The sequence below is a fragment of the Hyaena hyaena genome, unplaced genomic scaffold, assembly GCF_003009895.1.
Source record: "Hyaena hyaena isolate Hyena2069 unplaced genomic scaffold, ASM300989v1 scaffold_345, whole genome shotgun sequence".
Lineage (NCBI taxonomy): Eukaryota > Metazoa > Chordata > Mammalia > Carnivora > Hyaenidae > Hyaena > Hyaena hyaena.
The window spans coordinates 1,061,864-1,133,952 of NW_024080976.1; the positions used below are offsets into that span (position 1 = coordinate 1,061,864).

Genomic DNA, 72,089 nt, shown 5'->3' on the forward strand with positions numbered 1-72,089 from the left:
ATATCCAAACTTAGATAGGTTAGGGAATGATAATGTGAAATATGAGACAAAACAATGACAACTAGGAAAAAATTAGTATGTAACCTAATGATGAACCTGAGGCTTAAAGAAATTTTTAAATTTTATGCCAACTCTATTATCTAAAGATTTTTTTTATTATCCAAAGATTTAAAACCAGATTAGAAAGGAAACTACATGAATTATATTTTCTTAGTCTGTATTGTAAAAAAGATATAAAAATTAAAATTTATTGATAATTTATGATAACTGTATGACATGCAGCTTGCTTGTAATTCACTACTTCACTTAATTGGTTTATTATGATTATTTTCTTGACTTCTAGCCATGTTTCTACACATATTTGGATAATTGAGGAATCACATAATATATAGGAACTTTTGTATAAAACAACCAGATTTCTGGGGCACCTGGGTGGCTCAGTCAGTTAAGTGTCCAACTGTAGCTCAGATCATGATCTCGCAGTTCATGGGCATGAGCCCCACGTCAGGCTCTGTGCTGATGGCTCAGAGCCTGGAGCCTACTTTGGATTCTGTGTCTCCCTCTCTCTCTGCTCCTCCTCAACTCACATTCTGTCTCTGTCTCTCCAAAATAAACATTAAAAAATAAAAAAATAATAAAACAACTAGATTTCTTAAAAATATGTAGAGAATCTGTTTCTGAAACACTAATTTCTGTAACTCCTTTTATCATAGATTTCCAGCCACAGCCTATTTGCTTGCTATGTAATAGCCCCCTTCTTGGATTTCAAACCTGAAAACATTTTTTGAATTTCACTAGGAATACTTGAATTTGTGCTTTTAGGGATGAGTAACATTCAGGATTGTGGCCCTAGACTTCTCTTGAGAGAAATGAGGATTCTGCTCAAAGAGGGAGTTATGCTGAGATGTATGATGGAGAACAGCAGCTTAGTCTCAAAAGCTAAAACTCTCTGCTTCAAATGATTCAGAATATGCTCTCTGGAATATCAAGATTATCTTTTAAGAAGCTAGGTAAAATTTTTTACCCTATTTTCAAAGGAATGGGTTATGCTTTGTTGTGATGCAGATAATACCTTTAAACACCTTCACCATTCTTTATGATACTGAGATCTTTCTTAGGCCCATCATATAATTTCTACCTCCTTGATTCTTAGGGAGCTAGATGTGACTTGTGGGGCAACTAAGGAATATCCATTGTCAAATAAACCAGGTGTTAAACTGTGTTTGAACTCCAAATTGGTAAAAATGTTTTATGTTATTTTCTGACCCACCTTTAGAGAGAACAGCTAGATGAAAAAAATCCTCATTTGTACTGATCATCAAAATAATCTGTACAGTTTACATGGTGATGGATTGTAACAAAGTAATTTATTAAAAAATAAAGCAAAAATGTTCATTTCCTGCAACAAAAATTGTTTTATTCCTATTCTGTCATCGAAAGTTACAATCCATGAACTTTGCATTTATCAACATTTATTTAGCATTCTAGAAAGGACCTGTGACTGCTTCAAGAAACTCCAATTTTCCTCTTAGCAATTAAGAAACAAAAATATAATAATCATAGCTAACACAGTTCTCTTTTTACACTGTATTGTCTCTGAAGACAAAGAGCCAGTCTGGAGTTAAATAAAGTTAAGACCTTTCTTTATCCCTCTCATCTGTCTTATTCTTTGTGATTCTTTGGTCACTCTAAAGTAACCCTAAAGTTCTTTCAATCCATATACCCTTCTCTGAAGTATTTCATTTTTGCCTATCAACCATTAGAAATGTAACTAATTCTCAAAGTGCTTTACAGATTTTTTTAAAATTTGTTTTAATTCTTTTTTTTTAAGTTTATTTATTTAATTTGAGAGAGAGACAGAGAGAGCGAATCCCAAGCAGGCTCCACACTGTCAGCATGGAGCTTGAAGAGGGCTTGAACTCCTGAGCCATGAGATCATAACCTGAGTCAAAGTCAAAAGTCGGATCTTTAACGAACTGAGCCACCCAGGCACCGCAAATTTGTCTTAATTCTTTTAAGTATTTATATATCATTTCTTATTTATTTCTTATGCACCATTGTGGCCACCTTTTGTAGGAAGAGGAGAAGGCTGGGAGATTTGGCAAGAAGACAGAGCCCAATTGAGTGAGGGCTGAACAGACAGGGAACTTTAATTATATCTGTTACAGCTTTTTAAAAAATTTCACTTTTCAATTGTTTGCCACTAATATATCAAATTAGTAAATTATTATATAATAACTTTGTATCCATAAATTTTGCTAAATTTACTTATAAGTGCTAGTTCCTGTCTTACGGATTCATTAGGATTTTGTAAGCAAATATTTGCCATCTATAAACAAAGTTTTTCTTCTTAGGCAGTGTTTATATCCTTCATTTATTTTTATTGTTTTGTTTTAATTGCTAGGACTTCCACTACAGTGTTGAGTAAAAGTAGTGAGAGTAGACATTGTTGCTTAAAAATTTTTTTAATTAATTAATTTTTTAATTTTAGGGCATGGAAGCGAGAGACAGAAAGAAAGAGCAGGCTCTCTGCTCAGTGCAGAGCCCAACATGGGGCTCAGTCCCACAATCCTGGGATTGTGACCTGAGCCAAAATCAAGAGTTGGACACTCGACTGACGAGACACCCAGGTGCCCCCTGCTTGTTTTTGATCATAAAAAGATAGTATTCAGTATTTCATTACACATAGTTGGAGGATTTTCATAGATGCTCTATCAAATTTGGCAAGTTCTCTTCTATTCCAAGCTTGCTGAGAGTTTTTATCATGAAGGGATATTGTATTTTGTAAGAGACTTTTTTTAAAACTTTTTATTTATTTATTTTGAGAGAGCAGGAAGGGTAGGGGCAGAGAGAGGGAGAAAGAAAAACCCTAAGCAGGCTCCACACTGGCAGCGCAGAGCTCAATGCAGGGCTTGAACCACAAACTGTGAGATCATGACCTGAGCTGAAATGAAGAGTCGGACACTTAACTGAACTGAACCACCCAGGTGTCTCTATAAGATACTTTTTCTGAATCTACTGAAGTGATATGTCTTTTCTCCTTTATTCAATTGATATGATGAATAAAATTGACTGGTATTTGACTGTTAAATCAACCTCATATTTGTGGATCATATTGTATTTCCTAATATATATTTTCAGATTAAATTTGTGAAATGGAAAAATATGTAATGGTCTCTGCCCACCCGACCCCTGCTCCGTTCTTGGTACCTGATATAGAGTTTCTAAAACTCTTGTAATTTCCTAAATGATAAGAGTGCTAGGAGTATCTTTTGTTCTAATATTTGGTCTTTGATTCTGGTTCCTGACACAGAGTTCCTATATTCTTTTTTGTTTTTAATTTTTTTTTAATGTTTATTTGTTTTTGAAAGAGATAGAAAGACAGAGGGCAAGTAGGGGACTGGCAGAGAGAAAGGTAGACAAAATCGGAAGCAGGCTTCAGGCTCTGAGCTGTCAGCACAGAGCCCAACTAACATGGGGCTTGAACCCACAAACCTGGAGATCATGCATGATCTGAGCCAAAGTCAGATGGTTAACTGGCTGAGCCACCCAGGCACCCCAGAGTTCCTATAGTCTTTGAAATTTCCTGGATAATAGGATTGTCTTTTGTTCCAAGAAGGCAACTTTTGGTGATCCCTTGGAAGGAGATATTATGGTCACCAGAAATATCAAGCCATGATTAGAAACTTGGAATTTTCAGCCCACTTCCCTCATGGGAAGGAAAGAAAGGCTAAAGATTGAGTTAATGATTGTGCATGTGTTGAAGCTTCATAAAAAATCCCAAAAGTACAGGGTTTGGAGAGCATCCAGGCTGGTGAATGTATTCATGTACTGGGAAGGTAGTGTACCCCAGCAACATGGGGACAGAAGTTTCTTTGGCTCAAGACTCTTCCAGACTTTACCCTATGTTACTCCTCATCTAACTGACTATTCATTAGTATCCTTTATGATATCCTTTATTTTATAATAAGTTAGTAAACATAAATGTTTCCCTGAGTTCTGCAAGCTATTCTAGCAAATGCTCAAACCCAAGGAGAGGATCATGGGAACCCCAGTTTATGGCCATTTGGTCAAGTGTACAGGCAACAACCTGGGACTTCTGATTGGCATCTCAAAAGGTGGGGGCAGGACCGTTTTGTGGGACTGAGCCCATAACCTATGGGGTCTATGCTACCTCCAGGTACATAGCATCAAAACTGAGTTAAATTGTAGGAAGCTCAACTGGTGTTAGAAAATTGCTTCGTAGAGTGAAAATTCCCAAACATTTGATGACTAGAAGTGAACTGAAGTGTAAAAGTAAAGAAGCACAGAAGTGTGTGTTCCCTACTCAATTTCGTTTTCTTTCTTTTCTTTCCTCCCTTTCCTTCCTTCCTGCCTCCCTCTTTCTTTCTCTTTCTCTCTTTCTTTCTACCTTTCTATCTTTCTTTCTTTCTCTCTCTCTCTAAGCCCAGTGTGGGGCTTGAACTCACAACTCCAAGATCAAGAGTTGCATGCTTTACCAACTGAGCCAGCCAAGTCCCCCTCTTTTTTTTAAATTCCAGTATAATTAACATACAGTGTTGTATTAGTTTCAGGTATATAATATAGTGATTAAACAATTCTATACATTACTCAGTGCTCATCAAGATAAATGTACTCTTAATTCCCTTTACTTATTTTACCCATTCTCCCCACCAACTTCTCCTTTGGTAACCATCAGTTTGTTCTCTATATTTAAAAAAAATTTTTTTAATGTTTTTATTTGTCAGAGAGAACGAGAGAGAGAGACAGTGTGACCAGGGAGAGGTCAGAGAGAGAGAGGGAGATACAGAATCTGAAGCAGGCTCCAGGCTCTGAGCTAGCTGTCAGCACAGAGCCTGAAATGGGGCTCAAACCCATGAACTGTGAGATCATGACCTGAGCCGAAGACGGATGCTTAACCAACTGAGCCACCCAGGCGCCCCTGTTTGTTTTCTATATTGAAGAGTCTGTATTTTGTTTGTCTCTTTTTTCTTTGTTTTCTTAAATTTCACATAATGAGTGAAATAATATGGTATTTGTCTTTCTCTTTCTGACTTCTTTTATTTAGCATTATACCCTCTAGATCCATCCATGTTGCAAATGGCAAGATTTCATTTTTTATAGCTGAGTAATATTTCATTGAATATATATACCATATCTTCATCTATTGCTGGATACTTGGGTTGCTTCCATATCCTGGCTATTATAAATAATGCTGCAATAAAACATAGGGGCACATAGATCTTTTCAAATTAGTGTTTTCATATTCCTTGTGTAAATACTCAGTAGTGGAATTACTGGATCATACGGTAATCCTAAGTTTTTGAGGAACCTTGCATACTGTTTTCCATAGTGGCTGCACTAGTATACATTCCCACCAACAAGGCAAGAGGGTTCCGTTGTCTCTATATCCTCACTAACATTGTTTCTTGTGTTTTTTATTTTAGCCATTCTGACCAATGTGAGGTGATATCACATTGTGGTTTGGTTTGCATTTCCCTGATGATCAGTGTTGTTGAACATCCTTTCACATGTCTATTGGTCATCTATATGTCTTCTTTGGAGAAATGTCTATTCATGTCTTCTGCCCAATTTTTAATTGAATTATTTGTTTTTCGGATGTTGAGTTGTGTGTGTGTGTATATATATGTATATATAGGGTATGTCACTTGCAAATATTGCAAATATTTTCTCCTGTTTAGTTGGTTGTCGGTTGTCTTTAACTTTTGTTGATTATTTCCTTTGCTTTGCAGAAGATTTTTATTTTGATGTAGTCCCAATTGTTTATTTTTGCTTTTGTTTCCTTGCCTCAGGAGACATATTTGGAAAACTATTTCTACAGGTGATGTCAGAGAAATTACTGCATATGCTCTTTTCTAGGATTTTTATCACTTCAGTCTCACATTTAGGTCTTTAATTCATTTTGAGTTTATTTTTGTGTATGGTGTAAGAAAGTGGTCCAGTTTCATTCTTTTACATATAGCTGTCCAGTTTTCCCAGTACCATTTGTTGAAGAACTTTTTCCCATTCCATATTGCTGACATTTTCTTAAGGAATTTTCATAAGCCTGGGCACCCGGGTGGCTCAGTCATGTGAGCGTCCAACTCTTGATTTTGGCTCAGGTCATGATCCCAGGGTCATGGGATTGAGCCCCATGTCAGGTTACCTGCTTGAGATTCTCTCTCTCTGCCCCTGAACCCCCTCCCCTGCTCACTCACTTGCTTGCACTCTCAAAAGAAAATTTTTTTTCATATAGCTTTTTCTTGTAATGTCTTGTAGTGTTTTTCTTGTAATGTAATCATTTTCTTGTAATGTCTTTGTCAGGTTTTGGTAGTATTGTAGTACTGGCCTCTAAAAACAAGATATGAACTCTACTCCTCTATTTTCTGGAAGAGTTTGTGTTAATTGGTATTATATAAGTGTCTGGTGGGAACCCATGTTAAAAACAGCTGGGCCTAGAGTTTTGTTTGTGTTAACAAATTCGATTTATTCAATACGTATTGGGCTATTCAGATATTATGATTTCATCTTGTTTCTTTAAAAAGTTTTAAAAAATCTTTACTTATTTTTGATAGAGAAAGAGAGTGCCAGCAGAGGAGGAACAAAGAGAGAGGGAGATACGGAATTTGAAGCAGGCTCCCGGCTCTAGGTTGTCAGCACAGAGCCTGATGCAGGGCACAAACTCATGAACTGTGAGTTCATGATATGAGCTGAAGTTGGACACTTAATTGACTGAGCCACCCAGGCACCCCTCATCTTGTTTCTTGTAAGTTGTAATTTTCAGGAATTTTGTCCATGTCATCTGTGTTGTCAAATTTGTTAGAATGAAGTGGTTTTTAGACATCTAATATTTATGTGTTCCTTAGTGATAAGCTCTCTTTCATTCCTGTTATTAGTAATTTGTCTTTACAATTTTTTTATTTTTGATAATTTCAGCCAGTTTTAATCAATATTGTTGCTCTTTCCAAAGAAATCACTTTTGGTTTGGCGACTTGTATTTTTATTTCTATTTCATTTAGTTTTTCTGTTATTTCCTTCTATGTGCTGTTTTTAACTTTTTAATTTTTTTTTAATGTTTATTTTGAGAGAGAGAGAGCATGTGCAAGCAGGGGAGGGGCAGAGAGAGACAGGGAGAGGGAGAGAATCCCAAGCAGGCTCTTTCCTGCCAGCACAGAGTCCTTTGCAGGGCTCAAACTCACAAATTATGAGATCATGGCTTGAGCCAAAGTCAAGAGTCAGACAGTACTTAACCGACTGAGCCACCCAAGGCTCTCCTGGTCTTTAGCTTTCTTAAATGGAACCTCTGGTTACTGACTTTAAACTCTTGTTCTAATATAACATTCAAAACCAGAAAATTCCCTACTTTAACTCCATTACACACACATACACACACACATATATGTTGTATTTTTATCACTTAAAAATATTTTATTTCCCTTTTGATTTCTTCTTTAACCCATCATTATTTAGAAGTGTATTGTTTAATTTCCAAATATTTGTGGATTTTCTACATACTTCATTGTTACCGATTTCCAACTTGGTTCCATTTGATCAGAGAATAAATGGTATATGACTTTGATCCTTAAAAATTCATTAATACTTTATATATGGCCCAATTATATATTCTACCTTGGTGAATATGCCACATGCACTTGAAAGGAATATATATTTGATGGTCATTAGGTGAATTATATATTGTACAAATATTAATTAGTCCAAGGTGGTTGATAGTTCATATCATTTATATCTTCACTAATTTATTTTTTTAAATACTTGAGAGGTCGATATTAAAATCAGGGCTTGGATTACAGTAATGCTGAAGTGAGTAAAGCCCCTGGGGTGCAAAATTTAAGGAGGCGCTCATTCTTTTTTTTTTTTTTTTAATATTTTTATTTATTTCTAGGAGAGAGAGAGACAGCGTGAGCGGGGGAGGGTCAGAGAGAGGGAGTCACAGACTGAAACAGGCTCCAGGCTCTGAGCTGGCAGTCAGCACAGAGCCCGACGCGGGGCTCGAACCCACGAACCGCGAGATCATGACCTAAGCAAAAGTCGGACGCATAACTGACTAAGCCACCCAGGCGCCCCAGGAGGCACTCGTTCTGTCATGCAAGTACAGCGTTGTCTGATGCTGTTTTTAGGTACATAATTATGATAATTATGTCTTCCTAATGTATCGACTCTTCTGTCATGAAATGTGCCTTTATCACTGGTCTCTCTTATCTGAAGTTAACAGTCACTTCAGCTATATATACTATACATATGTAGATTATAAACCCCACAACACACTGCTTTTAATAGTCATATGTGGTCTAAAGAACTTAAGAAAATAAAGAGTTATGACGTTTATCCAGCGAGTCACCAATTATGCTCTATTCCTGCAGATCCTGTTTTCCCACTGGCAGCATTTTGTTTCAGCCCAAAGAGCTTCCTTTTCTCATTTTATTATAATACAGGTCTGTTGGTGACAAATTCTGTTAGTTTTCTTTTATCTAAAAATGCCTTTATTTTGCATTCATTCTTGAATACATTTTTATCTGGATATAGAATTCTACTTTGTTAAAATTTTAAATAACTTTTAAATAGCTTAGTGTACACGGACACCTCTAATTCCAATCCAGTTTAACAGGGTTTAGTTTAGACCTCTTCTTTTACATATTTATATCTGTGAGAATCTTGGTTCCAGATAGCCTCAATGTGTGTTACTTATTACTTGTTACTTAGTTAATCTGCATGTATCCAGTCTGCCATCCATGCAGATGATAACCTCTGCCTGAGTTTCTCTGTACCTATTAAAACATGGGCATTAAAACATATCATTCAAGTCCATTGTTTCTTTCGTGATTTTCTGTCTAGTTGATCTATCCATTGCTGTAAGTGGAGTATTAAAGTCCCCTGCTATTAGCACATTCTTATCCATAATATTGTTTCTGTTTGTGATTGTTTTATATATTTAGTGCATAGTCCCATATTTGGTGTGTAGACATTTATAATTGTTAGCTCTTCCTGATGGATAGTCCCTTTAATTATTATATAATGCCCTTCTTCATCCCCTGTTACTGTCTTTAAAGTCCAGTTTGTCTGATATAAGTATAGCTACTCCAGCTTTTTTTTGACTGATAGGTTTCCCTTTGTATGTTAGGGCCCCTTTATCCCTAGCTGCTTAGAAAATTCTTTGTCCTTATATTTTGCCAGTTTCACTATGATATGTCATGCAGAAGATCGCCTCAAGTTATGTCTGAGGGGAGTTCTCTGTGCCTCTTGGATTTCAGTGTCTATTTCCTTCCCCAGATTGGGGAAATTCTCTGCTATAATTTGTTCAAGGACTCCTTTAGCACCTTTCCCTCTCTCTTTCTCTTCTAGAATTCCTATAATACGGATATTGTTCTGTTTGATTGTATTGCTGAGCTCTCGAACTCTCCTTTCATGTTCCTGGATGTTTATTTCTCTTTTTCTCAGCTTTTTCTATAATTGTGTCTTCTAAATCACTTATTTTCCTTTCTGCCTCTTCAATTTGTGCATTGGACACCTCCATTTCATTATGTATCTCATTTATAGCATTTTTAAATTCATCACAACTATTTTTAAGCTCCATAGTCTTTGTAGCAATAGTTTCTCTGATGTCTTCCATGCTTTTTTCAAGCCCAGTGATTAATGTTATGACTATTGTTCTATATTCTTGTTCAGTTATGTTGCTTATATCTGTTTTGAGCAGTTCTTCAGCTGGAATTTCTTTGGCAGAGAGTTCCGTTTCATCATTTTGGTTAGCTTTCTATCTCTTGTTACTTTTAAACGCTTGTTATGCACTCTGCCCCTGCGGGTGCTGCTGTATTAAAGAGGGGTCTTTGTCCAGGGCCTGTCTGTTCAGGAAGTGTTCTTTGAGTGGTGTCTCTTGGTTTCTCTTGTTGAGACTTTGGTTATTTTATTTCCCTACTCGTAGTGGTATTTGGGACTCTCCACCATGTGTACTTTGGCTTGTTTCTTGAGGTAGCACTCAAAATCCTGGGGAGTCTTGGTTTGGAAACTGACCTCAGTACACTGAGGGCACGGAGAGCTGAAGAAAAAGGCAGAGTACTCCACATGGGTGGGTGGAAGGGTTGATAAGCATGGGAAACTATACATGGCTGTAAGCGAGCAGATCACAGAACCTGCCTGCCAGAATCTTACTGGTTTATATAGAAGCTTTAATATTCATTCATGTATATTCTGTAGACGGTCTCCACAACCCTTTACTCTCTCAAGGGTATGTCCTCGGACTAGCTGTTGACTTGGGAATGCGCCTTTCATAACTTCTTTATCATATATATAAGAGTCTCCTCATTCTTGGACTTTTCTTGCTTTTCTCAAATTTCTAATACCTGTTAGCTACTGACTGCTGATATTCATTTTCAATTTATTTCCTTCATGTAATAATTTTATTTTTTTGATACAGGGAAAATAAAATCATTGTTTCCTTTTTACTATTCTTTCAGATTTGGAGTCCAGGTATGAAAGAAAGACATTTTTGGGGTGGGGGGGAAAGGCTCTCAATGCAAGGTAATGGAACGAAATAAAATCCTTGACCTTGAGGACTCACTTCCGGAAATAACTGGCAAAATAAAACCAAGATTTAGGCAAGGGCCTCAAGAGGGATATCTTAGCTAAATGGAAAAAATGGCTGAAAATGGAACCAATTATAGTAAAGTATAAGTCTCTTACTCCACATCAGGGAATTTATAAGAGATATTCAAAGAGATCAGGAATATGGGAACATCATTGATTATTGTTCAAACTTTGTGATGAGAGAATTCATTCTAGAGAGGAAAAATCTACATAGGGAAACAATTCTTTTGTGTGCATAACAGTGAAATGCATTATCTGAAAATTCCTGCTATTATGAAACCTAGTAAGTATCTGAAGTGTAAATGTTTATATCCATAAAATGAAATATTATCCTGCTATTAACAGAATAAAGTACTGATTCATGCTAAAACATAGATGAACCTTGAAAATATTACCCTAAGTGAAAGCAAGCCACATATTGTATGATTTCATTTTTATGAAGTGTTCAGAAGAGGTAAAACCACAGAGACAAAGTATATTAGTAGTTATGATGAGCAGTGGGTGGTGTAGGTAAGTGAGGAATCACTGAATTCTACTCCTGAAACCAATATTGGACTGTATATTAACTAACTAAAATTTAAACAAATTAAAAAAAGAAAGTAGATTAGTGGTTATAAGGGGCAGGGGAGAGGGAAAAATGGGGAGACTATTAATTCTGATAATGTTTCTTTTTGGGGTAATGAAAACGTTCTGGAATTGGTGGTAATGATTACACAACTTTGTGAATATATTAAAAATTACTGAATTTTACATATAAAGGGGTAAATTTTATTTTACATGAATTACATCTCAGTTAAAAAAAAAAAGACTAAAATATATGCACAACAGGCTGAAAGAGCATCTCCCTCTCATAGCCAGGCATTTCATTTCCACAAAGCATTTATTAGCTTAACCGACAGCCACCCAGGGGCCCCGCATTTATTAGCAAGATGGCTGTTTTCTAAAACTACAAAAGTATATTTATAGCAGGTTAGAAAAACTATTAAGTAATATGCAGGGCTTTGGGGTGTAGTAGAAACTTTAAAGATCATTAAAGAATTCACTCTTGAGAAACTACATGAATGTAAGTAATGTAGGAAGAGCTTTAGAGAATTTAGAAAATTCATATTGGTGGTGAGTCTCATGAATTTATGGAATGTAGGAAGGCCTTTACTTATGGAAGATATTTTTGAGTATATCAGAAAAGGTTTTCTGATGAGACACTCTATGAAATATATAGAAATTTGGGTAATAGTAAGATTTGGGTCACACATTAATGATAACAATCAGAACTTACATATTGAGAAAACATATAAATATAAGAAATTTATTAAGGTTAAAATTTTTTTTTAATTTTTAAAATGTTTATTTTTGAAGAGAGACAGAGCATGAGCAGGAGAGGAGCAGATAGAGATGGAGACACAGAATCTGAAGCAGGCTCCAGGCTCTGAGCGGTCAGCACAGAGCCCGATGCGGGGCTTGAACCCATGAACCATGAAATCATGACTTGAGCCAAAGTTAGATGCCTAACCAACTGAGCCACCCAGGTGCTCCAGATTTACTTCATTTTAAAGGCTGAATAATACTCCATTGTGTATATGTACACCACATTTTCTTTATTTATTCACCCATCAATGAAGACTTTGGTTGATTCCATGCCTTGGCTATTGTGAAGAATGCTACAGTGAATATGGGAGTGCATATTTCTTTGATATCCTGGTTTCTTTTCCTTTGGATATCTCTTTACTGCTATTTTACTTGATTAGAAACAGTCATAATTCTATAAGCAGAATCAAAATGACACTTTACTAGACACACAGTGTTTCTCAATTACTCATTAATACCATTTACATAATGATCTAATTTAATAGTCACCGTGGCATGGAGTAAATACACAAAATCATGATAAAAAAGAATTGGTACAGATACATTCAGTCTCCTATGTCTCACCCACTTCACAAAACCATAATCCCATGGATCTTACATCACATTCATAACTCCACTAAGCCCACCTCATAATTCCATACAAGACAGCAAATCAAACTCGAAAGCCACTTACTCCACAGTTACATAGAACCTCAAAACACAATCCACTAACAACTAATCATTCTGCAAGTTTTATCAACTTCTTAGTTAAATATAAACTGAACTATTACCCAGCATTTTTTTCTTCTAGGTATTACTCCAGGAGAAATGGAAACATGTCAGCTTTATACATAATATATATAACCTGGAAATACAACAAATGTTTACCAAGAGAAAAATGAATGAATTGTGACATATTCACACAATTGAATGTTGTCCAGAAATAAAAAGAATGAACTGCACAACATTAAAACCCTTACAAAACTAGGGATGTGAGAGAGAAATAACTGCATAACTGACAGAACTAAATTGTGGCGATGTGTATCAGAACTATTGCGGGGAACCTAGGTGAAGCCTCCCACTTCGGCTCAGGTCATGATCTCATGACTTTGAATTCGAGGCCCCCAGTGGGGCTCTGTGCTGACATCTCAGAGCCTGGAGCCTGCTTCAGATTGTGTGTGTGTGTGTGTGTGTGTGTGTGCTTCAGATTGTGTGTGTGTGTGTGTGTGTGTGTGTCTGCCCCTAGAGCCTGCTTCAGGTTCTGTGTGTGTCTGCCCCTATCCCACTCGCTCGCTCTCTCAAAAACAAAACAAAAAAAACGAACTTTGGCTGCGTTGTGAGACTGGAAAAGGCCTTCCGGCAGTGATGGTATAAAATACGCACCTGGGCAGACATACACATACCGAGCAACTGCTATGTGCCAGACACCATTCGCTGCCTTGGGACTTTCACAAGGGACAAAAACTGACAAAACTCGTCATCTCTGGTTCACGACCATGGGCCTGGGGTCCCGCACATACAGTCCTAAGTGAAGAGAAACCTCCACAAGCACCAGCTCCCAGTTCTCACCTCAGCTTTCCCGCCCAAAATGCAGGACCTTCCTTAGCCCTTGGCGCGAAGTCACTCAGCACGGTTTCCTGATACCTTCCCCGCCTTCCTCAACCTGGCTCCGATTCCCTCTTCCCTCCTCAACGCTCCTGGGTTGGTGCTTCCGGTTCTCTCCGGGTCTTCCCAGAATCAGGCTGCTTCCGTTTTCCTCCTTGCCCCGGCTCCTCTAGGCTTCCGCTTCCTTTTACTTTCCTCCCTTGCCCAGATTTTCGATTACTTTCTAGGCTTGGGCTCTAGTTCATGCAGAGACCCCCTCTCTCCCATGAAGCCATCACCCGGCTATTCCGTGTTTGAAGAACCGCCAGCGGCAACCGTCCACCGAGGACGAAGGATCAGCGCACCCCGGATCTCCCAGGAGTCTCGGGGGCGTGGCGCGGGCTTTGCGACGATTGTACTCCCTGTTGCGCTCGAAAACCAGGACATTTGTTTTTTAGTGTTGGACTACGTTTCCCACAGGCCCCAGGGCCACGAATGGACTTCGACTTTTGGTTCCACTTCCGGTATCTTCGTGGTTCTTGGGTTATGCCTGGTGAGTGGAGGTGACCCAGGTCGGGTTGCGGGAGGAGCTCGCGGTGTGGAGACCCTAAGCTCCCGGAGCGCGGGTGAGGCAGGTGGAGCCCGGAGCCTTGTCCCGGTGTTTGCGTGATCGTCGCACGACGGTGGTTTCGGGCATTATTGTCTGTGACGAGTTCATTGTGGAGTGTTAGAGCACGCGCCTGCATGCGTGTGAGTGTGTGTGTGACGAGCCCTGGAGTGCCCAGACTGGTATCCGATAGGGCTGGTGGGCCGGTCAGTACACAGTCTACGGTGACGAAAGGTGTCTGATACTGTGACCGAGTGACAGATCCTGTGACAGCTCAGTTGTAACCGACTGTAAGTTTGAACGCAGTGGGTAGGGTTTTTTAATTTTCCCCAGTAAACCTGCAGGAGTTTGAAGTTTGTTTTATTAATGAGCTTATAAGAGTCTGTAACGAAAATATATATCAACTGGTCCCCACTACCCAGCTTTGTGCTTAAGGCAGAGGAGACATTGGAGAGTTGCCCACCCAGGGTCCACTGTAGGTTCCACGGTTCCTTCGAACGTGTTTCCCTGGATTCTCCTCGGTTCTTACATCATAGAGCCAGTTTGATCTGGCTATAAAGAAGTAGACTTCAGAAGGCAAGTCCTTGCTTTCAGAACCACAGCTGTGCCCCCTAGAAATTGCTGTGAACTTAGATTCCAGCGCTGTTTATAAGTGTGACCTTTTCCTCTGATACTGTTAAAAGTCAGCAGTATTCTATTTCTCTTATTCCATCTGGATATATTAGCGGTAAGTGATGGGTCATGGGTCATGTCCGATGGTGGACAGTGTTGTTTAGCCTGTCCAAAATCTCAAGAGTCCCTTGTTGGTCCTGTAGTTCTGCAAGAGAACCTCCTGAAGTAGAGGAGAGTGTTGCTACTTAACAGCGCATTCAAGGTCAGTTCATGTTTACTTTTTGTTCTGTCATGTATATTTGCTTTACAGAACATAAAATATTTGCTTTCCTTCTAAATTGTATGACCTAATTGTGACCCGTTCATTTACCTGGATCCTAGGTGGTTGCCCCTTCCCAGTTACTAACAGGACCATAGGGATGGACCCTTCTCTTCCAGTGCTTTTTCCTTTTCCTTCCCAGGGACTACTCACATACCAATCGGTAATTATTCAGTTTCCCCATGTGCTGTTTTCTTTCCTAAGGACGGTACAGGAATAGAACTAGTTGAACTCTTCAAGGATAAACTAAGGACTTATTTTAGAGTGTGTTTTGTCAAGGAAGAGACTGGTCGTTAGGTAGAATAACACACCAGATACCTTTGATTTTATTCACAGACTTGATTTTCAAACAAAACGAGGTAGGAAATGGTTTGATTGATTTTAGGCAGTAAGACATTTTAGGAGTAGGAATATGTTTGGAGTTTGGGAAGAGAGATCTGTGTGAACAAGGGCAGGGAGTTTTTCCTGAGAATCCAATCTCTTGAACTGGTGACAAAGTCTTGAGATCTGGCAGTATGCCTCTTTCAGCCCGCATACTGATGTAGACTGTGAGAGGCAGCATAATGGTATTTGAATCTAAAGGAAATACAATGCAAGCTACTTGTGTAATTTAAAATTTTCTTTTGCACACAGTTTTGAAAGTAAAGAGAAACAGTTGAAATTACGTATAATATCCATTAACCAATATATCTAAAATATTATTTCAACATGTAATACTATAAATAAATTGAAGTATTTTACATTCCTATCTTCATACTGAGTTTTCAAAATCTGATACATATTTTATTGTTATAGCACTTTTCAGTTTGGATGCTAAATTTTCAGTGGTTATGGTGAAATGTAGTTATACCCAAACTAAACTTGTGTTTAAATGAAAAACATTTTATATCACTTCTGTATTTAAATTAAAAATTAAAATAGGGTGCCGGAGGCCAGAGCCAGCTCCGGCAGGTCCAGGGGTCCCTGAAGGATGGACGGTGTCAGCGAAAGAGAAAGAGAGTGAGAGATGCCCCAGAGATTCTTTCTGATCACCAGGCAGGCATCTCTGTCCTGTCGGTTTTTGTGTCTTTATTTAAAGGTTCAGCAACAAGATGAAGTCATAGAAAGGAATTTCTTACAATGGGAGGTCTTTTGTGATAACAATAGTAGAATTATTCCGATCAAGGAAATAACAGAATGTTCTTAGTGAAAAATAGGATAACATATAGGTAAAATTGTATATAGATAAGTTAGGAGTATTTTGTCTGGCTCTCAAGAGGATGAATGTTTCTGAATTGGTTTGTTTGTGGAGACTAACATGGGGACCCTGAATGGGTCAGTCTTTTGCCTCTGGGTTATGTTTTAGCTACTCTTATCTATCCTCATCCCAGCTGCCACTGTAAGAGAGGGTATTTGTGGAAAGTAGGCCTTGAGGAAGGGACTGTTATGTTTCACCAATTAACAAAGATCTATATGGTAACTATGTTTCGTTTTTAACCCCAAAATAGGCCCTTGGTTTCAGGGCCAGGCTCAATTGTAATTCTTGTGTTCTTAACCCCCTAAGTCTTGGATTTGCAAGGCCCATAGGAAGAGCCTTTTGACAATTGCCCATAGAGCTTTCATCTAAAATCTCTTTTGTAAAGGCAGGAATATGGCTTTTCCTTTTGAGGTATCTGTATTCAAAATATGGGTCTGATATGGAATATAGTGAGGCCTGGTCAATACCAGTAGGCTTGTATCCAACATGAGCAGAAGGAAATACCAGTTTTCATTTCTCATGGCAGGAGCTGCACATATTGCCATTTCCTTGCTGTGATTGCCATCCAGAGAGGCTGGTGCGGCTCCCGGCAATAGGGGCACCTGGGTGGCTCAGTCAGTTAAGCATCCAACTTCGGCTCAGTTCATGATCTCATAGTTCATGAGTTAGAGCCCCATGTCAGGCTCTGTGCTTACAGCTCAGAACCTGGAGTCTGCTTCCAGTTCTCTCTCTCTCTCAAAAATAAATAAACATTAAAAAAAACTTTAACAATTAAAATTTCAGTTCCTTGTTCTCTCTAGCTACATTTCAAGGCCAATAGTTATTAATCTTTATGTTTTACAATTTTATGTTGTAAAATGTAGATAATGATATCATTGCCTTAAGGTTTTTTTTTTATGAGGATTGGATATATTAATCTTGGCACAGCCTTAGAACACTTAATAACAGCCTTGCATTTATCAAGTCCTTAGGAAACAAATGAAATTGTGGTTATGTAAAGATTCTAGGTATCCACCGTAAATTTTCTATAAATCAAGAGCAATAAAGATATAAAATTAATTTTAGGGCACCAAGGTGGCTCAGTCAGTTGAGGGTCTGATGTCAGCTCAGGTCATGATCTTGAGGTTTGTGAGTTTGAGCCCCCACGATGGGCTCTGTGCTGACAGTTGGAAGCCTGGAGCCTGCTTTGGATTATGTGTTTCCCTCTCTGTCTATTCTCCCCCCCGCCCCCCACTCACTCTCTTTCTTTCTCATAAATATTTAAAAAAAATTTTTTTAATTTGATGAGATTTAAGAGGCATCTTTGAAAATCAGATTTGCTAATGTGGAATAGAACTTAAGTTTTCTTTTTCTATTTATTTGTTTGTTTGTTTATATGTATTTATTTCTTTTTTTACAGTTTATTTATTTTGGGAGAGAGAGTGTATGCACACACCCGAGCACGGGAAAGGCAGAGAGAGAGGGAGCGAGAGAGAATCCCAAGGAGGCTCCCTTCTGTCAGCATGGAGCCTAATATGGGTCTCAAACCCATGGACCCATGAGATCATGACCTAAGCTGAAACCAAGAGTCAGGCACTGTACTGACTGAACCACCCAAGCACTCCCTCATTTTTATTTAAATTCTATTTAGTTAAGGGCCGCCTGCGTGTCTCAGTTGGTTGAATGTCAGACTTTGATTTCAGCTTAGGTCACGATCCCTAGGTTGTGGGATCATACCCTGTGTTGGGCTCTGCACTGAGCATAGAGTCTGCTTGCATGGGATTCTCTCTGACTCTCTCTCTCCTTCTTCCCTACTCACATGCTTGTTCTCTCTCCCACTCTCTCATAAAATAAATAATACTAAAAAATTTAATTCTAGTTAGTTAACATAGTGTAATAATGGTTTCAGGAGTAGAGTTTAGTGATTCATCTCTTACATACAATATCCAGTGCTCATCATAACAAGTGCGCTCCTTAATACCCATCACCCCATCTAGCCCATCCCCTACCTCCCTCTTTCCATCAGCCCTCAGTTTGTTGTCTATCCAGAGTCTATTATGGTTTGCTTCCCTCTCTCTCTTTTCCCCCCTCTCATATGTTCATCTGTTTTGTTTCCGAATTCTATATGAGTGAAATAATATGGTGTTTGTTTTCTGACTTATTTCCCTTAGCATAATACACTCTAGCTCCAGCCATATCATTGCAAATGGCAAGGTTTCTATTTCTTTAATGGCTGAGTAAGATTCCATTGTATATACTACATCTTCTTTATCCATTTATCAGTCAATGAACCCTTGGGCCCTTTCCATAGTTCAGCTATTTTTTATTGTGCTGCTATAAACATTGGGGTGCATGTGCCCCTTTGAATCAGCATTTTTGTGTCCTTTGGATAAATACCTACTAGTGCAATTTCTGGGTCATAAGGTAGTTCTATATTTACCTTTTTGAGGAGCTTTCACAGTGACTACATGAGTTTGCATTCCCACCAGTAAGAGGTTTCCCCTTTCTCCACATCCTTGCCAATATCTGTTGTTTCCTGAGTTGTTAGTTTTAGCCATTCTGATAGGTGTGAGGTGCTATCTCATGGTTTTGATTTGTATTTCTTTGATGATGAGTAATGTGAGCATCTTTTCATGTCTTTTAGCCATCTGGGTGTCTTTTTTTTTTTTTTTAATGTTTTATTATTTATTTCTAGGAGACAGAGAGAAAGACAGCGTGTGCAGGGGAGGGTCAGAGAGAGAGGGAGTCACAGACTGAAACAGACTCCAGGCTCTGAGCTGGCTGTCAGCACAGAGCCCGACGCGGGGCTCGAACCCACGAACCGTGAGATCATGACCTAAGCGAAAGTCGGACGCTTAACCAACTAAGCCACCCAGGCGCCCCCATCTGGGTGTCTTCTGTCCATCTTTTTCTTTTTTTTTTTTTTGAAAGAGAGTACACGTGCATGTGCTCACACACTTGAGCAGGGGAAGGGCAGAGGAAGAGAGAGAGAATTTTAAGCAGGCTCCACACCCAGGCTGCATAAACATGGGGGTATCTATATGTATCTTTTGGAGTTAATGTTCAAGTTTCCATCAGATAAATATCCAGAAGAGAAATTGTTGGATCATATAGTAGTTCTATTTTTAACAATTGAGGAACCTCTATAGTTTTCCATAGTGACTGCACCAATTTACATTTCCACTAGCAGTGCACAAGGAAAGGTTTCCTTTTCTCCTCATCCTTACCAACACTTATTTCTTGTCTTTTGGATAGTAGCCATTCTAGAGGGTGTGAAGTGTTGTGTCATTGTGGTTTTGATTTGTATTTCCCTGATGATTAGTGGCGGTAAACAACTTTTCATGTATATTGGCCACCTGCATGTCTTTTTTGGAAAATATTCAGACTCTCTACCCATTTTTAATCAGATGGCTTTTTGGCTGTTGAGTTGAAGCAGTTCTTTATATATTTTGGAAATTAACCCCTTATCAGATGTATGACTTGCAATTATTTTTTTCCCATTCAGTAGGTTACCTTTTCATTTTGTTGATGATGCCTTTGCTGTGCAGAGGCTTTTAATTTGCTGTAGTCCCACTTGTTTATTTTTGTTTTTGTTGCTTTTAGTGTCCAATCCAAAAAATCATTGCCTAAACTATTATCAAGGAGTTTACTATCTATATTTTCTTTGAGGAACTTTATGGTTTCAAGTCTTATGTTCAACTCCTTGATCCATTTTGAGTTCATTTTTGTGTATGGTGTAAAATATATCCCAATTTCATTCTTTTGCATGTAGTTGTCCAGTTTTCCCAACACCGTGTCATGAATACTGTATGTTCTTGGCTCTTTAGTCATAAATTAAATGACTATTTATATGTGGGCTTCTTTCTGGGCTCCTTGTTCTATTCCATTGACTAATGTGTCTTTTTTAATGTTAATATCATAACTTTTGATTACTATAGCTTTGTAATACAGTTTAAAATAAAAATGCATGATGCTTCCAGCTTTGTTTGTCAAGATTCCTTTCACTCTTCAGGGTCTTTTGTGGTTCCATACATATTTTAGGATTGTTTGTTGTATTTCTGTGAAAAATGCCATTGAAATTTTGATAGGGATGCATTGAATTTATAAATCTTTTGGGGGTAGTCTAGATATTCTAACAGTATTTAATTCTTCCGGTCCATGAGCATGGATTACCTTTCTATTTACTGGTGTCTTCCTCAATTTCTTTCAGCATTGTCTTATAGTTTTAAGTGTACAGGTCCTTCACTTCTTTGGTTAAATTTATTCCTATGTTTTTTATTATTTTTGATGCAATTGTAAATGGAGTTGTTTAAAGATTATACCAAAACAACCTCTTAGAACTAATAAACAAATTCAGTAAAGGTGCAGGATACAAAATCAGTATACAAAAATCAGTTGCATTTCTATATGCAAATAGTGATCAGAAAGAAATTTTATAAACAATAATATTATGTCATCTGCAAATAGTAACAGTTTGACTTCTTCCTTTTTGTTTTGGATGCCTTTAATTTTTTTTCTTACCTAATTGCTATGGCTAGGACTTCTGATATTGAATAAAAGTGGTAAGAATGGGCATCCTTTCTTGTTCCTGAGCTTGGAGGAAAAGCTTCCGGATGTTCACTATTCAGTATGATCTTAGCTATGTGCTTATCATATATGACCTTTATTATATTGAGGTATGTTCCCTCAATGTCCACTTTTAGTTTTTAACAAATCAATGTTTTATTTTTTTCAAATGCTGTTTCTGCATCTATTGAGATGACCATGTGATTTTTATTCTAAATTTTTACCCTTTAACCCTTTATTTTGTTAATCCTTCGTTGTGTGCCAATTGATTAATTTGTGGATATGGAACATCCTAGCGTTCCTGGAATAAATTTCACTTGATCATGATATATGATCTTTTTAATACATTGTTGAATTCAGTTTGCTGTTTTCTGAGGATTTTTGCATTTGAGTATATTTTTTGCTTTTGCCAACAAGAAATTTGGCCCATGGGGGTGCCTGGGTGGCTCAGTCATTTAAGCATCTACCTTTAGCCCAGATCATGATCTCATGGTTTGTGAGTTCAAGCCCTGTGTTGTGCTCTGTGCTGCCAGCCTGCTTTGGATCCTCTGTCCCCCTCTCTCTACCACTCCCCTTGCTAGCACATTCTCTCCTTCTTTCTCAAAAATAAACATTAAAAAAAATAATAAATTTTTGGGCGCCTAAGTGGCTCAGTCGGTTAAGCGTCCAACGTCGGCTCAGGTCATGATGTCACGGTTCATGGGTTCAAGCCCCATGTCGAGCTCTGTGCTGACAGCTAGCTCAGAGCCTGGAGCCTGCTTCGATTCTGTGTCTCCCTCTCTCTCTGACCCTCCCCTGCTAATGCTGTCTCTATCTCTCTCTCTCGGAAATAAATTAAAAAAACATTAAAAAATAAAATAAAATTTAAAAATAAAATTAAAAAAAAGAAATTTGGGGGCGCCTGGGTAGCTAGTCGGTTAAGCGTCCGACTTTCGCTTAGGTCATGGTCTCGCGGTTCGTGGGTTCGAGCCCCGCGTCGGGCTCTGTGCTGACTGCCAGCTCAGAGCCTGGAGCCTGTTTCAGTCTGTGATTCCCTCTCTCTCTGACCCTCCGCTGCTCACGCTGTCTCTCTCTCTCTCCTAGAAATAAATAAAACATTAAAATAAATATATATATATAAAAAGAAATTTGGCCCATGAATTTGCCACAAAAAGAGACAAAGTCACAGCTTTATCATACTTCAGACATGTAGTTCTAAGTAGATAGTGGCAGTGGTCACCATGTGATCTATTTGACACATCTAAATATTCACAACTTTTGGAATTTCAACTACCGGAGAAACAAAATAATACTAGTAAGACTGATATTCAGTTTCATATTTTTTAGAGATTGTGGTTTCTTTCATAAGACATAGGAATGATCTGGAAGATCCAAGTATCATACAAGACCTCATACACATTATACTTGAAAGGACAGATTTATAGAAACAGATATAAATATGCACATAACTCCTATGTTGGATATGGGAACAAGATTGAGCCTTTTATTATTAGGCTCAAGTTGTCACTTGTTAGATAAGATTCTCTGAGCTAGTTATATGTGTGCAGCTTTATGTGGAGGGCAAGAATATTTGTCCTCCTTTTCTTTTTGAGAATCTTTGTGACAAATATTAATGAGGAAGAATTGTAATCTGAAAGCTAGACACTGAAATGAGTTAACATGACATGGAAAAACAGACCTGAGAGTCTCAAATTTCACTATAAGAAAAAGGCAAAGCACAGAGGGAATTTTAAAAAATAAAAATGAAACAAGGAACATGAAATATTCTTTACAGGTTCATTAATTAATAGGCAATTTTTACTTGGTGTCATTGTTATGTGCCACTGAATGTACTTTAACGGTTTTATTTCATTTGATACACACAGCAACACTTTGAGGTAGGTCACTGTTTTTCCCATTTTACTGATGAGGAAATAATGTCAGTTAAGTAATGTAGTAAAAAGTTACACAGTAACAACCAAAAATAAGGTTAACAAACTGAATTTTGTTGTTTTTTTTTAAATATTTTTATTTATTTCTAGGAGAGAGAGAGAGACAGCATGAGCAGGGGAGGGTCAGAGAGAGAGAGGGAGATACAGACTCTGAAATAGGCTCCAGGCTCTGAGCTGGCAGTCAGCACAGAGCCCGACGCGGGGCTCGAACCCACGAGCCGCGAGATCATGACCTAAGCAAAAGTCAGACACCTAACCGACTAAGCCACCCAGGCGCCCCAACAAACTGAATTTGGATGACAGATTCTGGGCTCTTTATTATGACAATATACAGCCTCCAATCATTTTTTAAATAATTGTGTCACTAATTCATCAAAAAATTTTTTTCATCATTTACTATGGATCAAGGTCAAATTCTGCAGATACTGACAACCTATAGCTCACCATACTTTATTTAACCTATTGCCTACTATTAAATATTTAGAATGATCATAAATTATAGTTTATTTTGTAGTTTGTATATGTGGATCTTTATAGTAGAATTTTTTCTGTGTTTATATATGTTTCTTTTTTCTTTCTTTCTTTTTTTTAACTAGGCTCCATACCCAACATGGGACTTGAACTTATGACCCTAAGGTCAAGAATCACATGCTCTACTGACTGAGCCAGACAGGCACCCTTGCTTTTATATCTGTTTCTTTTTATGTTTTCTTATTTTTAAGGGAGAGAGTGTGAGTGAGTGAGCGAGAGGCAGAGAGAAATGGGGACGGAGGATCCAAAGCAGGCTCTGCACTGACAGCAGCAAACCTGATGTGGGCTTCAAATTCACAATGTGAGATCATGACCTGAGCCAAAATTGGGCTCTCAACCGACTGATCCACCCAGGCACCCCTATATTTGTTTCTTAAGGAAGAATTTCTAGAATTTGCATTTATAGACCAAACATCGTATACTAAGCGCCTACAGTATGCCAGTATTGTTCATGTAATTTGTGGGAATGTAGCATTAAAGAGACATCACTTCTATACCTTAACTTGTTATAACTGACCATGTAAATATAAACTATGACTATGACTAAAACTGTGGGAAGGTGTGGGAAAAATTATTAAAGAAATCAGACAATGTCCCTGTGTAGTTGTTGAGAAGGGATATAATGGAGACAAAATGGTTTGATTTACATGAAAGCCTGAAATTTGATGATGTGCTAGGACTTACAGAATTAAGGAAAATGGTGGTTACGAAAGGATGTAGTTTAAAATCAGCGAATAGAAAAGTCACATGGGGTGAAGAGCAGGACAAACTAGATGTGAGCTTCTATTGGAATCACACAGATTCCAATTCTCCCAGCAACAATTTGTTTTTGTTTTTTTAATTTTTTTAATGTTTGTTTATTTTGGAGAGACAGAGTGCAAATGGGGGAGGGGCAGAGAGAGAGAGAGAGAGGAGGAGACAGAGAATCAGAAGCAGGCTCCAGGCTCTGAGCTGTCAGCACAGAGCCATGAGATCATGACCTGAGTTGAGGTCGGATGCTCAACCGAGTCACCCAGGCACCCTTCCCAGCAATAATTTGCAAGAACACATGTAAACTGAGCCATGGAAGCTTATCTGAGCCTTTGTGTCTGGGGTTTTTATTGAGGGTCCGAAATAGCCATGGCAAGGGGGGCGGGGAGGAGAAAGAAAGAAAAGAAAAGAAACATAGGCATGGAGTAACTATGTGATTTACCCTTAGTTACTCAGTTTCAAGCCCCTCCAGAGGACCGCTGGAAACAAAACAAACTGTTGACCATAAGTCACATTGTTAGCATAAATTTTTTGGCATAATTTAAAAAAATTTATTATTTTTTTAAAAAAACGTATTATTTTGTTTTTTTTTTTTAATGTTTTTATTTATTTCTAGGAGAGAGAGAGACAGCGTGAACAGGGGAGGGTCAGAGAGAGAGGGAGTCACAGACTGAAACAGGCTCCAGGCTCTGAGCTGGCAGTCAGCACAGAGCCGGACACGGCGCTCGAACCCACGAACTGCGAGATCATGACCTAAGCGAAAGTCGGACGCTTAACCGACTAAGCCACCCAGGCGCCCCCGTATTATTTTGTTTTAAGTTTATTTATTTTAGAGAGATGGAGTGAGTGAGCAGGGGGAGGGCAGAGAGAGAGAGAGAGAGAAAGAGAATCCTAGGCAGGCCCCACACTGTCAGCACAGAGCCCAACATGGGGCTCGGAACTCACAAGCTTGTTAGATCATGACTTGAGCCAAAATCGAAAGTCAGTCGTTTAACTGATTGAGCCACCCAGGGGCCCCTCAAAAAAGCTTTTAAAGGGAGGATATTTTATTTTATTTTATTTTTTAATTTTTTTTTTTTTTCTGAGAGAGAGACAGTGTGAGCAGGGGAGGGACAGAGAGAGAGGGAGACACAGAATCTGAAACAGGCTCCAGGCTCTGAGCTGTCAGCACAGAGCCTGACGTGGGGCTTGAACCCACCAACCGTGAGATCATGACCTGAGCCGAAATTGGACGCTTAACCGACTGAGCCACCCAGGTGCCCCTAAAGGGAGGATATTTTAAGGGCTCCCAGCTTATCTCATAGGAGCTGGCTAAGGGCCATTCCTTTCTTTGGAAAGTTCAGAGTTTGTGTACTCCAAGCCCACTAAGTTAATTTTTACTGCACCCAAGTGATATCCATGGAGGTGAATGGAATTACTTACTAACCTTTATGCTTTAGTATATTTTGGTAGGTTATAGATTATTTCTAACTTTCCAGCAAAGTACTCATGCTCAGATTTCACTCCATAATGAAGTAATTCGGAGCTACACAGGCAAGAACCAGAGTTAGAACTTACTTTGTAGTAAGAAGAATGTGGATTCCAGACTCACCTCTGGCACCTCACGTTTACATGTGTTTTATATATTTTTTCTAATTGAAACATAAATGCAAATTATGCAAACAAAATTCCAGTTTGTTTTTAACATATATATATATATATATATATATATATACACACCCATTTAACCATCACACACATAAGAAAAAGCAGATTTCCTTCCAATCATTACCAACTTGCCCTCCCTACCCTCAACAAAGGTGACCACTATTCTTACCACTGTTATGATAGATTAGTTTTAATTAGATTCATGTAAAAGAAGTTGCATAAATGTGATTTTACATAATATTATGTACATTTTTATCTGGCCTCTTGCTTAATTTCACATTTATGAGGATCATCTGTTGTTTGTGCTGTTTTATCATTAGGTAATCTTCCATAATAAGAATAAATCCTATTTTATTTTCCTCTACTTTTTTTTTTTTAAGTAATCTCTATTCCCAATGTGAGGTTCAACTCATGACCCCAAGATCAAAAGCCACATGCTCTACTGACTGAGCCATCCAGGCACACCTGTACTATTTTTTGATGGACATTTGTGTCATTAACAGATGGAGGCTTAAATAACTGAGCCACCCAGGCACCCCTCTACCTTTTGATTATTATGAGTAATGGTGCAAAGAATATTCATGTTAAAGTTTTTTGTGTAGAGATACATCTTCATTTCTCTTCTATATGCCTTCTAGTTGAATTGCTGTATCATATGGTAACTCCATTTTGAACATTTTGAAAAATTGCCAGACTTTTCCAAAGCTATCCCATTTTAATTCCAATCAGCAGTTGTTACGGGGGTTCTGATTTATCCACATCCTCCCAACACCTGTGAAAATCTAACTTTTTCTTTGTAGATGTCCTAGTAGGTATAAAGTAGTATCTCATTGTAGTATTTTACTCTGCTAAAATATATTTGGTTTTTTTATGTCTTATTATTGGGAGCCAGAGAGAGACAGAACATGAGCATGGGAAGGGCAGAGAGAGAGGGAGTCACAGAGTCCAAAGCAAGCTCCAGGCTCTGAGCTGTCAGCACAGAGCCTGATATGGGGCTCGAAGCCACAAACCGTGAGATCATGACCTGAGCCAAAGTCAGATACTTAACCGACTGAGCCACCCAGATGCCCCTAAAATACATTTAAATAAGATTTACCATAGTAAACCTTTTTATGGTTACAATTCAGTGGCATTAAGTACACTTAAATTGTCATGCAACCATCACCAGAACTTTCTCATCTTCTAAACTGAAACACTGTACCAATAGTGACACTCTTTGATTCCCTTTTGTTTTCCTTTTGGGTATGTTCTATAGTATCCTGTGTGTGGTTACCATGGGAAGTATATATATCGTAAAGTTATAACAATCTATTTTAAATTGACACCAACTTTGTTCACATACAAAAATTCCACTTCTCAGTTCCATTTTCACCCACTTTAGATTAATGAAGTCATGAAATAACTGTTTTAAATAGGCTCCATGCCCAATATGGGGCTTGAACTCATGACCATGAGATCAGGAGTTGGATGTTCCACCAACTGAGCCAGCCAGGTGTCCCATGAATTAACATTTTTATGTATTGTGTACCCATTAATGTATATATATAGGTATTTTTTATTCATTTGTCTTTTATATCTATAGAAAACAAAAAGTAGAGTAACAAACCAAAATTACAAAATAATGGCTTTTATGTTTTCCCTATGTATTTCCCTCTACTGGAGCTCTTTATATCTCCATATGGCTTTGAGTAATTGTCTGGCTTCCTTTTAACCTGAAAGTCTCCCTTTGACATTTTTTGCAGAGAATGTCTAGTGAAAATGAACTCTCAGTTTTTCTTTATCTGGGAAGTCTTAATTTCTCCCTCATTTTTTAAAGGACAGTTTTCCTTTAAACTTCTCAGCTGACAATGTTTCTTTTAGCATTTTAACTTCTTTTTTTTTAAGTAATCTCTGTGCCCAACATGGGGGTTGAGTTTATGACCCCAAGATCAAGAGTCGTATGTTCTATGGACTGAGTCATCCAATGCCCCTTTTAGCATTTTAAATGAATCATCCCATTGGGGCACCTGGGTGGCTGAGTCAGTTGAGTGTCTGACTATTGATAACAGCTCAGGTCATGATCTTACAGTTTGTAAGATCTGCAGTAAGAGGGCTCTCCCTCCCTCTTTCTGCCCCTTCTCTCCTTGCATACACATAATCTCTTAAATAAAGGTACCCAGGTGGCTCAGGCAGTTGGATGTCCGACACTTGATCTCAACTCAGGTCATGATCTCTCCAGTTGTGGGTTTGAGGCCCAAGTTGGGTTCTGTGCTGACAGTGTGGAGCCTCCTTGAGAGTCTCTCTCCCCCTCTCTCTCTCTCAAAAAATAAACATTAAAAAAATCTTTAAAAAAAAGAATTCTATTGTCATAAGGCTGTCCTAAGGAAGTGGTTGAACATGTGGATTCCAGGGAGTAGGCCCAGAAAGTCTGAATCTGTGAGTAGTGGATGCCTTGGGCCTCCCTTTTCATTCTTCACTCTGCATCCAGGGAGCTCTCAGACCCACATCATCCCCTGGCCTCTGTGCTCAGGAGTGTGGTCCACAGACCCACAGCATCCCCTCTCTGAGAGCCTAGTGACTCTGCATTTAACAAGATCCCCAGGAGACCCCAGATTGCCCCAGGCTGTGTCCCTCAGCCTAGGGTTTGCTGCAGGCAAAATGCAGGCACAGGGATGCAGTAGGTGTGTTTGGTTCTCAGGTTTGCTGCCTCCCAACCTTCTACCTACCCAGCCCCTTCTCAGAAGGCAGGTGTTAGTATCGGTCCCCCAGAGTGGAGGCTGGATTTTTCTGGGCTGGATCTTGTGCAACTTCCCGAGTCTGCTGTAACAAAGCACAAGCTGAGTGGCTTCACTACAGAAATGTATTCTCTCACCGTCCCAGATGACAGTGTCTGAAATCAAGGTGGTGGTAGGGGCGCCTGGGTGGCTCAGTTGGTTAAGTGTTTGTCTTTGGCTCAGGTCATATTCTCATGGTTCATGGGTTCAAGCTCCACACATCAGGCTCTGTGCTAACAGCTCAGAGCCCATAGACTGCTTCACATTCTGTATCTCTCTCTCTACCCCTCCACCACTCGCAATCTCTCTCTCAAAAATAAATGGATGTTAAAAAAATATTTTTTTAATAAAAAAATACTTTTCGTAGAACCAGTTTTCAGTTTCATTTATTGCTGGGTATTTTTCATATATGATATCTTTACTCTTCTTTTCCCAGTGACTTAAGGAGTGAGGTTAAATTTGACCTAGATATTTAGTTTGAATTACAGGCACTTTAAACTTTAAGTTTTCCTCTAATCATTAATTGCATGTCATAAGTTTTGAAAGGTTGTCTTCATTTTATTATTCACAAATTATTTTCTAGTTTACTTTTTCATTTTTGACATATTGATTATTTAGGAGTGTTTTGTTTCCCATTTTTCTCTTATTTATTTCTAATTCCATTATGGGTAGACAAAACTCTTTTTTATTGTTTCTTTTTTTTTTTAATTTATTCAGGTTTATGTTCTAACCTAGCATATAGTTTCTTTTGGAAAATGTTCCATGTGCATTTGAGAAGAATGTATATTTTGCTATTGTTGGATGAAGTGTTGTATAAATGTTGTATAAATATAATTGGTTTATAGTGTTGTTGGTTATAGATTTTTGTTTCCTTGATCTTCTCCCTAATTATTCTATCCATTGTGAACATGGGATATTGACATCTGTGGCCACTTTTGCTGAATTGTCTTTCTCCATTTGTCAGTTATTTTAATTGTGAAAATATACATAACAGGATTTGCTGTTTTAATCATTTTACACTATACAATTCAGTGATTATAATAATTGAAAGGCATTTGTGTCTGGCCTCTCCCAGACAGCATAATGTTTTCAAATTTCACATTTTGTAATACATGTCAGTAATTCTTTTCTTTTAATGGCTAATATTCCATTGTGTTGTGTTTTCTTTTGTGGCCTAGCATATGGTCTATTCATTTGTACTTGAGAATATGTATTCTGGTATTTGGTGTTGTGTTTGGTGTATATCTGGGATGTCCAGTTAATTTATAGTGTAGCTATACTCTACTATTTCCAAATTATCTTTTGCCTAGTCTTTCTATCCATTATTGAAGTTGGTTTATTGAAGTCTCAAACTTTATTGTAGAACTTTCTGTTTCTCCCCTCAATCCTGTCAATTGTTGCTTCATATATTTTGGGGCTTTAAGGCATATATGTTCATAGTAGTTGTGTCTTCTTGGTGGGCTGACCCTTTTATCAACATATGAGATGTTCTTTTGTCTCTTGTAAGACTTCAAGCCTATTCGGTCTCATATTAGCATAGCCATCCAACTCTCTGATGACTACCAGTATGCAATATATTTTTATATCCACTTATTTTTCAACCTCTTTATATGTTTGGATTTGTCATCAGTTTATTGTAGACATTCTATCCATTCTGCCAATCTCTGCATTTTAGTTGAAAAGTGTAATCCATTTGCATGTAAAGTAATAACTGAGGGGAATTTTTTACTTGTTTTCTATATATGCTGTGCTTTTTAAACAATTTTTTTGAATATTTATTTTTGAGAGAGAGAGACAAAGTATGAGCAGGGGAGGGGCAGAGAGACAGGGAGACATAGAATCTGAAGCAGGCTCTAGGCTCTGAGCTGTCAGCACAGAATATTTCCTATTCATTATACAATTTAGTCATTTCATTAGCATTTATCCTGTAGAATTCATATAAAAATTTGCATTTGTGGGGGCTCCTGAGTGACTCAGGTGGTTGAGCGTCCGACTTCAGATCAGGTCATGATCTCACGGTTCGTGGGTTCAAGCCCCACATCAGGCTCTGTGCTGAATGCTTGCTCAGAGCCTGGAACCTGTTTCAGATTCTGTGTCTCCTCTCTGGCCCTCCCCCACTCACGCTCTTAACTCTCTCAAAAATAAATGTAAAAAAATTTTTTTTAAAATTTGTATTTGTGATGAACTAGTTTGAAATAAAACCAACTTTATTCAGGGGTCCCAAGACCACTCTCAGGTTCAGTGATTTTCTAGAAGGACTCACAAAAGTCAGAAATGCTTGGGCATCTGGGTGGCTCAGTCAGTTAAGTGTCCACCTCTTGATGTCGGCTCAGGTCATGATCTCATGATTTGTGGGATCGAGCCACTCATGGGGCTCCATGTCATAAGAATGGAGCCTGCTTGGGATTCTCTCTCTCTCTGTCTCTCAAAATAAACATTTTTTTTTTTAGCATGAGCTTTTTTCTTTTTTTAAATGTTTATTTTTGAGAGAGTGTGTGTGTGTGTGAGTGAGTGCATGGGGGAGGGGCAGAGAGAGAGGGAGACACAAGATCTCATGAAGGCTCTGTGCTGACAGTAGAGAGACTGATATGGGGCTTGAACTCATGAGCCGTGAGATTATGAGCTGAGCTGAAGTTGGACACTTAACCGACTGAGCCACCCAGGTGCCCAGTAAACACACATCTCTTTAAAAAGTCAGAAAAGCTGTTGTACTCAGTATACTGAGTTGTAGGAATCAGAATGTCCTTAGGCTTGAACTTTCCTACAGTTACAATTGAGGTCACTTCCTATGGAGAGGGATGTGGAACTCTCTTGTCTGTGACCAGCTTCTGAACCTCTGGACAAAATCACCGAGGCACAGATCTTGTACTTGGGTTAGGGATAGTGGCATGCTTCTCTTGGAGTCACACCTCTTCTTTTAGGAGCTGGATGCTTGGTAGGTGGGGAGAGGGTGAGTGCAGCAGCCAGAGGTTTCAGTTTGCCTCCCCTGGCATGGAAACCCTACCCCAAGATCCAAGGCAGACAACTGGAACCCCAGTATTCTCACCAGGGCCACACCCAAGGTATATATTACATTTTGTGTTTGGAGCCAAACAGAAGAAAATCTGTGTCCTTTAGCTGCATTTCCCTGAGCCAGTGGGTAGCTGGGAGCAAGATGAGAAATGTTGGTATCCTGCTTCTCACTAGAAGATAGCCATCTGATTGGGAACACAGGTTGACAGTTGGTGAGGAAGCCTGTGTCCTTGACTATACCAGTTTGAAATGGAGTATCTTTCTCACTAAGATGTGAGGAACAAGGGAAGGGTGCAGGTTTGGTTCAGATACTGTGCACTTTCAGCTTATAAGTTTTAGTAGATTTCCTGAACATTCATTTGCTGTATATTTTTTTTTCACTAGTTTTGACAGGGAGCATGTCGACGGAGCTCCTCATGCTGTCATGGCAGAAATGGAATTCCCTGACCAATTCTTTACAGTTGTAAGCATGGACCATGTAAGTTGCCGAATCTCTCTCCTTTGTGAACATTTCCTTTTTCTGAATCTTCTTACCAAATAGGGCCTACCCCACATTCCCCAGTTTTTCACTTTCTGGTGAGAGTTGGAACCAAACATAACAGTGTAATTCCTATGTACCTTTCTATTCTCCAAATAATTTTCAACACTCTTATTTGTTGAGTCTCTTGTTAACACCAGCTATAGAGCAGAAATAGAATACCTAGATGGAGGAATTTACTGTACTGTCATATTCTTAGATAAAGATCAGATGTATCCATTTGATTACATATGGGAAAATTCTGTACTTTTCCTGAAGAGAGTAGAGTTTCCAGGTAGATTGGATTTGATTTTGACTGGCCTCCATCATACATAAATAGATGATTATAGACTCCCAGAATTGAAGAACACCTTATCTACCGTAAATGTCTAAATACAATTAAGCCTGATATTTTTTCACCAAATAGACTATTCTTTAGCCACTAAAAAGTACTTATTAAATAATTTGTCATTAGAAGTAAAAGTTCTGATCATATCATTGTTAAATAATACTTAACACAGTGTTGAACTTGGAGCTGTAAGAAATTATAGTGTTCACATCCCATTTTCTAAGTTAGATATTTTTCCTTTACAGAAGAACAAGGATCTAGAAACTCAACTTGATTAATTCATGTGGCAGGCATGTAGTATGCACTGTGTATGAACATGCTGTTTAATTTGTAAACTCATTTTATTTCCAGACATGCTTGACTAAGAAATTCCATAATATGCATGAAGATTTCTCTGAATGAAATGGATTCTTTAAAGATATGTAGATAGTCCTATTTGGGAGCACTAATTTCCTTACTTCCCATACTATAACCTTCTACCCACCCTTGCCTACTAGTTTACTAGTCGGCTTACCATAATGTTATTCTTTTTCTCAAAAATATTGCCTTCTATTTCATCAATATATGGTTTTTTATTTTAGGAACTGGTGACTTTCAGGGATGTGGTCATCAGCTTCTCTCAAGAGGAATGGGAGTATCTGGATTCAGCTCAGAGGGACTTATATTGGGATGTGATGATGGAGAACTATAGCAACTTGGTCTCACTGGGTAAATTTATCTGCTTCATATAATTTCGAATATGGTCTATTCGATCAGCTGCTCTGTTCTATCAGTTGCTTGTCAATAAACCCAAGACTATCTTTTGCAAGAAAGTAGGTATGTTTCTTCTCCCTGTGTGGGTTGAACATTATGTTGGAGATGACACCTCCATTAAGCACATTCCTCATGCTTCATGATGTTTGTACTTTCTCGGTCCCTTCATATTTCTACTTTCCCTGACACCCAGGGAGTTTAATTTAAATTTTAGGACACATATAATATATCTTTTGAGAGAGCTATTATATTGTGATTAAATTCAGAATTGCTATAAATGCTTTGTTATTTTCTATCCCAGATTCTTGAAGAATAGCTAAGAAACTGTGTCCTGATTCATTATGATTATTAGAAGAATCTGTAATTCATGTTAAATGGATAAACAGAATTTATGTTCTGTGCCTGCAATATGCATTGTTTCATACCTGTTTTGTGGTTAAATAATTTGCATTTAACGTTGTCAGTATTATAGCAAGGATCTTTTAGTGTTTTAGAAAGCTACCTATTTTCCTGTCAGATCATATAGTTCTTGCCATGTGGTAGGCCCTGTTCTAAGCAATTTTAATATACTAAATCTTTTAATTCCTCAGTAACCTGATGACATGAATAGTAGTTGTATTATTTTGCTAAGACAAAGAGTACTTAGGCAGCTTCTCCAAGGTTACACAGCTAATTAGTGTCAAAAGTAGGTAAATCCTTACTTTTTTGTGTGACTAACGTTGACTTCCATAGTTTTAATATGTAATATAGTTGACCCTTCAACAACACAGGTTTGAACTATATGGGTGCACTTCAATGTGAACTTTTTTATAAAGGTAATACAATACTATAAATGTATTTTCTCTTAAGACTTTCTTTTTTGTACTTAATTGTATGAATGCAGTATATAATACATATATAAGATATATGTTAGTCAACTGTTTGTTATTAGAAAGGCTTCCAGTCAGTAGGCTATTAATAGTTAAGTTTGGAGGGAGTCAAAGTTATATGAGGACTTTTGATTGTGCAGACCATAGGGACCATAACCCCGGTTTTAAGGGTCAACTGCATTTTCAGTGCGGTCATTCTCTGAAGTTTTTGTAATTTCAGTTACATTTCCATATTTGGTAGAGAGTCTTTTCTTTCTTTTTTAAAAAAATTTTAAAATATTTATTTATTTTTGAGAAAGAGAGACAGAACGTGAACAGGGAAGGGGCAGAGAGATTGGAAGACACAGAATCCAAAGCAGGCTTCAGGCTCTGAGCTGTCAGCACAGAGCCCGACGCACGGCTTGAACTCACAAACTGTGAGATCAAAACCTGAGCCAAAGTCAGACATTCAACTAGCTGAGCCACCCAGGCGCCCCGTCTTTTCATTTCTAGGTAGAAGTTCTTTTTGATTTACTGATACTGGCATTCTTTTATGATTTTATTATTCTAATCCAATAATGATTGCATTATTATACCTTTGTTACATATAACATAATTCAGTCACAAGAAATTATTTTTGCCCTGTATTATGCAATGTTTACTATTCACTTTGGATTTTCCTCAGGTTATCCTCTCATCTGATTACTAGTCTCCAGCTAGTGTTCAACAGATCCTTTGTTACAAAGTGCCTTCCACTCTTGCCCACCTGTGCTGCCTTTTCCACATCATTCTGGTAGCTTATTCCCCTTTTCAGAACTGCATAATCCTTATATAATACGATACATACCTACTATAATACCAAAAATAGTCTGATACTGACATGCGGAATGTAACATGGGTGGCTTTGAGTACAGGAAAATGGAAAGGATATCTGGGAAAGAGCATGAAGGAAAACATTTAAATATAGACTAGGATCTCTGTAGGATAGATGATAGTGAAAAAGCTAATGAAGAAAAGTAAATAAAATCCTTCATTTGTATTGACGTTAAGAAAATCATAGTTCTGCATAGCAGGGAATTAACAGCAGTGATGGAGACAGTCTAAGTGGAGAGTCAATTAGAAAACATTCATAAACACTATTTGTGCGTGTGTATAAATCACTGCAGTATAATGTGAGGGTTAGAAAGCATGAAGACATACTAAAACTACTGCATTATTTTTATGCTTACATAATTATTATTTTTAAAATATGTATTTAATTTTGAGTGAGAGAGCACAAGTTGGGGAGGAGCAGAGAGAGGGAGACAGAAAATCTGAAGCAGACTCCAGGCTCTGAGCTCTCAGAACAAAGCCCAGTGCGGGGCCTGAACTCACAAGCTGTGAGAGCATGACCTGAACTGAAGTCAGATGTTTAGCCAGTTGAACCACCCAGGCACAGCATTATTTTGATGATCAGTTGTATTACCCAGTGACTGATCTTTGTAATATTTCCTTTTCGTCTTATTTAGATTCCTTTCATCCAGTCATTTTATTTCCCTGTAATTATCAATGTATATGTCCTTGGGGTTTGTTTTTCAGTGGCATATACACTGAATTACACTTTTGTAATCAAAAGTGATTACTTTTGTCCTTTTGGAATTCAAGGAATAAACAGTGTAACAACAGAAAATTACTGAATACACAATTGAAAAAAAATAAAAATTTGAAGGCAAGCAACTAGATATTAGAACAGAAACAAATATGAACTTACAATCAGTACATCCTTTCTGAGGATATTAACTTTTGGACCCAGACAGTGAAATGTGGGTCATATATAAAGAATCCATTTCTGAGAAATGTGGGTGGAAATTTGGTTTGCTGTAAGAGATTATGTGAAAGGGGATAATGGATTAAAATGAGGTCTTATACACATCATTATCCACTAAAGTATTTGGATTCTATTGTTTAAAAAAAACTATACAGAATTATTAGTATGCATAGATGATCAAATTGTGATCCACATCAGCAGCATCTCTACATGATATTGATAACTAGTTCTACATCTATTGATGTTGGTCAGTTTATCTGGACTTGTAATATTAGTACTTGACAACAAACTTACTAGATGGTGATCAACACCTATATGTCAGACATTTACTTAATCTGTTTCCCTCACAATCTTATACTATGCTTTCATCATTCTCTGATCTTTCTTAAAACTTCATTATAGTATTTTAAGGGCACTTGGGTGGCTCAGTCAGTTAAGCGTCCGGCTTCGGCTCAGGGCATGATCTCATGGTTCATGGGTTTAAGCCCTACGTCGGGCTCTGCTGACAGGTAGCTGAAAGCCTGGAGCCTCTCTTCGGATTCTGTATCTTCATCTTTCTCTCTCTGACCCTACCCTGCTCACGCTGTCTCTCTCTCAAAAATTAAACATTAAAAAAATTATTAAACTTCATTACAGTATTTTAATCACTCACTTGTATTGTTTATATTTGCAGTTTTTCTCTGAATTGTATAAATGTTTCATTTTTATGGCACATGAAAAAAATTGTTTCTTTTTCCCCTCTCTTTCAGATTTGGAGTCCAAGTATGACACAAAGTGTTTATATAATGGAAAGAACATTATTGAAAATAACCGTTCTCAGTGGAAAGTAACAGAAAGTAAATTCCTTGGTCTTGAGAGCTCCATTTTCAGAAATAACTGGCAAAGCAAAAGCAAGACTGAAGTACAAAGACCTAAAGTGGGATATTTCAGCCAAATAAAAATCATCTCTGAAAAAGTGCCAAATTATAAACATCATAAATCTCCTATATCACATCAGAGAATTCATGAAAGCAAGAAACCCTATGAATGTAAGGAATATGGGAACGTCCTTAGCTGTGACTTAAGTTTTGATGAATGTGAGAGAATACATACTGGTGAGAAAACATATCAATGTAATGCATATTGGAAAACCTTTGGAGATGAACCACATACCCTACAACTGAACATTCATACTGGTGAAAAACCTTGTAAATATATGGAATATGGGAATCCATTTAGTTTTTATGAAGACCTTAGTATACATCAGAAAATTAATAATGATCAGAAGTGCTATAAATGTAAGGAATATAAAAGGACCATTAGAAGAGATGAAGAAATAACTCCACTAAAAATAATTCATGATGGTGAGAAACCCTATGAATGCACTTTCTGTGGGAAATCCTTTAGAGTGCATGCACAACTTACTCGACACCAGAAAATCCATACTGATGAGAAACCTTACAAATGTATGGAATGTGGCAAGGACTTTAGATTCCATTCACAGTTAACTGAACATCAGAGAATTCATACTGGTGAGAAACCATACAAATGTATACAATGTGAGAAGGTCTTTAGGATTAGTTCACAGCTTATTGAACATCAGCGAATTCATACAGGTGAGAAACCAAATGCATGTAAAGAATGTGGAAAAACCTTTGGAGTATGTAGAGAACTGGCTCGACATCAGAGAATTCATACTGGAAAGAAACCCTATGAATGCAAGGCATGTGGAAAAGTCTTTAGAAACAGTTCATCCCTCACTAGACATCAGAGAATTCATACTGGTGAGAAACCCTATAAATGTAAGGAATGTGGGAAAGCTTTTGGAGTCGGTAGTGAACTTACTCGACATCAGAGAATTCACAGTGGTCAAAAACCTTATGAATGTAAAGAGTGTGGAAAGTTCTTTAGACTTACATCAGCACTTATTCAACATCAGAGGATTCACAGTGGTGAGAAACCTTATGAATGTAAGGAATGTGGGAAGGCTTTTAGACATAGTTCAGCCCTTACTGAACATCAGAGAATTCATACTGGAGAGAAACCTTATGAATGCAAGGCATGTGGGAAGGCCTTTAGACATAGTTCATCCTTTACAAAACATCAGAGAATTCATACTGGTAAGAAACCCTATGAATGTGAGGAATGTGGGAGTGCCTTTAGTGTGGGTAAGCACTTTACATGATATCAAAAAAGCTATTCTGGTGAGAACTCTTTTGAATGAAATACATGTACAAAAGACTTTTGTTTCTGAGTTTCACTGGGAAAACTGATGCATTATAAGAAGAAGTAATCAAAGCGATTATGTTGCTCTTATTGCTTCCAGACTTTCTGGCCACTCTATTTAGAAATACAATCACTCATGGGGTGCCTGGGTGGCTTAGTCGGTTAAGCGTCCGACTTTCGCTTAGGTCATGATCTCGCAGTTCGTGGGTTCGAGCCCCACGTCGGGCTCTGTGCTGACTGCCAGCTCCGTGCCTGGAGCCTATTTCAGAGTCTGTATCTCCCTCTCTCTCTGACCCTTCCCTGCTCACGCTGTCTCTCTTCTCTCTCCTAGAAATAAATAAAAATATTAAAAAAAAAAAGAAGAAGTACAATCACTCAGTGATATATATACTTTGTTTTGTTAGATATTGCCAACTATTTCTCCTTTTTATGTCAGTTAACCTTCTGAATATCTGTTTGGGTAGGATGGTCCCTATTCATTTTTGGTATGTGTGGCAAATGCGTTTCACTAATTATTAACTAGTTAATTTCACATCAATTTCTTTCCCAGGCATGTTTTGCTTACAGTTACTTTTGGTGTTTGTTTCTGCCTATTCATTGTTTTTGGCTTACTAAATTCTAATATTATTCAAATAAATCCTTTGCTAATTTTTTGTTTATATGTATAATTTTCTTCCTTCAGAGAGTGAAAACTTCCAGTCAGATACTATGTGTTTTTTTTTAAATATTTTTAATGTTTTATTTATTTTTGAGAGAGAGACAGCGTGAGCAAGGGAGGGTCAGAGAAAGAGGGAGACACAGAATCCGAAGACAGGCTCCAGGCTCTGAGCTGTCAGCACAGAGCCCAACGCGGGGCACGAACCCACGAACCATGAGATCATGACCTGCGCCGAAGTTGGACGTTCAACCAACTGAGCAACCCAGGCGCCCCCTATGTGATTTTAAAGTTTTGTGTCTGTGCATGGTATTTGTGTAGATTTGTTTATGTTTCATTTTCTATTCTTGTTTTAATGGTAGATGTGTAATGTTCTTTCCACTGTCAGAAAATGATTAATTTCTTTTAAAATTTTTGTTTTGACATGACAGACTTGCCTAAATACCTACCACAATACAATTCCTTTAGAGAGCCTTTTTTATCTCTAGATACTACCAATGAGGATCCAAAGGGGCACTTTTAAATATTTATAAAATTTACTAAGCCAGTCTTATCTGTCTCAGATTTATTAAAGAAGGGGGAAATCTACAACTATTGCAATGATTATAAACTTGGTAAACTCACATTTAGAGGGTTTAGAACTCTATTACTACCATGACTTCAACTGGGTTTGTAGATTTATACTTTTTATTCTCTCTGTGTTGCCTTGCTGAGTTTTGGCAGCTTAACAATCAATAGAACTTTGATTTTAGCAAGGAAAGGAAAAGTAAAAGAAGAAAGAAAGAAAATTAGTGACAGAGATTAAGTGTCCATCATCTCTTTCCTTAGTCAGAATAGTTGACTGGATTATGCAATTGGTGTTCATTATGAGCCACTGGTTATTAGACATTTTTATAAGAATTTACCTATTGTTTAGATATTTATGTCACTATCACTCACTAGATTTTAATTTTTCAAATTGGTCTTCTCCAGAATTTTTGGACTCTTTAAAGTTTTACATGACCAGCGATACTAATTAAGCCATTTTCTTATTGGACATATTGGACTGTTTTCTTTAAATAGTTCTAATTAGTGTTTTATTTAAATTAGCAGTTTTAGGGGTACCTGGGTGACTTACTTGATTACATGTCCAACTTTTGATCTTGGCTCAGGTCATGGTCTCATGGTTCATGGGTTCAAGCTCCACATCTGGCTCCTTGCTGACAGTGCAGAGCTTACTTGAGTTTCTGTCTCTCCCTCTCTCTCTCTACTGCTTCCATGCTCTCTTCTCTCTCTCAAAATAAACTTTAAAAAATCTCAACTTTATAGAAAAAAATAAATTAGCAGTTTTAAAAAATATATACTTAGTAGATATTTCATATGCTACAAAATAAGATAATGAATCTGTTATTATCCTTATTAGGATATGTACTATTTCATATCTTTAAAATAGTTCAACTCTTTATAATCATTAATAGTTTATTCTACTTACTGAGCTGTTATGTGACCACACTGCTGATTTGCTCTTTCATCCCATTTTACTTGGTTATTCTGAGTTCTTATCAATACTGATGAGTTTCTCTCTTATTGGTGTAATACTCCAGAACTACTTGCCAATAGACTCTTTTGTGTATTTTTATTTTATTTCATTTTACCTTTTTCTGGCTTGAGCAAGTTAAAACAATGAGCTAATCCTTATATATACACCTAAATAACCATGTATCTTGGCACTTACTTTCAGAATCACTATTAAATGAAAATTTAATAAATTCAACATATCCTTATTATGCCTCTCTTATTTGTATTACAGCTATATTTAGTCACATTCCATTAATGTTCTTCTTTGAACTTTGTAATGAACTCCTGTCATTTCACAGACTGCTAGTACAATAAACCATAATGTAATTATTGCTGTTAACTGTTAATTTTTTTGCTACTTCGTTTTGATGCTCATAGTACAATAAACCATAATGTAATTATTGCTAATAACTGTTAATTTTTTTGCTACTTCGTTTTGATGCTCATTCCTTTCCATATTCATTTAATCTTTTATCTTTTCCGTATCTTCCCTAGCCTACTTAGAAATTTGTTTTTAATATGAGAGAATGTTCCAGACCTATCTTGTTTATGGCTGCAGTGAACCATGATATTTGCCTCCAGTGATAGGATCCTTCTTTCAGTTTAATGGTGAAGAATTCTAATTAATAAATGTAAAAGGAATGAGGGAAATAGGAAATCACTGTAATAACAGTAATAATCATATACAAAATTCACTGATGGATACTAAAATTTGAAGGTGAAAATATAAAGAGAAACAGACCATTAGAATTGTACCAAAGAATCCCAAATATATAATTTTTAAATTCTGTCTCCCCGTCTCTCTACCCCTCCCTCGCTCACATTCATTCTCTTTCTCAAAAATAAAACATTAAAAACAAAAATTTAGGGGTATCTGGGTGGCTCACTTGGTTGAGCATTTGACTTCAGCTCAGGTCATTATCTGGCAGTTGGTGGGTTCGAGCCCCCCATCGGGCTCTTGTGCTAACAGCTTGGAGCCTGGAGCCTGCTTCGAATTCTGTGTCTTCCTCTCTTTGTCTGCCCCTCCCCTGCTTGTGTGCTCTCTCTCTCTCAAAATTAAATAAACAAACATTTAAAAAAATATTTAAAAAATTGCTTCCAGCCAAAATGGAAAAAGAATGGATTTATCTTCCTGCCTAAAGTAACATACACTAGATAACATACAAGCAGCAATCGTTTTCAGATATTGAACATTAGGCAACAAAAATGCCTAACCAAGTGTAAACAAATGTGATATGCATAGTTTGACTCCACTTACTTACTAATAGGCATTTCCATATCTCAGCACAGAGAGGAAGAATGCAGGGGGAACCTCGTGATGCCAAAATAGAGATGAGAATCCAGGAAGGCTGAGATAGCTAATTTACAGAGCAGACTATTAGAGCAAGTTTTTTTTTTTTTTTTCCTTTTTAAGAGTATTTATTTATTTTGAGAGGTGGGAAAGAGCAGAGAGAAGGAGGAAGAAAATCCCAAGCAGGCTCCATACAGCACTGAGCCCAGTGCAGGGCTGAACTCATAAATCATGAGCTAATGAGCTGAAACTGAGAGTAGGATGCTTACCAAACAGCAACACAGGCGCTCCTAGAGCAAATTCTGATCAGTGCATGGAGGTAACCACCTAAAGCTAGCAAAAGAAATGCTTAGAAAAAGCAGAGGTAACCCTTGGAAGTACAGCCAGGAATAGTTTGGGTCCCCATCTGCCAGAGTGGTAAACTTCATAATATAATGAAGGGCACTGGTTAGATTACTCGAGAACTCTTACTGCCTCAGTAGAGAGACAAGTTAATATTAAAGGTTTCCTGGTCCCACCTAACAAAATTTGAAGTAAATTGTTTTGTTTTTTATGGGGTTTTTTTTTGTTGTTGTTTTTGTGTGTGTGTTTTTTTTGAGAGTGCAAGCTGAGGAGCAGCAGAGAGAGTGGGACAGAGAATTTGAAATGGGTTCTATGCTGACAGCAGTGAACCCACTGTAGAGCTTGAACTCCTAAATCATTGAGATCATGACCAAAGCCAAGGTCAGATGCTCAACCAGTTGTGCCACCTAAGTGCCGTTGAAGCAGATCTTAATAGGAACAAACTGTTACCAGATGACATAAATATGTTCCAGAACAAAGCTTGAGTATATTTCTAGAAATACAAAACTACCAAGCAGGTAAGAAATACATAGAAGGTAAATTTTATGTGTGGCTAAGTAGTAAAAAACAAAACAAAACCTTAAGAGGAGTGTAAAAATGCAGGAATACATGAGTATAACGAGAAAAATCAATAGAAACACATCTGGAAATGACAAAAATAGATTTCATATATAATTTGCTGTATTTTTTATTTGGTAATAGATACTGGCAGTACAGCTATCTAAATTATTCTCCACATGCCCAAAAAACAGAGACATTGATGTTAGGTACAAATGTAAAAGATATTTAAAAAAGACCTAACCAAAATTCTAGAGATAATAACAATGTCTAAAATTTAAAAATACAGTCAATGGGATTAACAGATTAGACACTATGAAAGAAAATATTAGTAAGCTTGAAAATCTAGCAACAAAGACTATAAGTTGAAATAGAGAAAAATAGACTAAGAAAATGAAATTGGGTAATAGAAACTAGGGATAACTGCAATCAGCCTAATTATGTGTAACCTGGATCCCTGGAAGAGAGCAAAAAGAAGGAGTAGGAACCAAAAAAAAAAGACAAATAAGTTTGGTGAAAACTATAAATCCACATACCCAGGAAGTTCCAACTCATCCAAGGAAATCACACCAAAGCAATCATAACCAAACTGATTAGAATCATTAAGAACAAGAGAATTTTAAAAGGAAAAAAATAGAATCATTAAGAACAAGAGAATTTTAAAAGGAAAAAAAAATCCTGCATGCAGAAAAGCAAAGATTAAAAAGAAAAAAACAAAAGACATCATTCTGGACATGATGGAGTAAACATATTTTGCCCTATTCCTCCCCACCTATAAAGTCATAGGGATAAATATATGAAACAAACTTTTAAGAATCTGAAGCATAGAAGTCCGGTGACGACTTCCTTGGAGGAGAGTTGGGTTTGGTTTTGTTTTTGCTTCCAGCCTGAATACATCAGAGAACCTGCAAATTAGAAATGTCCCCAGATACAAAGAACTATTAAAAACAAAAAAACAAAAAAACCTCACCATACACACATAACAAAAAACCACAGAAACACTCATGATATGCCTGTTTTCTTTTGACAAAAGGCTGAAAAGGTTATGGTCCCACAGAACAAAAAGCCCTTTTGACAACGCTAACTCCATTACCTGAACAGTACAAACAGAAATGTCCATACCATTTTGCATCACAGCCAACAGCACCACTCCCTTGTTGCTAGTAAATATCTACAAAAGCTTTGTGTGTGCACACCCCTATCATCCCAGCCCAGCAATAAAGAGGCAATGCCCCTTCTCCCAAACACTGGGTACATTCAGCTGCTGTATGAGTAGAAACCTGCCAAATCTGGCATATCAATAACGTAGAACCTACAAAGATATGAGTGGCACACTGCCATCATAGTCTAGAAATCATGACACAGGGAGTGTATAAGTGGAATTAGGCCTTTGACTAGCATTGTGAACTGGCACTTATTAGCTGGTGTTCCACCCTCTACTAGTAGGCAGGCATATGCAGAGGCAGTGTATAATCAGACCCTAACTACCATTCTTAACACAGCACAAAGGTCCTTTCCCCTTCCACTCAGAAGGGACCTCCATATACTACCTGTGTGAGTAGAGTCATGACTAAATCCCAGCTCACCAAGTAACAACATTTATTACCCAAGAACCGGAGCATCATAAGATAATACCTCAAATCACCGGAGTACCACCAAAGTACTATCAAAACTTATTCATCCTAGCAAGAATAAGGAATATTCAACTTAAATGAGAAAAGAACATCAAAAACACTACCAAAATGTCAAGATATTGGAATTATCTTGCAAGAATTTTAAAGCTATTATCATAAAAATGGTTCAGTGGCATAGAATGCACCTAAAAAACAGAGTTCAAAATAGATAAAGTACAACCTGACAATTTAACAATAATTTGAGCATTCAAATCACTTTATTCTCAATAATGGCTAAAACAACTAGGAAAACATTCAACAAAAATGTAAAAGATACAAACAACAGTATAAACCACATAGATCAAAGACATCAATAAAAACTAACAAATTATAACAAAAAACCCATTCTTCTCAAGTATAAAAAACATTCTCCAGGCTAGAGTATATACAAAGCTATGAAACAAATCTCAATAAATTTACAGAAAGTATATCCTCCAACCATGATACTGAATTAGAAATCATTAACAAAAATGTGAAAAAGTTAGAAATATGTGGAACTTATATGACTTGCTCTTAATTAACCAAAGGGTCAAAGAAAAAATCATTAGGAAAATTAGAATACATTCAGATGAGTGAATCTGAACTGATGAGATACATAGAAAGCATTGCATAAAGGTAAATTTATAGCTGTAAATGCCTACATTTTAAAAAGATCTCAAAGGAATAACCTAACTTTGCACATTAAGAAATGAGGGGAGGGGCACCTGGGTGGCGCAGTAAGTTAAGGGTCTGCCTCTTGATTTCTGGTCAAATCATGATTTCACAGTTGTAGAAAAAACTAGATGGAAACGAAAGTTAGGAAAGACTTAAAGAACAGTTGAAAAACAAAAGAAAGAATAGAAAAAATAGAGAATATACATAAAACCAAAATTAGCTTCTTTAAAAGATCAACAAAATTAGAAATTTTATCTAAAATAACCATGAAGATAAAAAAGGAAAAGATTCAAATTGCTATGAACAACTGTATGGATGCAAATTAGATTAAATAAAATTCTAAGAGGTCAAAATTAGCAAAATACACACAAAAAGAAAGATAATTCAAATATGCCCAAACCTTTTAAAGAAGCTGAATCAGTAAAAACCTTCTAAATTAGAAAGCATCAGGCACAGATAGTTTCACTTGGTGAATTTACCAAATATTTAAACAGGAAATGATTAAAGGACTAAATTGTTTTGCAAAAATTCACACTGAAGCCCAAATACCAAAATAACTAGTTGTAGACTAAGTCTCAAAGGTAGTAATTAAGGTTAAGGTTAAATAAAGTCAAAAGGGTAGTGTCCATATAAAAGTTGTAAGAGACATTAGACTCCCTCCCCCTCTCTTTTTGAATGCATAGAATATAGGCCATGTGAAGATACAGAAAGAAGGTAGTCATCTGCAGGCCAAGAAGAGAAATTTGGAGGTTCTAGAGTAAGAAGGTAAAATAGGAGGCTCCTGAAACAATACCTCTTGGAAGAAATCCAGAAACCAGCTCAGCAACTCCTACATATCAGATTGACAAGAAAATCCCACATTGTAAGGGGCTCAGCACACAACTACTGGGAGCCACAATGAACAAAAAAAGTTGCTTAGATAATCAAAAATGTTTGCAAGATAACCACCAGCGAGGACAGGGTTAAACAATAAATTCACCCCCTTGATGAAGCCACTCCTTCAAGACTGGGAGAGGTAGGTGTTTCATCTAAGGCACATAAAGCAACAAAGTCAAGAAAAATGAAGAAACACAAGAATATGATTCAAAATAAAGAACAAAATAAAACCCTTGAAAAAGAACTCAATGAAACAGAAATAAGTGATTTACTTGATTAAAAGATCAAAATAAGGGTCCTAAAGATGCTCAATAAGATCAGGAAATGATGGGGGTGCCTGGGTGGCTTAGTCGGTTAAGCGTCCGACTTTCGCTTAGGTCATGATCTCGCGGTTCGTGGGTTCGAGCCCCGCGTCGGGCTCTGTGCTGGCTGCCAGCTCAGAGCCTGGAGCCTGTTTCGGTCTGTGACTCCCTCTCTCCTGACCCTCCCCTGCTCATGCTGTCTCTCTCTCTCCTAGAAATAAATAAAACATTAAAAAAAAAAAAAAGATCAGGAAATGATGCATGAACAGAGTGAGCATTTCAACAAAAAGACAAATTAGAAAGTACCACACAGAAATTACAGAAATGAAAAATATAATTACTGAATTAAAATATACAACATAAGGGTTCAACAGCAGACTAATGAGGTGGAAGAAAGGATCAGTAAATTCACACACATGGCAGTGAAATTCATACAAACAGCATTGAAAAGAAAGCCAGGGTAGCAATATTTATAATGGACAACATAGACTCTGAAACAAAGACTGTAACAATAGATAAAGAAGGATACTACACAACCATAAAGGGGATATAACAAATGTAAATATTTATGCACTCAACACGGGAGCACACAAACACATAAAACAACTAAAATATATAGGAAGTAATTGATAGTGATACAATAATAGTATGGAATTTTAATACCCCACTTACGTCATCAGACAGATCATCTAAATAAAACTCAACAAGGAAACCGTGGTTTTGAATGAAACATTGGACCAGATCTAACAGGTGTATTCATAACATTCCACCTTAAAATAGCAAAATACACATTGTTTTCAAGGGCACATGGAACATTCTCTGGAATATGTTATACCACAAAACAAGTTGAAACAAATTCAAAAAGACTAAAGTCATATCATGCATCATTTCTGACCACAATGCTCTGAAACTAGAAATCAACCACAAGAAAAAATGCTGAAAGAACGCTAACATATAGAGGCTAAATAACATGCTACTAAACAATGAATGGGTAAACCAAAAAATCAAAAAGGAAATCAAAATATACAGAGAGACAAAAGAAAATGAAAAAACAATAATCTAAAATCTTTGGGATATGGGAAAACCTATGCTAAAAGGAAAGTTTAAAGAAATATAGGCCTATCACAAGAAGAAAAATCTCAAAGACCCTAACCATACACCTTGAGGAACTAGAAAAAGAATAAATAAACCCAAAAACTGTAAAAAGAATGAAAGAAATGATAAAGATTAGAGCAGAAATAAATGAAATAGAAACTTAAAAAACCAATAGAACAGATTAATGAAACCAAGAGAGTTTCTTTGAAAAGATCAACAAAATGGATAAACCCTTAGCCAGGCTTGTCAAAAGAAAAGAGAAAAAGGACTCAAATAAACAAAATCAGAAATGAAAGAGAAATAACAAACAATGCCACAGAAATACAAAGGAGTATAAGAGAAGATTATGAGTTATATGCCAGCAAATTGGACATCCTAGAAGAAATGGATAAATTCCTAGAAACATATAACCTGTCAAAACTGAAGAAGGAAGAAACAGAAAATTTGAACAGACCAATTAATAGCAATAATATTAAATCAGTAATCAAAAAACTCCCAACAAACAAAAGTCCAGAACCAGACAGCTACATAGGTAAATTCTACCAAACATTTAAAGAATTAATACCCATACCTCTCAGACCATTAAAAAAAAAAAAAAAGCAGGAAATCTACCAAATTTATTGTATGAGGCCCAGCATTACCCTGATACCAAAGCCAGATAGACATTACAAAAAATAAAGAGAACTACAGGCCAATATCTCAGATGAACATAGATGTAAAAATCCTCAATAATATACTAGCAAACAGAATCCAACATTACATTAAAAACAACAATTTGCCATGATGAAGTAAGGTTTATTCTTGGGCGGCAAGGGTGGCTCAATATTCACAAATCAATCAGTGTGATACATCACATCAATAAGATAAAGGATAAAAGCCATATGATCATTTCAATAGACAGAAAAAGCACTTCACAAAGTACAACATCCATTCATGATAAAAATCTCAACAAAGTAGGTTTAGAGGAAACATACCTCAAAACACAATAAAGGCCATATATGAAAACCCACAGGTAGCATCATACTCAATGGTGAAGAACTGAGAGCTTTCCCCCAAGATCAGGAACAAGACATGGATGTCCACTCTTACACTTTTATTCAAGATAATACTGGAAATCGAGTTACAACAATTGGACACCACAAAGAAATAAAAGCCATCCATATTAGTTAAGGAAGAAGTAAAACTTTCACTATTTGCAGATGACATGCTATACTATATAGAAAACTCTGAAGACTCTACCAAAAAACTACCAGAACTCAGAAATGACTTCCGTAATGTCACAGGATACAAAATTAAGGCACAGAAATCCAATGTATTTCTATACACTGATAATGAAGTAGCAGAAAGAGAAATTAAGAAAACAATCTAATTTATAATTACACCAAAAATAAAATACCTTGGAATAGGGGTGCCTGGGTGGCTCAGTTGGTTAGGCATCCTACTTTGGCTCAGGTCATGATCTTGCAGTTCATGAGCTTGAGCCCCACGTCAGCTCTGAGCTGTCAGAGCCTGGAGCCTGCTTCAGATTCTGTGTCTACTTCTTTCTCTGCCCCTCCTCCACTCATTCTCTGTCTCTCTCTCTCTCAAAAATAAATAAAACATTAAAAAAAAAATTTTTAAATATCTAGGAATAAACTTAACTAAAGTAAAAGGCCTGTACTCTGAAAATTATAAAACACTGATGAAAGGAATTGAAGATGACACAAACAAATGGTAAGATATTCCATACTCACAGGTTGGGAGAATAAATATTTTTTAAATATCTATACTACCAAAAGCAATCTACAGATTTAATGCAATCCCAATCAAAATGCCAACAGCATTTTTCGCAGAACCAGAACCAAATGGTCCTAAAATTTGTATGGAACCACAGAAGATCCCAAATGGCCAAATCCATCCTGAGAAAGAACAATGTTGGAGGCATTACAAATTGTACTGCAAAACTATCAAAACAGAATGGTTATTGGGGCACCTGGCTGGCTCAGTCAGTAAAGCAGATGACTCTTGATCTTGGGATCTTGAGTTCAAGCCCCATGTTGGAAGTAGAGCTTATTTTAAAAAACAAAACAAGGAGAGCCTGGGTGGCTAAGTCGAGTTGGTCAAGTTCTACTTCCACTCAGATCATGATCTCACGGTTTGTAAGTTTGAGCCCCACATCAGGCTCTGTGCTAACAGCTCAGAGCTTGGAGCCTGCTTCAGATTCTGTGTTTCCCCCTCTCTCTGTCCCTTCCCCACTCTCCCTCTGTCTCTCTCTCTCTCAAAAATAAATAAACATTAAAAAAAATAAATAAATAAAAGCACCTGGTTGGTTCAGTAAGTTGAACATCTGACCCTTGATTTCGGCTCTGGTCATGATTTCCCAGTCTGTGGGCTCACAGAGCCTGCTTGGGATTCTCACTCTCTCCTTCTCTCTGCCTATCCCCTGCTTGAGTGCTCTCTCTCTCTCTCAAAATAAACAAACATTAAAAGAAAAACAGACACATACACCAATGGAACAGACTAGAGAGTCCAGACATAAACTCTTGCATATATAGTCAATTATTTTATGAAAAAGGAAACAAAAATATACAGTAAGTATTGGGCCACAAACAAAAAACATGAAACTGGACACTAACAGCACACACAAAACTCAAATCAAAATGGATTAAATAGGGGTGCCTAGGTGGCTAAGTCGGTTAAGTGTCCGACTTCAGCTCAGGTCATGATCTCATGGGTTCATGAGTTCAAGCCCTGTGTCAGGCTCTGGAGCTTCCTTCAGATTCTGTGTCTCCCTCTCTCTCTGCCACCACCTCCCCCCCATTCATACTGTCTCTATCTCCCATAAATAAATAAGCCTAAAATTTTTTTTGATGGATTAAATAATTGAGTGTAAGACATGAAACCATAAAACTCTGAAAAGAAAACACAGAGATTAAGCTCATAGATCTCCTTCCTAGTGATTTTTTGGATTTGATACCTAAAGCAAAACTCGACAAGTGAGACTACATCTAAGTAAAAAGTCAACAAAAGGAAAAGGTAACCTATGAAATGGGAGAAAATTATTATTTGCAAATAATATATCTTATAGTACCCAAAATATACAAAGAACTCATACAACTCAATAGAAAAAAAATCCGATTAAAAATTTAAGAGGATCTCTTGGGGTGCCTGGGTGGCTCAGTCAGTTAAATGTCTGACTTTGGCTCAAGTCATAATCTGACAGTTTGTGGGTTCAAGTCCCACATTGGGCTCTATGCTGACAGCTCTGGAGCCTGCTTCAGATTCTGTGTCTCCCTCTTTCTCTACGCCCCCCCCCCCTTCTTATGCTCTCTCTCTCAAAAATATATAAACATTTTTAAAAATTTAAGAGAATCTCAAAAGACATTTTTCCAAAGATGTCATACAGGTAGATGAAAAGGCACTTGATCATAATGGTAATGCAAATGAAGGCAAATGTAAACCACAATAAGATAGCACCATACCTGCTAGAATAACTATTACCAAAAAGGCAAGAAATAACAAGTGTTGGTGAGAATGTGGAGAAAAGGGAAACTTTTTGCACCACTGGTAGGACTATAAACTGGTAAAGCCACTATGGAAAATAGCACAGTTTCCTCAAAGACTTAACAGAACCACCATATGATCCAGCAATTCCAATTCTGGGTATTTATTAAAGGAAATGAAATCATTATCTTGAAAAGATATCTGCACCCCATGTTCACTGCAGCAGTATTTATAATAGCTAAGGCATGTAAACAATCGAAGTGTCCATCAATGGATTAATAGACACAGAAATTGAGTGTGTATGTTTTGAGGATGTACACACACACACACAATAGAATATTATTTTGCCACAAATAAGGAAATTTTGCCACTTACGACAACATGGATGGACCTTGAGAACATTGTACTAAGGGAAGTAAGTCAGAGAAGGGCAATTACTGTATCATCTGACTTATATCTAGAATCTAAAAAAGAAAAAAGCTAGGGGCGCCTGGGTGGCTTAGTCGGTTAAGCGTCCGACTTTCGCTTAGATCATGATCTCGCGGTTCGTGGGTTCAAGCCCCACGTCAGGCCCTGTGCTGGCGGCCAGCTCAGAGCCTGGAGGCTGTTTCAGTCTGTGACTCCCTCTCTCTCTGTCCCTCCCCTGATCACGCTGTCTCTCTCTCTCTCCTAGAAATAAATAAAACATTTAAAAAAGAAAAGAAAAGAAAAAGAAAAAAGAAAAAAGCTAAACTCATAGACACAGAGAACAGACTGGTGATTGTCAGAGGCAGGGTGTAGAAGAGTGGGGGAAATAGGAAGAGGTGGTCAAAAGGTATAAGCTCCTAGTTACAAGTCTTGGAGATGTTGACTACAGTTAATAATGCTGTATTATATATTTCAAAGCAAAGAGCCAAAATTAAGTCCTCCATTAAGAGAAACCTCAAGCTGCACGTGGCCCCAATCCCAGTCCCAGGAAAAGCCTCAGACTGTTCAAGGCTAAAGCCATCCTCCGACCGCCCTCAGTTCAGTTAATAAAAAAAAAAAAAAAAAAAAAAAAAAAAGAAACATTCCTATGGTCTGAGTCAAGGCTGGGAACTGCAGATACAAACTAGCCAATTTCTCACCACTTGTCTGAACCCCACGTGGGCCCTTTGAACTCAATTCACAATTGGTCATTTTCAAAGGATTCTCAAAAGTCATGATTGGGTCCCACCAAAAGTAATGAACACCTCACAGACACTGAATGGTCAAAGCTGTAATTGTAATTGGTGCTTATGTGATGATGCTACATGTACTGTAACAACCCCATCCCTTACTCCTTAAAAACCCTGTTCGCTATTGTTCTTGGCTTCACCTTGCTGCCATGATACCGGCAGGCTGGTGAGCCCCTGCTTGAGCTTGTAATAAAGACCCTTTTGTACTTGCATCGGTACCAGCTCCTTGGAGGTCTCTGTGACTCGCGATTCGGGCACAACAAAAGCAGCTAAGAGAGTAGACCTTAAAAGAGCTTGTATTCAAGAGGAAAAGAAAAATGTAACAATATAATGAATGCTAAGTGCCCCTTTCCTGCTTACACCCTCTCTCTCAAAAATAAATAAATCTTAAAAAAAAAAAAAAAAAAAAGACCTTCTCTAGAAGTTTCAAGGCCCATACATCTCCTGCCCTAACACCCACATACTTTGCTAATAATATATAAACTGTTCCGAAGCTCAACAGAGCAAAGAAGATTTGGGATCTATTGGGTTTCTCATTGGGACACCCTTCAAGAAATTTTTCTGTGCTTCAAACCTGGTGACTCAGAGATGGGCTTACTCTGCATGGGGCAAAGGAAACTGATTTCAGCCTCAGCAACAATGGAATGCTGCCAGATTCATGAATCATTTAATAAAGTCAACTGAATCTTTAAAATTGACTCTTGAATTGTTTTAATTTAACAATAGTCTTAATTAATTAAATCACTGGCCTTGGGGAAATAATTCAACCTCTAGCACTTACTTCTCCCCTCCACAAAAGTTGGGATGGGGGGAGGGGGGTGCAGAAAGTTCCAACTCTCTAATCACATGGTTAGGGCCACTAGCACTAGCCCCTGCTTTGTTTACTGAAGGGCTTCACAAAGTCCCTCATTAGCATAACAAAAGACATCAACAAAGCTCTCTACACTTTGTAAATTCAAAGGGCGTTAGGAGCTCAATGCCAGAATAGGCTATGAAGAACAAATAACATGTTTATTATAAATTACAATATCACACTTCATAAACTTACAATTGAACTTTAAACTGCTTAAAGAATTTATACTAATCAAAATTAGTAATCAAGTTTAAATGCTCTAAAAAGATGATTTTTGATATATTATTCATTAGATGTAGAAATTTAATAAAATAAGCCTTAAAGAAAACATGAGTAACAATGAGTATCTTTCACCCATATCAAAAGTAGTGTGGATACTCAAGAACTTATACCCAGTTTGAAGAACACAGGATTAATATATTCCTTGGCACACAACTGCCCTCCTCTAGAGGCAGAGCTAACACATGTAGAGCACTTTTAGACACAGTAACACAAACCTAAGGCTTTCTGTGCCTGTTTCTTCTGTGCAACCAGAAATAAGTAACTGCTATCACTTATTAAGTACTACTTACTATTCTTTCATCAACTATCTAATGAGTGCCAACCATGTGCAAGTTGTAGTAAATCCTGAAGACTTAACTAAACACACCCACAGGAAGCCCCTTCTTTCATAAACCTAATAGTTACAATGGAGATAAATAAATTCTACCACACATTTCATATATCTACAAGTAAATATTTTTTACCAAATAACTTTCCTATGTGTACAACTTAAAATCCTGTATTTTCATTTAATATTGTGGAACTGTACAAAATTTCTGGATATGAGAGACTCCATTTTTGGGAAAAACTTTCTTTTCCTTTATAAAACAAATGGCTAATGATCTAATAATCTTGAAATGGGCAAAAAGACCCTTGATCTGGCCCAGAAATGGCAACTCTTTTGCAAGTAATTATCTATAAAGTCAACAGGACAATGGACATCCTGATCAATAAAAGTGCTGGCTGTGGACTTTCTGAAGACAGGATAGTTAACTAATGCATAGGAGGAACAATTTCATTTATTTTTTTTAAGTTTATTTATTTTGAGAGAGACAGAGAGAGCACGAGCAGGGAGAGGGGCAAAGAGGGAGAGAGAATCCCAAGCAGGCTCCAGTCAGCCAGCACAGAGCCCAATGTAGGACCACGAAATCACGAAATCATGACCTGAGCCAAAATCAAGAATCAGATGCCCAGCCAAATAAGCCATCCAGGTGCCGCAGGAACAATTTCATTTATTAACACCGAGAGAACAGTTGGCCAATGTGTAACCCACATTGGCTCAACCCGTTAGTTCCAATTAACCTTTTTTTTTTTTCCATTTATCTAAGTCATGTAAAAACCCCTTGCTTTCACCTCACAGATGGGACACTCTTCCTGGTTACTGCCAGACTCTGTGTTCCCCGAACCATAATTCTTCAATTTCAAATAAGCATTCATTTGCCTCTCATTTTGGATCTTTAATTTCAGGTTGGCAATATAATATTGTATGTTCTCATGCCTTACCATTCTGAACTAAACACATGGTTATAAAATGGCTGCTCCTTACATACCACCATACCCACATTCCAGAGAGGAAGGGAAAAGCGGGCCAAACAGTATATGCTCACTGATCTTGCCTGCCCCCATGACCTACCTACTTAAAAGAACTAAGAAGCCCAATCTGAAAACTTCTTTTTAGGGGCATCTGGGTGGCTCAGGTGGTTAAGTGTCTGAGTCTGAGGTTACGCATGATCTCACAGTTACTGAATTCAAGCCCCACGTGAATTCGAATCTGTGCTGTCAGTACGGAGCCTCCTTGGGATTCTCTCTCCCTCTCTCTCTCTGCCCCTCCCATCCCTCAAAATAAATATATAAATTAAAAATAAATAAATAAAAATTTCTGTTTGCATCTTTTTTTTAATTTTTTTAAATGTTTTTATTTATTTCTAGGAGAGAGACAGACAGTGTGAGCAGGGGAGGGTCAGGGAGAGAGGGAGTCACAGACTGAAACAGGCTCCAGGCTCTGAGCTGGCAGTCAGCACAGAGCCCGACGCGGGGCTCGAACCCACGAACCACGAGATCATGACCTGAGCGAAAGTCGGATGCTTAACTGACTGAGCCACCCAGGCGCCCCTCTGTTTACATCTTTAAGGAAAGCTAGAACCTATAGGAGTTATTTCTTCCCCCTGTTATGCCCAAATCACGAGTCCCCTGAGATCTCCAAGGAGCCAACAGCGATGCAAGTACATAGGGTCCTTATTACAAGCTCAAGCTGGGGCTCACCGGTCAACCGGCGCAGCGGCAGCAGGGTGAAGCCCTGAACAATAGCGAGCAGGGTTTTTATGGGGTAAGGGATGGGGGTGTTACAGTGCACACGTTGTATGTATAGCATCATCACATAAGCACCAATCATAATTGTACAGCACCCATGGTAAAAGTTTTGACCATTCAGTATCTGTGAGGTGTTTGTTACTTTTGGTGGGACCCAATCATGACCTTTGAGAATCCTTTGAAAATGACCAATTATGAGGTGAGTTCAAAGGGCCCACGTGGGGTTTAGGCAAGTGGTGAGTGATTGGCTAGTTTGTACAAAGTAACTATCTATAGTCCTCAGTCCCTGACTCAGACCACAGGAATGTTTTTAACTTCTTTTGATTGGCTGATCTGAGGGCGGTCCAAGGGTGGCTTTAGCCTTAAGCAACCTGAAGCTTTCCCTGGAACTGGGGCTACGTGCAGACTGAGGTTGCCCTTAATGGAGGCCTTAATCTCAAAATGATGTTACTTAGGGTCCTCACCCCATTTTTATTTATTTAAGCTGGGCACAGTGCTCCTTCAAACAAAATCAGGATTTTTATTCCAATGAAGGAAAGAATGAATACTGGGTCAATCACACATGGGACAAGGAGTGGGAGGATCCTCGGGTTGCCTTGTTGCAAGAATACAACTAGATAACTATCAAATCATCCTAAAAACCCCAGAAATCAATCTCAAGATTGGCAGAACAAACTCCACAACTAAAGGTAGAGAACAGGCCACACTGAAAAAGGTAGGTGACGGGTCTGGTGGGTTTGGGAATGGACACCAAGATGGCGGGTCTGACTTCTCCAAAGAGGACATCCAGATGGCCAACAGACACATGAAACGATGCTCAGCATCCCTCCTCATCAGGGAAATACAAATCAAAACCACACTGAGACACTACCTCACGCCAGTCAGAGTGGCTAAAATGAGCAAATCAGAGAACTCTAGATGCTGGCGAGGATGTGGAGAAACGGGCACCCTCCTACACTGTTGGTGGGAATGTAAACTGGTACAGCCCCTCTGGAAAACAGTGTGGAGGTTCCTCAGGAAAATAACAATAGAACTCCCCTATGACCCAGCAATAGCACTGCTAGGAATTTACCCAAGGGATACAGGAGTGCTGATGCATAGGGGCACATGTACCCCAATGTTCATAGCAGCACTCTCCACAATAGCTAAAACAAGGAAAGAGGCTAAGTGTCCATCAACTGACGAATGGATCAAGAAGATGTGGTTTATCTATACCATGGAATACTACATGGCAATGAGAAACAATGAAATCTGGCCACGTGTAGCAACATGGATGGACCTTGAGGGTGCTATGCTGAGCGAAATAAGTCAGGCAGAGAAGGACAAATACCATATGTTTGCACATATGGGAGGATTAGGAGGACCTCAACTGAGGACCATGGAGGAGAAGAAGGGGGGAAATGGTGGGGGAAAGGGAGAGAGGCAAACCATGAGAGACTCTTGAATGCTGAGAACAAACTGAGTACTTATGGATGTGGTGGGGGGGAGGGGGGAGATGGGCATGGAGGAGAGCACTTGTGGGGATGAGCACTGGGTGTTATATGGAAACCAATTTGACAATAAACTATTTGTAAAAAAAAAAAAAAAAAAAGATGGCGGGTCTGACGGTCTGGAAAAAGACACCAAAATGGCGGATTGGACTCCATCTTATGACCGCCTCAGGACTTTCCCGCCACTGGTTTCTCAGAAGACACGTCACCTCAGCAGAAACGAAACCCAACCCAGGAAAAGCGAGACCAAATAAGGAAACCTGCCCTTGTGGGCGACCAGGAACTACAGTCCTATATATACCCCTCTCCCCAGTCTCAGGGTGTGACTTCCACAGCTTGCCTCTACCCCTCTGCCCATTCCCTTGACTCCTTTGTCTCGTTTTCGTTTTCGAGCGTCTTTGGTTCACCACCCTGTTATCTCAGCCTTACAGTAGGAATACACAGAGATGCAGCTTGAGAGAGAAACAGATGCTGGTAGCTGCAGTGGGGAGGAAGCCATGGTTGCTGAGAACGGCAAGAGACAGACTAGCACACAGGGGAGACTGTGGGGAAAACAGCTTGGAAAGCAAAAGTTCTTGTAACAAGCAGGGCTTAAAGTCTGGAGTTTTAAAGGTCAGTGTGCTTGGCTCTGGGACAGCTTGGAGGACATTGGGGCTGCTCTTGAAGAAAAGTCAAGGCAAAGAGCACACAAACACACAGCACAAAAACAGCAAACTGACCTAAGTTGCTTAGAACCAAGCCCTGCACCCCGAAGGATATAGTGGCTAGGACACCACAGCAGAGCCCATGAAGCATGATGGAGATACTCCTAAGAAGCACCAGCCCTGGGAAACAGGGGACACTACACTGGAGGGCACTACAGATGTCTTCTTCATAATGCCATTGCAGTCAAGAACAGAAGATATAGCTGACCTTCCAAACACAGAGAAACAGGCACAGAGACTTAGACAAAATGAGAAGACAGAGGAATTTGCCCCAAATGAAAGAATATGACAAGGCCACAGAACCAACAAGGCCACAAGCCGGAGTTCTAAACAAAACAGATATAAGTACCATGCTTGCAGAAGAATTTAGAGCAATGAACATAAGGATTCTCACTGGAATTGACAAAAGAGTATATGACATCAGTGAAACAACCCAGGTATAAGGAATAACATAGCAGAGATAAAGAGCTCAATAAACAAAATGAGTAACATCCTTTTTTTTTTTTAATGTTTTATTTATTTCTAGGAGAGAGAGAGACAGCGTGAGTAGGGGAGGGTCAGAGAGAGAGGGAGTCACAGACTGAAACAGGCTCCAGGCTCCGAGCTGGCAGTCAGTACAGAGCCTGACACGGGGCCCGAACCCACGAACCGCGAGATCATGACCTAAGCGAAAGTCGGACGCTTAACCGACTAAGCCACCCAGGCGCCCCATAAAATGAGTAACATTTTTAATGGAATGAAAAACAGGCTGTCGGAAGCAGAGGAACAAATTAATGACCTAGAAAACAGAGTAATGAAAAGTAATCAAGCTGAACAAAAGAGGGAAAAAAGAATTATGCAAACCAAGAATACACTTAGTGGACACAGTGACTCCATCAGGAGTAATAACATTCCAATTACAGGAATCCCAGAAGAGAGAAAAAGAGAGCAGAAAATTTACTTGAAGAAACAATGACTGAAAACTTCCCTAATCTGGGGAAGGAGACAGATATCCAGGTCCAGGATGCACAGAGAACCCCCAACAAAATCAAGAAAAGCAGATCCACACCAAGGCATATTACAATCATACTGGCAAAATACAGTGGTAGAAAAAAGTAGCAAGACAAAAGAAAACAGCTACATGCAAAGGATCATAGGCTATCAGTGGAGTTTTCAGCAGAAACTTGCAAAGCCAGAAAGCAGTGGCATGATATATTCAAAGCGCTAAATGAATACTCTATCCATCAAGCCTATCATTCAGAATAGAAGAAGAGAGTTTCCCAGACAAACAAAAAATAAAAGAATTCATGATCACTAAACAAGCTCTGCAAGAAATATTAAAGGGGACTCGTTGAGTGCAAAGAAACTCTTTGTTTCCTACCTTCACACTGACTAAAAATGACAGTATGAAGGTAGGAAACAAAACGGCAGTAAAAATGAATATTTCTGTAAAAAATAAGTCAAGAACCTCACACATACAGAAAAAAAGGATGTGAAATATGACACCATATACCTAACATGGGGAGGACAGGAGTAAAGAATAGGTTCAAACTGAAATGACCATGAACTTAATATAGACTGCTATATACAGAAAATGTTATGTACATACCTAATGGAAACCAGAAACCAAAAACTACTAATAGATATGCAAAGAAAAAGAGAAATACAAATATATCACTAAGGTAAATCAGCAAACCGTGAAAGACAAGAAAGAATCAGAGAAAATCTTTAGAAACAACTACAAAACAAGTAATAAAGAGGTAATAAATACATATCAATAGTTACTTTGAATGTAAATAGAGTAAACATTCCAATCAAAAGACATAGGGTGACAGAAGAGATTAAAAAACAAGCCCCCTCTTCTTTTTTAATGTCTTTTATTTTATTTTGAGAGACAGAGGCAGAGAGCAAGTGAGTGAGGGGCAGAGAGAGAGGGAGACACAGAATCTGAAGCAGGCTCCAGGCTCTGAGCTGTCAGCACAGAGCCCGACATGGGGCTCGAACCCACAGACTGTGAGATCGTGATCTGAGCCAAAATCGGACACTCAACAAACTGAGCGACCCAGGTGCCCCAACAAGCGCCCTCTATATGCTGCCTGCAAGAGACTAATTTTAGACCTAAAGATATCTGCAGTTTGGAAGTGAGGGAATGAAGAAACATTTATCATGCAAATGGATGTCAAAGAAAGCTGAAATAGCAATATTTAGATCAGACACAAGAGATCTGAAACAGAGACAAGAGACAACGAAGGACACTATATAACAATAAAGGGGATCGATGCAACAAGAAGATATAACAGTTATAAATATTTACAGACCCAACATGAGAACACCCAAACACAAAGAAGCTAATAACAAATAAAAGGTAACAAATCTACACTAATGCAATAATGGTAGGGAACGTTTACATGCCACTCACATCAACGGAGAGATCATCCAAACAGAAAGCCAATGAGGACTTTGAATCATACACTGGGCCAGATAGATATATTCAGAACATTCCATCCTAAAATCACAATACACAGTCTTTTCAAGTGCAGATGGAACATTCTCCAGAATACATCACATATTAGGCCAAAAAACAAACCTCAACAAATTCCAAAAGACTGAAGTCATACCATGCATCTTTTCTAACTACAACACTATGAAACTAGAAGTCAACCACAAGAAAAAAATCTGGAAAGACCACAAGTACATGGAGGATAAATAACATACTACTAAATAATGAATGGGTTAATCAGGAAATAAAATAAGAAACTTAAAAAGTACATGAAAACAAATGAAAATGAAAATAGTTCAAAATTTTTGGGATGCAGCAAAACAAGTTCTAAGAGTTCTAAGAGAAGTTTATAGCAATACAGGCCTATCTCAACAAGCAAGAAAAATCTCAACCTAACCTTACAATTAAAGGAGTTAGAAAAAGAACAATAAACAAAAACTAAAGTCAGCAGAAGGAAGGAAATAATAAAGAGCAGAAATAAATAATATAGAAACTTAAACAGTAGAAAAGATCAATGAAACCAGCAGCTAGTTCTTTGAAATATCAATAAAACTGATAACCCTTTACCCAGACTTATCAAGAAAACAAGAGAAAGGACCCTAAATAAATAATCACAAATGTGAGAGAAATACAACAAAGAGCACAAAAATACAAGAGAATATTATGAAAAAATATATGCCAACAAATTGGACAACCTAGAAGTAATGGAAAAATTCCTAGAAACATATAACCTACCAAAACTGAAGCAGGACGAAAATTTGAATAGGCCAATTATCAGCAATGAAATTTAATCAGTAATCAAAAAACTTCAAAACAAACAAAAGTCCAGGAATTAACTTCACAGGTGAATTCTACCTATGCCTATTTTTCTCAAACTATTCCAAAAATCAGAAAAGGCAGGAAAACTTCCAAATTCATTCCATGAGGTCATCATTACCCTCATACCAAAAGCAGATAAAGACACAACAAAGAGAACTACAGGCCATTATCTCTTATGACTATAGATGGAAAAATTCTCAACAAGATACTAGCAAACAGAATCCAATAATACATTTAAAAATCATTCACCATAATGAAGTAAGATTTATTCCTGGGTTGCAAGTGTGGTTACATATTTGCAAATCAATCAACATGACAGATCACATCAATAAGAGAAAGGATAAGAACCATATGACCATTTCAGGGTACTGAGTGGCTCAGCTGATTGAGCGTCCAATCAGGTCATGATCTTGCATTTCGAAAATTTGAGGCCCACAAGGGGCTCGCTGCTGTCAACGCCAAGCCTGCTTTGGATCCTCTGCCCACTTCTTCCCCGCAAGCCCCCACCCAGCTCACAAGTTCTCTCTCAAAAATAAACTTTAAAAAATAAAAAGAACCCTATGACCATTTCAATAGATGCAAAAAAGCACTTGACAAACTACAACATCCATTCATGATAAAAAAAACTCTCACCAAGGGTGCCTGGGTGGCTCAGTCAGTTAAGCATTCAACTCTTGATTTTGGCTCAGGTCACAATCTCAGTTTGTGAATTCAAGTCTTGAATCAGGCTCTGTGCTGGCAGCAGAGTCTGCTTGGGATTCTCTCTCTCCTTCTCTCTCTGCCCCTCCCTCACTCTCTAATGCTCTCTCAAAATAAATAAATAAACATTTAAAAAATACCAACAGTTTTTTACAGAACTAGAACAAACAATTCTAAAATCTGTATGGAACCACAAAAGACCCTGAATATCCATAGCAATCTTAATAAAGAAGGGTGAAGCTGGAGGCACCATAATTCTTTACATCAAATTCTATTACAAAGCTGTAGTAATCAAAACAGTATGGTACTGGCATTAAAACAAACACATAAATCAATAGAACAAAATAGAAAATCCAGAAATGAACCTACAACTGAACGGTCAATTAATCTTTGACAAAGCAGGAAAGAATATCCAATGGGAAAAAGACAGTCTCTTCAGCAAATGGTGGTGGGAAAACTGGACAGCAACGTGCGAAAGAATGAAAGTGGACCACTTTCATACAGCATACACAAAAATAAATTCAAAATGGATTAAAGATCTAAATGTGAGACCTGAAACCAAAAAATCCTAGGAAAGAGTACAGGTAGTAATTTCTCTGACATTTGCTGTAGCAATTCTTTTCTAGATAAGTTCCCTGTGGTAAGGGGAACAAAAGCAAAAACAAACTATTGGGACTACATCAAAAAGAAAAACCTGCATAGCAAAGGAAACAATCAACAAAACTAAAGGCAGCCTATGGAATGGGAGAAGATATTTGCAAATGGCATATCTGATAAATGTTAGTCTGCAAAATCTATAAAGAACTTATAAAACTCAACATCCAAAAAACAAATAATAAAATTTAAAAATGGGCAGAACACCTGAACAGACATTTCTCCAAGGACAACATACAGATGACCAAGAGACACATAGAAGGATGCTCATCACCACTTATCATCAGGGAAATGCAAATCAAAACTGCAATGAGGTATCACCTCACATCTGTCAGAATGGCTAAAATCAACAACACAAGAAACAAGTGTTGGCGAAGATGTGGAGAAAAAGGAACCCTCGTGCTCTGTTGGTGGGAATGAAAACTGGTGCAACCACTGTAGAAAAGGTATGGAAGTTCCTCAAATCAGAAATAGAAATAACCATATGATTCAATAATTCCACTACTGGGTATTTACCCAAAGAATACAAAAACACGAATTCAAAGAGATACACGCACTCCTATGTTTATGGCATTATTTACAATAGCCAAGATATAAAAGCAGCCCACGTGTCCACTGATTGTGAATGGATAAAGAAGACATGGTAAGACTCCGGGGTGGGTTGGTCGGTAGAGAGTCCAACTCTTGGTTTCCGGCTCAGGTCATAATCCCAGGGTCATGGGATCCAGTCCTGTGTTGGCTCCATACTGAGCATGGAGCACTTAGGATTCCCTCTCTCTCCCTCTACCCTTCTTCTTCTCTTTCTCTCTCAGAAGAAGAAGAAAAGGAAGAGGAGGAAGAAGAAGGGGGTACGGGAGGGGGAGGAAGCAGAAGAAGGGAGAGGAAGAAGAGGAGAGAAAAAAAAGAAGCAGTAGTAGTAGTATATATACACAATGGAATATTTTCAGCCACTAAAAGAATGAAATCTTGCCATTTCCAAGGACATGGATGGAGCTAGAGAGTATTATGCTAAGCAAAATACCTGAGTCTGAGAAAAACAAATACCATATGATTTTACTAATACAGGGAATTTAAGAAACAAAACAAACAAGCAAAGGGGGAAAAACACAAAGCAAGAAACAGACTATTAACTACACAGAACAAACTGATGGTTATCAGAGGGGAGGTGGGTGGGATGATGCATGAAACAGGGAATTAAGGAGTGCGCTTGTCCTGACAAGCACCCCCGGGTTTTTAAAATAAAAACTTAACAATATGTTCTCAAAGAATTTTCAATTATGAGGAAAGTTACAGTATCACTTAAATGAAAATATGTATGTATATGCACGTATATGAATCTACATGTTTATATGTGTATATAAGTAAAACCAATATCCTCAACATTCAATATAAAATGTCCCATTTGCTATATTAATTTTTTAAAAAGTGAGAGTGCAAGGAAGATATTTTCTAAGAGAAACAGTAGGTTGAGGTTGGTTACTTGATGGTTTCTAGGCATTTGCCAAGAAAGAAAAAAAAATCACGTCCTGAAAAAATAAAGCATTTCAGAAATAAAGAGAAAATACCAAGGCACCTTAAACACCACCATTATTTGCTACTGGAACGGAGAGCTCTCCCGGAGAAGAATCAAGATCGGGAAGGAGACAACAGACAATTCTGGGGGGTCTAGATGACAAGGTCAACTGGCTCCAGTTGCTCCTCCACATCAGAGCTTACAAATCAATCTTAGGGGTCAGATGGAAGAGTCAAGGTCTTTATTGTTAGGCTCACAGCCATCCTGTGCTACCACATATGACCATGTGTGCACAGTCACTAACACAATCTCCCCAAATCCATACAGTCTCATAACCACCACTAGACACAAAGTAACATCTTCAGTCACAAACACCTTCCCTACTCTCCCCACACAGTGCTCCACAGACATAATAGCCCCGGGAGCTCATTCACAAAGCTCTCTCTACACCTGTACAAAAAGTGGAATACAAGGTCACACGGTCACAACCGCATACTCACTACGGGGACACAAAGTCACAGGTAACCGACATCCATACACAGTGTTACACATAGTAACACATTAAAAGTCATACCACGGGGGACTCACAGTAGTATAAGTAGCCAATCCTCATCAGCACACACGGTATCACACACATTCACAATCACACATACACACCTCACTGGGACAGGGGCGGGATTTCACAACCGCCCCTCCTCAGCCCCTTCTGCCCGAACAGACTTAATACTCAGTCTCCCTCTCGACGCCAGGGGCTCTGGGCTTTTTTCAACCTCGGCCTCCTCTGAAACGTGTTAGTAGCCCGGCCGAACCGCTGAGAGACCACGACGAGCATCCACAGCTCAGCTCAAAGCTGCCCGCCTCGCTGTCAAGAGGAGCAGCGGACGCGGCGCCTCCTGGGAAATGTAGTTAAGCGCCGCACTCGCCACGGAGAAGATGGCGCTCGCCTTGCACCCTGCCAAAGAAATCCCCACCCTTACCCACCCTGAGGCATGAATAGCGCCCCAAAATGTTTCGGCGCTCCAGGAGTACGTAGCCTTGCACCTTGGCTCCTGCTTGGGGTAAGCCCGGCATGCCTGAACTGAGTTTATTATAACGCAAGGCACACCACTGCCCGCTCCCAAAGGTAAAGTTAACACAGGTCGAGTATTAAATTGAGTCCTGAAACTCGGTCTACTTACATTCCTCCCCCCACCAGGGAGACACTCCCACAAACTCTGGCGCAGGAAAGAAAGCGAAAAGCTGACTCGAACCACCAAAACTTATGGGAAATGTAGTCCGCAGTCAGAAAAGTAGAGGACCGGCCAATACCGACAGATTCTGTCCGGTACTGAGCCGGGGCTCGACAGAGCCCAGGAGACCTCTGGGAGTGTTAGCCAGCCAAGGAGTGCGCAGGCGCAGACTTTCTGGCTCGCCATAGTCGTCTTTGTCTGCCGGTGAGTTTGGGTTCGGCTTCGCAAAGCGCAGATCTGGGCGTGGGACCTGGTTTTCTGGGCTTAGAATCTGGTCAGGGAGGCTGTAAGGGAGGATTCTTAGAGACTGCGACATGGCTGGAGAGGGTAAAGGGGAGGAATCGCCTTCTATGACGTGCACTGTTCAAAGCCTATGTGGATGGGGGCAGGGGTACGGGAGGAAACTGGGGCGGGACCGCGACGGGTAGGTGACGGGAGTATGAGATTATTGTAAAGGTATCACTGGTGTGAGAACTCTGTGGTTCCAGGTGTGTGAGGATGGATGGCATCGTGAGCTTTATGGGGTCGTAACCTCAACCTCACTTTTCTCGTTTCTAAAATAACTAATAAAGATGCATCTTTCTGGAGCATCCGTTTTTCTGAAAGAAAGGGAAATGGCTAAGACATTGAGAGATAAGTAATTTTTAAAGCGATTTTTATATAAAAGCAGACTCATGATGCAGTTGAAAACAAAATCAGTATTAACAATTTTTTAAAGTAAACATTTCCGGGAAACTTGTTACTGGATGTCTAGACTCCCTGTATATATGGACTTAATTCTTTGGAGGAACTTTGGTAAGGCCGCTTTGAAAAGCCCTGGAGTAAGGAAGAGCTTTAAGAGCTAGTTTCCACGGTGTAGACAGCACAGAATTGGGAAGGATGATGTCCTCTCTTTGGTTCAGAGATATCAGGTAACAGATTTAAGATGCGCTTGTTTCTCAGTGATGTGGCAATGACTCCTAATTTGACCAGGTTTTCCCCAAACCAAAGGCTGGCCATTGTAAATGTAGGGAAACGAATTTTCTTCTATCCAAAACGACACTTCCTTCTAGTTTTGTATCACACTTAACGTTTTTCAATAAAATGAAAAAGTACCATGGTACAAAAATTCATATACACAAATAGCTTTGGTACATATAAAAAATAATCAGTAATCGTTATGAAGATAGAACTTAACAATAGTTCTAGGGATAAACAAGGGATAAACCTAGGGATAAACAAGAAATGTATAAAAATCTATATGACGATTGTTCATAAATGTTAATGAAAGACCCAAAATAACACTTGAACAAATGGAAATACATATCTTAGATTTTAAAAATCTGCAAGCTATTTTGTGAAGAAAGTGTGCCTGTTTGGTGTAATATATTACTTTTTTAGTAAGTAGGAAAAAGAATATGTATTCGTAGGTGTATGAAGAAACTTTTATCTATATGAAGATTATTCTTTAGTGTTAATGAAAGACCTTTTGAAGCTTACACGGCTCAGTCGGTTAAGCGTACAACTTTGGCTCAGGTCATGATCTCACCGTTAGTGGGTTCGAGCCCCATGTTGGGCTCTGTGCTGACAGCTAGCTCAGCGCCTGAAACCTGTCTTCGGATTCTGTGTATCCCTCTCTCTCTGACCCTCCCCTGGTCACGCTGTCTCCTATCTATCTCTCAAAAATGAATAAAACATTTTTAAAAATAAAGAAAAGAAAGGTTGTCAGAGGAGTGAGTTGCAACAGAGCTAGGACAGGGGTAAGAATCACATTTTTGCTTGCCTGTTTTGTATATTTCCATTTTTACCTGGGGTGGAGGGATTAGGTTTCTATGTTCACTCTATTACTTTTCAGATGTTTATCACTGCCTCATTCATAAATGTTTGACTTCTGATATACTACTCAGAATATGTATAATTCCAGTCAAAACCAAGAACTACCCCCCAAAAAAAGCTCCATTAATGACTTAATGTTTCTGTTTGTTCCTTAACTATTAATGTTCCTAAGTTTCTCACTTTGATCATATATATTTTTTAACCTCTAAAGAACAAAATTCCACTGCTATGGCTTCACGTGACATGTGACTAAAAAATGTCCAATTGGCTAATGGACAGCTCCATCTTGAGGCTTCACAGGAACTTGAAACTCTTTGTCCAAAATGTTAATTTTGGTATCTCCTGACTCCTGTGGTTTGCCTTCATCCATTCCCCTTTGCATTACCTGTTTGATCAATTAGTAACACTGTCCAGCCAGATTTTAAGCCTCTTATATCTGAGTAAGGCAAGAGCTTCTGAGTAATTTTGACTTTTATCTGTCACACTCCATTACATATTGGAGGCCTAGATTTCTTTTTTTTTTTTAATTTTTTTTAATTTATTTCTAGGAGAGAGAGAGAGACAGCGTGAGCAGGGGAGGGTCAGAGAGAGAGGGAGATACAGACTCTGAAATAGGCTCCAGGCTCTGAGCTGGCAGTCAGCACAGAGCCCAGCGCAGGGCTCGAACCCCCGAACCGCGAGATCATGACCTAAGTGAAAGTCGGATGCTTAACCGACTAAGCCACCCAGGCGCCCCTCTTTTTTTTTTTTTTTTTTAATGTTTATTTATTTTGAGAGGGGGAGGTAGAGAGGAAGAGTGGAGAGGGGGAGAGAATCCCACGCAGGCTCCATGCTGTCAGCACAGAGCCTATTGTGGGTTTGATCTCACAAACCATGAGATTATGACCTGAGCTGAGATCAAGAGTTGAACACTTAACTGGCTTAACCACCTGAGAAAATGTTTCTCTTGGGGAAAATGATATTCAAAACTGTGACTCTTCAATCAGGAGCAAGGCCACAAATGACACCTGCACAGGTTGTGATTCTGTGGAACTCTGACAACTCAGTTTCGTAATTTCTCTGTACAACCTAAATTCTGAAAATAAGGTTTCCCATTTCTGAAATGTGTGAAGGTTTTAAATGGCATAATGGGTTTAGCTGAAGATGCAAAGTGTAAGTACCCTTTTTCCATGTGCTCATGTGTATGTGTGTGCTCCAGCTTCTAAGCCAAAGGGTCATCATTACTTTGTTCTTTTTCATAGACCAGCTTCCTTGTGTATCCCTAGGAACTGCACTTCCTTTACCCTTCAAAACCATCAAGGGTCCTTTGGTCTCAGCATGAATTATGGGATACTGCTTTGACCCTCAAGAGTAATGTCGCAAGTCCTATGTGTCACTGTTTAAACAAGAAGAGCAATGGATAACTGAGGAAGAAATGTAAAGGAGGTGCTTTCCAGGTAAGAAAGAACCCAAAAGGTATGAATGGGATAAAGGTTCATCACAGTTATTTTTTTATGATATATCGTTTTTTTTTAATGTTTATTTGGTTTTGAGAGAGAGAGCACTGACGAGAGGAAGGGCAGAGAGAGAGAGACTGAGGATCCGAAGCGGCTCCACACGGACAGCAGAGACCTTGATGCAAGGCTCGAACTCAAATCAGAGATCATGACCTAAGCCAAAGTCAGATGTTTGCCAACTGAGCCACCCAGGAGCCTCTCTTATAGGTATTTGACCTGCAACCTCTGAAAAAATTTTTGAGGCAGTTTTTTTTTTTTTTTTTTTTAACAGCCCATGGGAGTAACAGTTGTTGGGAATTCTTTAGATACCTAAATAACATTTCCAGATTCTCTTGCTTGATCAGTGCTCTTTTTTTCTCAGATTCTGGGGGACTGGTTGCCCCTGTAACCTCTATTCTGGATGCCAGCCTTTTCAATTGTAGTCTCAATTTTATAAATTTTCTAGCCTAAATATTGTGTTCTCCCTTTCACGAAAAGTTTCCATTTTTCACTTCCCCCCTATTTGTCTAGACTCCTTCTCTTAAGCATTCAGTCATCTTACCAAGGATTATAGATCTGTAATCTTTCAAATCCTAGCATGTAGATTCTTTTCTAGAAATTTAACTCTCATTCATTTCTCCCCACTTACATCTTAGAGTTGAATGTCACCCCTTATCTTTATTTCCTGTTCTTTTCCACCTCCAACTATCATAGCACAACATTTCTCCCTCTCTTGCTTTTTAACAATATAGCAGACTTGGAAATTAGTGCTGACTTCCTACTAGTTCACCTGTTACTTTTAAGAAAAATAATACTATTGGGACACCTGGGTGGCTCAGTTGGTTAAGCGCCCGACATCTCTCAGGTCATGATCTCACAATTCGTGAGTTCAAGCCCTGTGTCAGGCTCTGTGCTGACAACTTGGAACCTGGGGCCTGCTTCAGATTCTGTGTCTCCCTCTCTCTCTGCCCCTCACCCGCTCATGCTCTGTCTCTCTCTCAAAAATAAGTAAACATTAAAAATAATTTTTAAAAAATACTATTATCTTTAAAATCCAAAACATCTACTTAATTGAAAATTAAGGGGTGCCTCTGTGGCTCATTCGTTTAAGCGTCTGACTCTTGGTTTCAGCTCAGGTCATGATGTCACAGTTTGTGAGTTCAAGCCCCACATCAGGCTCTGTGCTGACAGCTTGAAGCCTGCTTGGGATTCTTTCTCTCTTGCTCTCTCTGCCCCTTCCCCACTTGCACACAGACACACTCTCTCTCTCTCTCAAAAATAAATAAACAACAAATTTTTTTAAGAAAATTAAAACAATGGGTATGTCTTCTCAATCCTGGCCCTCAGTTCTCCATTTCTGTCCCCCAGAAGCAGCCACTATTAACTGTGCTTCTAAATGTTTTTATGAGCACACACAGAGGCTTTAATAATGACATGATTTGACTATGACAAGAATACTGTTGTTGCTATGTTGAGAGGAGTTATGTAAAGAGTCAAAGGCAAAAGTAGGAAGAATACTGAGGAGCCTATTAAATAATACAGGGAAAACATAATGTGGCTTAGACTTTGGTGGCCCTGGTGAGAATTATGAGAAATGACCAGATGCTGACTGTATTTTGAAGATAAAGCCAAGAGGATGTGGAAATATACTGGGTGTGTGACCTAGGAGAAAGTTGTTCTAGGCTTGAGCAACTGGGAAAATAGGTTGTTATTTAACAAGATGAGAAGAATTTGGGAGTTGGTTTGGGAGAACAAGGGTTTGGTTTGGGGCAGGGTAAATCAGGTCCCTATTAGACATCTGAGTGCAGATTTTGAGTAGCAAGTGGATATGCGAGTCAGTTGAGGAAAGAGGTCCAGACTAGTGATTAAATATTTTCAAAATATATATCAAAATGCCCAAATGTCAACCAAACTCTTAACTGTATTCTGTGAAAATGGTGACCTGTTAGATAAGGAGTTGGCAACTATACCCTACTATGTATTTTCGTAAAGAGTTTTACTGAAACATGGCCATGTTCAGTGAGTGCTTCTTGTCTATTCATTTTCTTATTGTCTGTGATTACTTTTATGCTACAATGCCTGAGTTGAGTAGATATCTGCTAAAAAGTTTATCAATCATGGTAAGGCTAAGTGACTGTAATAAACCCCAAAATGTACTGGTTTAAGAAATACAAGAATTGAGGAGCGCCTGGATGGCTCAGTCGGTTAAGTGTCTGACTTCTGCTCAGGTCATGATCTCACGGTTCGTGGGTTTGAGCCCTGCATCGGGCTCCGTGCTGACAACTAGCTCAGAGCCCGGAGACTGTTTCAGATTCTGTATCTCCCTCTCTCTGACTCTCCCCTGCTCTCTCTCTTGCTCTCGCTCTCTCTCTCTCAGAAATAAATTAAACACTAAAGAAATAAAAGAATTGATTTCTTGGTTACATAACAGTTAATGTGGTGAGTAGTGAAGATTTGCATGGTAGCTTTGGTCTTTGTGATCCTTTAATGATCCAGATATTTTCCAGATTGTCTCTTTATCATTTATTTGTGGTTGAAACTGGGTCAACAGTGCATCCTGGTTCTAGCCAGGTAGAGAAGGGAGAAATGACCACTATAGGGCAAGAGGTCAGTAAACATTTTCTGTAAATGTCAAGATAATAAATACTTTAGGCTTTTTAGACCCTAGGATCTCTGCTGCAACTACTCAAGTCGGGCATTATAGCACAAAAATAGTTTCCTTGGCATTAGACTATTTTGATTTCTATTTTGAAAATATTTTTAGGGGCATCTGGGTGGCTCAGTCAGTTAAGTGGCTGACTCTTGATTTCAGCTCAGGTCATGATCTCGCGGTTCATGAGTTTGAGCCCCGCATCAGGCTCTGTGCTGACAGTGTGGAGCCTGCTTGAGATTCTCTCTCTACTGTCTCTCTACCTCTCCCCCACTTGCTCTGTCTCTGTCTCCCTCAAAATAGATAAATAAACTTAAAAAAAAAAATACAAGGTGTTTTAATTACCAAGATGTTATTTCTGTGTTTTCTTTAATTAGGAGTATAATGGGTTAAGTCCTGATCTGTTCTGCATCATACTGTTTGCAAATATAATGAATTTAAGAATTGGAAAATTTAAAATAAATGCTATTACTGTCATTTGTAAAAGTTTATTAAATTCCACATCTTGAGCCATCAATTGGGGTAATAAAATAACAATTGTCTCTTTTCTATATTTACTGTTTAGGTTTTTTTGTCTTTTCTGGTCTCAGTTTTCATAGGTAATATTTGGTTTTCAAATTTATATGTATGGAGGTGAGCAAATAATCTCTGTAGTCCTTTTCTGTCTATGGTTATTTCCAAGTGATCATTTTTTATTTTTATAATTTTTCTGTTATTCCTCTTTAGTTTTCCCTAAGAATCAACTTGTGGATTATTTCTAATTCTGTTTGTAATGTTTAATTTTTCTTAACTCTAATTTTTTTTCTTATATTTACTTTTCCTTATTGTAATTCCTTGGTTTGAATGCTTATTTATTATGTTATTTCTTTTTGTTTTTTTAAACATTTATTTATTTACTTTGAGAGAGCCAAGCACACGCATGCAAATGAGGTAGAAGCAGAGAGAGAGAGAGGGAGAGAGAGAGAATCTCAAGCAGGCTCTTTGCAGTCACTGCAGAGCCTGATGCAGAGCTCAGTCTCATGAACTGTGGGATCATGACCTGAGCTGAAATCAAGAGGTGGTCGCTCAACAGACTGAACCACCCAAGCGCCCTATGTTTTTTTTTTTTTTTAGAATAATGTAAAAATTTATGTTAAAACCTATCCAAACATTTTTTCAAATATATTCTATAGGCTCTGATATACATTCTAAATTTTTCAGAATATATCTGAATGTTCTGCATTTTAATTTTCTGTTTGGCCAAAGTGTCTGTTCAAGCCGGTATATTTTGAAATTTACAAGTGAGGGATGCCTGGGTGGCTCAGTTAGTTAAGCGTCTGATACCAGCTCAGGTCATGATCTCACAGTTTGTGGGTTTGAGCTTGGTGTCAGGCTCTGTGCTGACAACTGGGAGCATGGAGCCTGCTTCAGATTCTGTCTCCCTCTCTCTCTCTGCCCCTACCCTACTTGTGCCCTGTCTCTCTTTCTCAAAAATAAACATTAAAAAATTTTTTTTAATTTGAAATTTACAAGTGAAAATTTCCTTTTTTCTAATGTAATTTTTAAAAAATATTTATTTTGAGAGACAGAAGTGAGAGAAAGTGCACATGCACGTGAGCAGGCGTAGGGCAGAAAGAGAGAGCTGAGAGAGAATCCCTAGTAGGCTCTGTGCTGTCAGTGCAAAGCTTGACGCAGGTCTGGATCTCATGAACTGTGAGATCACGACCTGAGCTGAAATCAAGAGTC

The 72,089-nt window shown here is 38.3% G+C and overlaps 2 protein-coding genes across 9 annotated transcripts in view; both read left to right on the top strand.

Moving 5' to 3' along the window:
- The first annotated feature begins 6,740 nt into the window (after positions 1-6,740).
- ZNF529 (zinc finger protein 529) lies at positions 6,741-38,151 on the top strand. Of its 5 annotated transcripts, none has more exons than XM_039249724.1 (4): positions 6,741-6,766; positions 31,856-31,949; positions 32,919-33,045; positions 36,495-38,151. In XM_039249724.1, exons 2-4 carry the CDS (start codon positions 31,896-31,898, stop codon positions 37,907-37,909), a joined length of 1,596 nt encoding a protein of 531 aa, XP_039105655.1. In that variant the 5' UTR covers positions 6,741-6,766; positions 31,856-31,895; the 3' UTR covers positions 37,910-38,151. The 5 variants fall into 5 exon arrangements, with proteins under 5 accessions (XP_039105655.1, XP_039105651.1, XP_039105652.1 ...); XM_039249720.1 differs by lacking the exon at positions 6,741-6,766 and adding an exon at positions 13,274-14,080; XM_039249721.1 differs by lacking the exon at positions 6,741-6,766 and adding an exon at positions 14,087-14,153.
- Positions 38,152-64,475: 26,324 nt separating this feature from the next.
- ZNF260 (zinc finger protein 260) overlaps positions 64,476-72,089 on the top strand; it is a 20,004-nt gene continuing 12,390 nt past the window's right edge. The window contains exons 1-2 of one of the 4 annotated variants that reach the window (XM_039249735.1): positions 64,476-64,628; positions 67,481-67,675. The gene's annotated coding sequence lies outside the window, so the exon portion shown is untranslated. Of the gene's footprint in view, positions 64,629-64,889; positions 64,913-67,480; positions 67,676-72,089 lie in introns of those variants that run through there. The other 3 variants (XM_039249731.1, XM_039249732.1, XM_039249734.1) reach the window with 3 other exon arrangements.

Bases quoted from the DNA above. Each gene is read 5' to 3' on its own strand.
- ZNF529 (XM_039249724.1), top strand. From the start codon at position 31,896: ATGGCAGAAATGGAATTCCCTGACCAATTCTTTACAGTTGTAAGCATG. The intron at 31,950-32,918 runs GTAAGTTGCCGA...TTTTTATTTTAG, and splicing joins CAGTTGTAAGCATGGACCAT to GAACTGGTGACTTTCAGGGA. The intron at 33,046-36,494 runs GTAAATTTATCT...CCTCTCTTTCAG, and splicing joins TAGCAACTTGGTCTCACTGG to ATTTGGAGTCCAAGTATGAC.